Source organism: Durio zibethinus, chromosome 27 (assembly GCF_047325235.1).
Source record: "Durio zibethinus cultivar Kanyao isolate XHJ-2024 chromosome 27, ASM4732523v1, whole genome shotgun sequence".
In the NCBI taxonomy this organism is placed as follows: domain Eukaryota; kingdom Viridiplantae; phylum Streptophyta; class Magnoliopsida; order Malvales; family Malvaceae; genus Durio; species Durio zibethinus.
This window is the reverse complement of record NC_143188.1, coordinates 4,309,582-4,381,670: the sequence shown is the minus strand read 5'-3', so window position 1 is coordinate 4,381,670 and position 72,089 is coordinate 4,309,582. Positions and strand designations below refer to the sequence as shown.

General features: G+C 30.7%; 3 protein-coding genes and 4 pseudogenes across 8 annotated transcripts; 3 read left to right on the top strand and 4 right to left on the bottom strand.

The window, feature by feature from the left end:
- Positions 1–619: 619 nt before the first annotated feature.
- On the bottom strand, positions 620–9,871 carry LOC111279196 (protein argonaute 10-like). 4 transcript variants are annotated; one of them, XM_089756488.1, is made up of 23 exons: positions 9,645–9,871; positions 8,534–8,668; positions 8,017–8,435; positions 7,476–7,684; positions 7,083–7,232; positions 6,856–6,989; positions 6,648–6,757; positions 6,455–6,561; positions 6,107–6,245; positions 5,894–6,010; positions 5,282–5,389; positions 5,126–5,197; positions 4,603–4,725; positions 4,316–4,475; positions 4,107–4,228; positions 3,619–3,756; positions 3,379–3,521; positions 3,229–3,291; positions 2,787–2,850; positions 2,555–2,690; positions 2,374–2,447; positions 1,686–1,812; positions 620–1,339 (listed from the first exon to the last, which is right to left on the bottom strand). In XM_089756488.1, exons 2-23 carry the CDS (start codon positions 8,598–8,600, stop codon positions 1,149–1,151), a joined length of 2,973 nt encoding a protein of 990 aa, XP_089612614.1. In that variant the 5' UTR covers positions 8,601–8,668; positions 9,645–9,871; the 3' UTR covers positions 620–1,148. The 4 variants fall into 4 exon arrangements, 3 of the variants coding, with proteins under 3 accessions (XP_089612614.1, XP_089612613.1, XP_089612612.1); XM_089756487.1 differs by having other exon boundaries at positions 8,534–8,665; XR_016334730.1 differs by lacking the exon at positions 9,645–9,871 and adding an exon at positions 2,932–3,115 and having other exon boundaries at positions 8,017–8,647.
- An 11,515-nt stretch (positions 9,872–21,386) lies between these two features.
- LOC111280204 (pentatricopeptide repeat-containing protein At5g43790 pseudogene) lies at positions 21,387–22,963 on the top strand (annotated as a pseudogene).
- An 8,372-nt stretch (positions 22,964–31,335) lies between these two features.
- Positions 31,336–35,614, top strand: LOC111280068 (ATP sulfurylase 1, chloroplastic-like). The gene is made up of 5 exons (XM_022867222.2): positions 31,336–31,910; positions 33,733–34,138; positions 34,590–34,850; positions 34,954–35,040; positions 35,206–35,614. The coding sequence occupies exons 1-5, from the start codon at positions 31,402–31,404 to the stop codon at positions 35,341–35,343; spliced, it is 1,401 nt and encodes a 466-aa protein (XP_022722957.2). The 5' UTR covers positions 31,336–31,401; the 3' UTR covers positions 35,344–35,614.
- A 1,402-nt stretch (positions 35,615–37,016) lies between these two features.
- LOC111279859 (putative calcium-transporting ATPase 13, plasma membrane-type pseudogene) lies at positions 37,017–40,752 on the bottom strand (annotated as a pseudogene). Its single transcript, XR_016334542.1, has one exon. The product of XR_016334542.1 is annotated as a putative calcium-transporting ATPase 13, plasma membrane-type pseudogene (transcript).
- LOC149510860 (putative calcium-transporting ATPase 13, plasma membrane-type pseudogene) lies at positions 37,171–37,635 on the bottom strand (annotated as a pseudogene).
- A 7,346-nt stretch (positions 40,753–48,098) lies between the features above and the next one.
- LOC111279607 (ATP sulfurylase 1, chloroplastic-like) lies at positions 48,099–49,055 on the top strand. The gene is made up of 3 exons (XM_089756222.1): positions 48,099–48,359; positions 48,463–48,549; positions 48,729–49,055. The coding sequence occupies exons 1-3, from the start codon at positions 48,159–48,161 to the stop codon at positions 48,864–48,866; spliced, it is 426 nt and encodes a 141-aa protein (XP_089612348.1). The 5' UTR covers positions 48,099–48,158; the 3' UTR covers positions 48,867–49,055.
- Positions 49,056–65,084: 16,029 nt separating this feature from the next.
- Positions 65,085–68,578, bottom strand: LOC111279775 (putative calcium-transporting ATPase 13, plasma membrane-type pseudogene; annotated as a pseudogene). Its single transcript, XR_016334619.1, has one exon. The product of XR_016334619.1 is annotated as a putative calcium-transporting ATPase 13, plasma membrane-type pseudogene (transcript).
- Between the last annotated feature and the right edge of the window lie 3,511 nt (positions 68,579–72,089).

Genomic DNA, 72,089 nt, shown 5'->3' with positions numbered 1-72,089 from the left:
TAAATTTGTATGGGGACCTAATTTCTGTAAATTATTATATAAGAACTAAAATTTAAATTTCATATAAGTATAAAAATTAATTATATAATTTGATCAAAATTCATTGGTTTCTTACTATCGGACACTTTTCTTTTTACTTTTAACCTACAAAAAGCTATGTTTCTCTCATATACTTTAGCTGGTGCATGGTTTCTATAAGTAAAGAGGGGAAGAGGATTTGAATTCGCTTATATCGAGAGAGAAATACATGCATCACTTTATGGTTAAGTCAAAAGGCTTACGGGTTGAGACCATATCATATATAAGCAATGTAATTAATCAATAATAATTTAATATTATATAAAATTTAAGTTATATACAATTTCTTTTTCATGATTGTGATAAAAAAAAATGGGGTGCCTGACTTCCATTCTATTTATCTATCATTTCACACAACCACACTGAGTGTGCACAGAAGTAAAATATTTTAGATCCCTCAGGGGTCATGCCAGACTCTCCAGTCTCAAACTCTGCCACAGCCGATAACGGGACTCGTCGAACATTTCCATTCTGCATCAATATTTTTTTGTATTTATTTCTTTACTACCAAAACAAACTGTAAAAACATGACACTTGTAGCTGCAATACTATTACCAGGCTATTGATCAATCATTAAGACACATGTAGCACCAAATTTCGGTGGCAGATACAATTTCATCAAGTAACTTAAGCTGCCTGCAAGGTTCTCTCTGCCTCTGGCTACATAAACAGACAAAATTTGGGCATGGATTAAACCTGGCTAATTCTCCCAACTGGTAACTGATATGCCCGTCCATTGTTGATAACAAAAAAATTCAGCTGAACCGTAGCTTTACATAAGATGTGTCCATACACATGCTCTCTCACGTGGGTTCATGCCCACTGATGTGAGAGAGGAAGACCCAAATTTCTCATTACCCAAGATTGATTCTAAATGAACATTTCTTTACATAGCCTAGTTTTAACATTCTATCCGCCACGGTAGGAAACTCCTCCCTCAACTAAAGCTTGTGGACAGTCACCAACCTAAATTTGGAAGACCTTGGGATTACATGCATTAGTCGTTCCAGCTGTACAAATAACATTAAGAAATGAAAAACTATTAATGATTGCCGCCGCATCTCTCCATTCTAACAGTAGAACATCACTCTCTTCACATTCTCCTTCAAGGCTGGCAATGGCCGCACACCAGATTCTCCTGCTGCCCTTGTACTTTTCATGTTACCTGTACCACCACCTGTTGAGCCATTCTCTTGCATCTCTGGTTCCATGTAGAACCGTGCCCGGAATGCAGCTAAATGTGCATAATATGCAGGAGGAACTGCAAATGAACCCACAAATAGCAATCAAAACCATTGGCTAAAATGCTCATATATTATAATTAAGATTTTTCCACATGGTTTCGATTACTCTTGCTTTTATAAATAAGCTAGACTTGGCCAAAAACTTGCGGAATTTCTAGGCTCATTACATCAAGTAAAAAAATTTCACATCCTTGCTTTCAAAGTTTAACATGAAATTCCTACTTAAAAATATGAAAATTTTTTAATTTAAACTAAAAATGAACTTTTCGGAGTCCTAACAGCCTTCATTTCATTGTCCTTCAGGTGCATGAAAGAGGCTTTGGTTGCAAAGATATACTAATAAAATACGAAAACCTCACTTACCAACAGAGACCGAGCGTGTGCACCTTGCATATGTGTAACAAAGGTTGTTTGTTAGAGACTGTATTCCATCAGCTGTAAAATTGTTTTCATCCCAAAGAACATGGTAGTGTGCTGGCCGACTTGTTCCCTGCCATATTAATTAAGAAGATAAAATTAATTCTACAATAAACACTTATGCTACAGATGACAGCTTAATTAAAGAATGTGCTAGTTTATAGCATGGTTACATGTTTAAATGATATTTGCAATTAAGCAAACAAAAATTTCTAATGTATCCTGGTGAATAAAGTATAAGTAGCTATGACTACCATCAACGTTGAGGTCACTACTTCAACACTCTGCTAGCTTTCTTCACATCTCAAATCCTACAGGCATTACAACTTTGCAGAGGATCTCAAACATAAATCTTGTTGACTTCAGAGTACACACATACAGCAAGTCAAGAATCAAAAGAAATTCCATTTCACTTAACAGTTCACTATTTTCTTTCTCATAGAGCTTATAACTCAGCAACTTCTCCCAAGCATCCCACATTTAACCCACATGAAGTCACTATTTATCATCACACATACGTTAACAGATATAAACACGTATAAATTAAGGCAAAATTTGTCAAGGAAATATCAAAAAACAAATCCAAGAAGAAGTACCTGAAATGGACAAGGAATAACGAATATTAATTTTCTACCTGAATACCAGCATGGCTGCAAAGATAAAAATCAAATTCTGTTGGATGACAGATTTTCGAATCAACAACGGTACCTGAAAAAATAAAATGCAACATTATTAGAGCAATTAATGATGCTCAAGTTGTGCAATGCCCATGTATCTCGAACAACCAAATTATCCAAGATACTTAAATCTTTTACCAGGCAAAATGTTTCCACTCTTGTCTGTGCTGCTTCGCTCCCTGTGATTGTTAGCAAACAGTCGAGTGTGGTGTCGTTTTTGTACAACAATGAAAGTCACCGGCGGTTGATAGTTTGGTTCTAAAGAAGCACAAGCCTACAAATAAATTCTTTATCAGAACCGTGAACATCTCCAAATTTGTTTCAATTGATTTAGAAAGAGTCGTCAGAAAATGAAAATTTATTCACTCACCTTCCGGATTGCATCTAGCTCATACAGCAGAACTTGATAAAATTGCCCTTCACTGACACCATCCCTGCTTAAATGATTAACCAATTAGTACAAGACATGAAGGTCCATAACCAGTGCAAATGCATGACCAATGGATCCAACCCACCTAAATAGTTTAAATACAGGACTACAAGCGTACACAAGGCTTTCATAAGACAAAACAGGGGCAAGCAAGCATCCATGTCCAAATAAATGCGTGTCAGAGTTTACAGATGCATGAGTCCCATGCTAACAGATCCAACTTTCCCAGGATACAATACAGGAAAACCTTGACAACTCTTCTCGGCCTCCTAAAACTTTGGGAATAAGACTTCTATCTCAAGTTGAATTTTAATGAAGGCATTGCAACCAGAAATGAAATACAACAGTAGAAAAATTTGGCAACAAATTCTGCATGCCAAACCTGTAAAATATAATCCTCAGTGGCTTCTGCCCTGTTGCCTTCCTAAAGGACACCAGAAGTTCCCTACAAAAGAAATTGCAATTAGAAATGAAAACAGATGTAACTTCATTGTTAAAAAGTACTGGTCTAGAGGAATTGACATTGGTATACCTGATCATGCCACCGCTAACTGTGCCACGTACAGGATCGTGCCATGTTTTGTACAAGTCCTGTATGAGTTCCTGTCTATGAGCTTGAGCACAAACTAGTCCAGCATATTTTGTCACTTCAGGCCAGTCTTGTGAAGCTACTACCTGTAGCACCAGTATATTTGAGAAAGCAGCTTCTAACTTTTAGCACAAGGATGAAAAAACAAGTTTGAACAACATAAATTAGGAAAAGGAATTATACAGCTGCTATTGAGGGGCTGGAGTCTTCTCCATTTTCTGGGTGAGTCACATCTGCTCCAAATATTATGGTTGGTATATCACTAACTAATGGTATTCTCCAACTGATCGCATCCAAAAGAACAGTGTTTCGGCCACCCATCTGCATCAATGATGGGGGATACTCGTTTATTAAGGAATTTCAAATATATATTGTGAAAAGAATATAGAAGCATATATAGTAACCATAATGTTGGTTTCAAGTCATTTTTGTGAATAAATTACTTTTAGAGTTATTATTTGATACACAATCAGTAAAATTCTTTAACTTCACAAGCGGGGTTAAAAAACTAACACATATCTCACTTCATTTTTGAATTATTTTTTTATTTTTTAATACATCTTAAGAAGCATGTGTCACCCTATTAACCCCTCTTGTTGAATCTAAGAAACTCCACTGCAATTGTATTTGATAATTTCTCATATATGTATAACTGGGAGAAATGAATTAACCTTAACATTGATCTTAAGGGCAACATTAGCCAAGTACTGTTTACTAATCTTGAAGACATGTTTTGTGAGACAGCATTGTGATATCAAGCCTAGATCAGTTTCACAAATTCTCTTGAGATCACCTGAGAAAGTAGAAAGATGGCACGATTTAGTACTCCAATAACCAGTATCTAAGAATTAGAACCGCAAACCATCATAACTTAACATACCATAAAGTGATCCATTGTTGTCAGGCAATATAGCTAATAGAAGCTCTAGTTCTTTTCCCTTAGTTTTATTCATGGATGCATGATAAACATGCTTCAAAGCTTTTTCCACTTGCTCAGGCCTGGCACTGTAGATTGGAATAACAGGCTCTGGATTGAACTCCTATAAAACAGCAATAACTTATAAAATTATACTTTACCGAAATTATGAAATACAAAAAATAAAGGGGAAAAAAAAAACTAGAACATGGTATCTAAAATGCCCAAGATTATAAGATATAGAAAACTACCATGCCAGAAACTTGGCACATTTGAGCAAGTTCATTGCAAAACCCACGAGCAACACTCTCTTGCACGCTTCGTGAGAAGTTAATACACGCCCATCGGCTTACAGTCATCCCATTGATCATTTTCTAAATCACATAAAAACAAGAGGCCAAAATATCAGCAACACAAGCTAGAAAAGGAATAGGTCTAACTAAAAGAGCCTCTAGACTTAGTGCAACTAAGAGAACATACTCTATAAGAACTGCACTAAAGAAACATGAACCTATGCATCGCATGCTTAGCTTATTCATAAACTAGACATAAGAAACGACCTAAGTTCATCTACCCATGTACCTTAACTGCTCAGCAAACTTGATTAGCATAAAAGTTATATATTTAATCTTCACAAACATTTCAAAACTCTGGATTGAATTCCCTGTTACTTCAATAATTTTTCTCCTTGCTTAAAAGGGAATAAGGAAGGGTGGCAAAAGGAGAACTTGCCAGTAGAAAGAGTAATAGTGAAAATGTACATGTGCATATTACCTTGTTCATCATATTCCACTGCCCAACTTGAGGCAAACAATCCTTTTCTTTTCCAGTTTCATGATATTTCAGCTGCAAGTAGCCAATCAAATGGTCAATGAAAAATAAATCTTTTTTCTTTCTTTCAGATTATGCATAAATTTTAGGATATACTACCCAAGGAGCAGGAAGGATTCGCGCCTCGACTGAAGCAAGCTTTTCACTGATTTTGATCCCAAACTCCTTTGCATAAGGATCTTGGTCGTAAGCATTATGCTGAACTGTCTGCTTGTGTTCAATATACAAAGAAGACGGTTATTACAAAACCCCAATAATTCCCAAGATCAAAAACCAATAAATTATATTTCATATGGTAGCAACTTAGCCCTTTTTGGAGATTCCTCTCTCTAAAAGTCTGCAACTTAATGCATAGAGTCCAGTATTCACATCAATTTCATCCTCATATTAGCATACTTTTTCAAAGTAGAAATGGAAATTTGGGCACACAGAGAATAGATTAGCAACTTCCTAAACCGTCCTAAAAGCTATGCATTGTAGGAATCATGCAGTTCCTTTGGTCATCACTCATCAGAGAGATCAAGGTAAGATAGTAGTCATCCTTTAATACTTAATTGCAATAGAAAAGCAGCCATGTATTTTAAAGGTTCTTTCATTGCTTCAATTTATTATGAACAAACAAAGGTTATAATCCTATAATGTAAAGTTTGCCCAAATACAGAATGGGGTGTATTTTTGACATAACATACAAGATTGCAATATCAAACATACCTGCAAAATGTCATGTTCCCGATCCCTTGGTCTTTGGCATGTGACCTTCAAGAGAGCAGTAATTTGCCTCTCATTCAATCTTTTCGTGTATCGCTGTCCCTCAACAATTTTGCACGCCTGGCAAAGCAAAAAATCCAGATTTCTCGTGAGAATTTGACAAAAGAAAAAGATTGACAGCTAAGAATGATATAATTTTCAATGACATCTTCTCACCTCCATAGGTAAATAATTTGCCTTCCTCTGGTTTCCTACTTGAAGGCAAGGTAGATGTGTATGCTGAATTGTGAAGCCATACATCTCTTGGAAGTATTCAACAACAGACTTCATGGTTGAGTTATCATCAACAGGAAACCTGAACAAGGTGCCATATGTAACAAGGAAAGCATAGACACTCATAAAGATTCATGCATCCTCAAAAAGACAGAAAAGGGTCAGAGAAACTTCTTTATTTCACTCTCATTCAAGCTCCACTAAATACTTAACATCCATGATTCTTTATCAACCAAGATATTCAATAGACAAATTCAAGCAGGAATCAGAAAAGAAAGGCTTAAAACTTACACCAGTTCTCTAGTAGGCTGAGAAGTCAATCCTGAAACACGGTATTTTCTTCGTACATTCCCTCTATGGGTTACCTCTACTTTTACCCCTCTGAGAGCCTTTTTAATCTGCCAGTTATTTCAAAGTTAATTACGATTAAATCAAATGCCAAGAATGAAACCAGGCTGCAGCAGCAGCAAAAAGAAAAAGACACCTTCACACGATCAGAATCAGACAATGGCCTTGACAATACATCCTTGCCTAGTAGTTGGGCGACAAACTCTATTACAGGGAGAGGCTCAATGAATGCAGCTGAAGCCATATCTATGATAGAGGTAAATAGAGGTAAAAATAAATGATGAGAAACATAAATCTAAGATGACTAACAAGTAATTTTGTAAATTTTATCATAATTCATATACCAATATTCAGAGACAAGCCCATCTGAGTAGGCCTAATACTCTGGTAAAAACCACACCATGACTCCAAACCATCACCAAGCCTTTGCGGTGCTCTGATATCAGGTGAAAAGAAGGATCTCCCAATAGGACAGTACCTTCACATCAGCAGGCAGAGTGACATCCACAGAACAAAAGTTATTGATAACCAGAATCATTCTTTGATAAATACACACTTTTAGAACTCGTACCTCTTTGTTGATAGTTCTCGTAACACAATGTCAAGAATCTGCAGAGCTTCTTGTGGTGCATCAGCACGCTTACCAGCTAGAAATTGGCCTAAATGATGCATGTTCGCTTGCGCAACAAACTTTATTACCACTTTGTATTCTCTTTCTCTTCTGTAAAATCACGTATGGGTCATTGGAGATCAACACGAAAGAAGTAATACATATTGTAAACCACTTTGAGTAAATAGATAAAAAAAAATCAGAAAAAAAAAGACAGAAATGGTAAAATAATTTTATCTTCATATTATTTCTTTTTTCATGAACTGTTGTCAAGAAAGTAAAACCCACATTGCACAAGAAAAGAAAGTATAATGTCCATGGACGACATGGAAAAAGAAGAAAATTCGTACTCACTTGGGGCCATTGATGCCATCCTCTTCATCTACAAGCTTGATGGTGAACTCCTTCCATGCAAAAGGAAGTTCACCAGCCGTGTACAGACTCTTTCTGCCATCATAAGCAGGCAATCTCATTCCTAAGTCTGATTCTTTATACAGTCTCACAAGCTCTGCCATAATAGCTCTGTTCACCGTTCTGGATGCCACTTCAGGAGTTATTGTAACCTGCAAAGAAGCAGAATACAGGTTGCAAAATGGCAAAAAACAATAAGAACAAAATTTAAACACCATTAATGCCGTTAAAAGAAAAGGACATGGTGAGAACAGAAATCCTATTCAATTTCATCTTCAATGTAACAACGAAAATGAAAAGACAGTAACATAGACATCACGAATGTCAGATTAAGGGCCCCCCCGCCAAATAATGACAAGAAACAAATTATAAAAATCACAAACTAGAAAAAAAATTACTACCATAAGATGTTTTTGTTTTGCTGCAGTAATACTATGAACCATTTTTAATATAAAAGATCCAATACAAGAAAAAAAGAGCTTACATCATACTGGTTTAAGTCCTTGTCTGGTAACTCAGCAAAGAAATGGTTAGCCTTTACAATACACTTTGTCCCAACTTGACCATAACCAGGCCTAGGTGCAAAATTCAAAGACTTGCTTGAAGTAGGAAATCCCATTTCCATTCCAGACAAATTATGACCATTCTGAATAGACCCATTTGAAGTAGCAACCATAATAGCACCAGAAGCTGGATTCACTGGCTTTTGTGCTACAGTGCAAGGCCTTGAACTTGGTCTCGTACAAACATCTCCTTGATCAGATTTCCTACCACCTCTTCCTCTTCTTCTTCCTCTATTCTTTGTTGGAGGTGAGGTTTGGTTATGGGATTGTTTTGTGTTATTTGGTTCATGAGCTGCTGGTGGACCTTTGCCATTTTGTGCAGTCTTTGGTGCTCTCTGAACTGGGTTCATAGTGTTTTGCAAGTGATTTTTAATCACAAGGTGTTGCTCTGAATTCTCTTTCATTTGCCTTATAGGCATACTGGATAGCTTTTCTTACCTTGCTCACTGAAACTGATACAACACAAGAACAAAAGCACTGGTATTTCAAGAAATGGCACACGCATAAAGCCCTGGCTTCTCCCCTATTCTTATGCTTGTTTTCCTCACCTTCACGGATTACTGACCCTTTCTACTTGAACATACAAGAAACAAATAAGGAAAATGTATGTCAGTGGAAAAACACCAATTCTGCAAAAACCTGCATAAGAGTACACCAAAGTTGCATAGGCAAATAGTACAGACTTTTTTGGCTCATTACAAGCTTTACCATTCTTTTGCAACACTTAAACCCCAACCTTTCACCTTTGTTTCAGCATCTCACTCCCCAAAAAAGCTACATACTACATACTATTAAAATTAAAAACATAAAATATAAAATAAAATGGAAATAGAAAACTTAGTACTCTAAACACCATTAGTACTCTAAACACCATTTCATAAACCAATTTAATAACACAATTATTATAGTTTCTCCAAAAAGGACCTCAAAAGACCAAGCAAAGAAGACATAACCAAAGGCACAAAACCCCAAACCAAGCTTGAAAGCTTAAAAAAAATTAGCTCTGCAACTTAAAAATAAAATGGTAAGAAGCAAAGACAAAACTGAACATCAACTCCCAAACCAAACCTTCTTGAGAAACCTCTATTGTGAAACCAATAACCATAAAATCATGAGACAGAAAACATTAACAAAATGAGTTAAGAATAATTTAGTAGTAACCCAAAAGACAAAACCATTCCCCATTCCCCTAAGCTTGTCCCTACGGAAAACTGAAATTTTTTTAGGAAAAAAATCAGACTGCAAATGAATATAAGCCCAAGAAGATAACAACATAGCCAAAGCATTAAAGAAAGTTCATTTATTTTATTTATTTTTATGAAAAGAACAGATTTTGAAACCATGAGACTTGGTATATAGAAATAATAAAAACCATCTAGAAGAAAACAAAAAACAATAACATGTATACAAATAGAAGGAATAAACATTGAAAAGGGCAGTGAAATCACTATCTCGTGGATATCCAAAAAAATAAAAAATCATTGCTTAAGAGAAAATAATAAAATGAACCCATTAAATGCCATCATGAAATAATATCCAAATAACTCACCAACCAAGTGGAAAAAACAGAAAGCAGTGAACTTTGAAGCAAAACAACAAGAAGAGAAAGAGAGAGGAAGGGGTTAAAAAAGATGGGTCGAAGCCAAAGAAGGTGACTGAAGAGAGATTAAAAGAGAAGCAAAGGTGGGAGATCAAAGATGGGTTTTTGAATGGGAATCAGAGAAGTAAAGAGAGAGAGAGAGAGAGAGAGAGAGAGAGAGAAGAGAGAGGGGTAGTGAAAGGGGGATGATGATGATGATGAATCTTTATACACGCATGCAAAGTGCTTTTGGTGTTTTCTTTATCACGTGTAAAAGCCTTTGTGAGTGAGCCCCTCTCTCTCTATCTCTCTCTTTGCTTTTAAAAAAAAAAAGGGTTTGGGGCTTAGCTTGCCTCTTTCTCTCTCCTTCTGCTTTGTTCTTGGTTCTGATCTGATGGCGCAGCCTCGGGGACAGTGGTTTGGGAGAGATGGTGGATGGGAAGGTGCTTTGCTTTGGTAAATAGTCCAAAAGAACTAACTGAGAAGATTTTATAAAAGCAATCATACACAGAAGAAGAATAATTCGAACTTGCAGTCCTCTCTACTGCAGACTTCTCCATTTGGTGCTCTCCCGCTCTCTCTCTCTCTTCTCTCTAGTCCCTATGTAATGCTTTGCGTCCCCCTCTCTCTCAAAACCCATAATCTCTTTGTTTTTTTTATTTCTCCATTTCTACGAAGTAAAACATACCTTCAACAATTACTCCTGCAAAAACACGATCAGCATCCATCTGCTTTAAGGCCATTTGTAACGGTCGATTTATTAGAAATTGGAATTTGGGTCCTACCGTTTTTATGTAGCCACTGGCCAACTAATTCTTTTGCCTTCTCATCTTTAAGAGTAATTAATCAAACTTTTTCAGCTGATCAAAACTGTATTGGATAAAGTTAGACTTACCTTTTTTCCTCTTCACACTCAAAGAGTAAAATCCATGTAGTCTTTCTCTTACAGCAAAAGTGATAATAATATGTTAAATTTTTGTGACAAAATCGATGTAGAGAATGACATTAGTTTTACATTACTGCTACATGTCTATGGTACCAGCTTTTACCAAGAAAATCAAGTTACCATGTACTCCATATATTAAACTCTGCCAATTGGAGTTTAATTAGCATGATATGAATGTTGGGAAATACGGTGGTCCACATTGTAATAGTTTTGGGGCCCAGGGATCAATGGTAGCGATGTGGTGATGTCATGGGGTTGGTGGGGTAGGGATGTGCATTATACCTCACGATGAATCGTTAGACTCCGAGATTTACCGGACAAAAGAAGCAGCAGAGAGAGGTGGCGTACTGATTGTGTATTATGACATTCTGGACTTGGGGAAGATTTTGGGTCCCATCTTTCATGACTTAAGACAATGTTGCTAGTGCAGCTGATAAATTTTCAGTCTCTTGATGGGAGGGAAAGCCTTCTCTCACTCATTCTATTTTGGATGCTTTCCATTGCTCAACTGGTTTGGAGATCATTGTTTTGTTGACCCACTTTCAAGATTGTTTTGAAATGATTGTGTGTTATGTTTGTGGCTCATGCTTTGGCCTTTTGCCTCCATGTAATATCAATGGTATAAATTATCTTCCAAAGGTGAAAAAAGTCTTTTCAAAAGGAGATTCCATTTTTTTACTTTTAACAATTTAAAAAATTTTAATTTAATTAATTCGTATAATTATAAAATTTATAACTAACATTTAACAAGTTTGATAACCTTTTTTTAATTAAAAAATTGTTTTTTCATATATTTTTAATTCATTACAAAGTGAAATAGCTTAAGAGACAATGAAAACACAAATAATGAATATTATAAGTTGGACATAAATAGATTTAATAATTTAATAATTTATATCATATAAAATATTAAAATTAATATATTTATATAATATTTTATATAAAAATTATACCTTGATATAAAAATAAATAATTTTTTTGATTTTATTAAATTAAGATATAATTATTATTAAAATTTTAAATTATATTATTTTTATATTTTTTATTTATATTATATTATATCGTGTTTTAAAGAATTAGATTTATAGATGAGAAGCAAAATACAATGCAAGGTGCCCAGTGACTTGAAAGAATGAGGACCACTTTCATCTTTGATTCTTTTAAAGTAGTCCATGAATCAAAGAGCAAGAAAAAAAAGGTTAGTATCATCACAAGATTTCGTGATGTGAGAGGGGGGATGGTCCATATTTAATCCAATGTTGGATAAACATTGGTGGCATGGCATGCCGACAAAACTCCATCAAACTGTAAATGCACCAAATCATTATCCCCACAAGGCCACAAAATAAAGAGAAAGAAGCGTAAAAAACTTAAAAAAGAAAAGGGATTTTTTTTTTGTGGGGTATGGGTTTGTTTTGTTGTGACATACAAATTTGTTTTTGGGAATTTTCCAATTAAACCATGAAAGAAGATATAATAGTTTTAGGGACAAGTGACGCTAAGATAGATGGGCAGTTTTTGTTTTATTTTGGGATTGGGATTTGTTTTTGTCACCAAATAGACTACACCAAGTGAACGGTATTTGGGGTTGTAACTTGTAAGCTTATCGGAAAAAAAAAAAGGATAAATGGTGGAGGTGGGGGGAGTTTCCTAAGTAAATTCTTTTAATTTTTTTTTAAATAATAAATATAAATATTTTAAATATAATATAATGATACAATAACATAAAAATAAAAATAATATTATATAAAATTTAACTAAAATTATATATAATTTTAAAAATATATATTATATTTAATTTATTAATATGAATTATAATATAATAATAATTTTATTTTATATTTATTAATACGAAATAAATAAATATAAAAATATGAATAATTCAATTTATAGAATAAAAAAAAGAGTGCGTGTGGTGGGGCACATCCTCCACAAAACACAAGGGGGAAGGGGTTACCACATCCCAACAACATTTGCGCACTTTGCACTGCTCCATTGCTGCTATGATTCCGCCCATCTCAATGTTGGCGACTTTGGCTTGCTTCGTTGGGACACTGTTTCCTACTTTCTACAAAGAAGAAAACAATTGGAGCACAGTAGTTTGTGCCCCAAACGCAGAATCACTGCGTGTTCAACACGAACTCCTTCAAAAGGCGTTGCAATTGCAAAATAATAATAAACATACTTAATCGTCCATCCAAATCGAAAATTGATTTTTGTATTATCTCAATTTTAAGGATTTGGTTCTTTTATCACAATTTAAAAAAAAATTAATTCTTGATCTCTTATCAAATGTCGGATTAAAGACAATCATTAGTCATTATTTTTAAAATATTATATGGAATTAAATTTTAAAAATATATTTTAAAAATTTTATAATTTTTATTAAAAAATAATTATTAAAATTGAATTTTTTAATCCAAAAATACCAATAAAAAGACAAACGAAAAGAAGTATTTAAGATGGACTAATTAAATGGCAAAAAAAAAAAATCCCATTGTCATTTCACGTGGTTAACATTATGCAAGGTTGCCAATTTAACGTTTAAATTCAAGATAAGCTAAAAGAAGACTTGTATAATAGTAAATGGTTATAGAACCATGGTTTTATTCTTTTATTTTTTGAATTACGATTAAAGTTTAAATTTGAAACTTTCATCTTAAAGTCGATTTTAATATTATTATTAGTTAACCACTCATTTTTCGGTTTATTCTTCCATTTTACGCCAAGTGATAAAGAACAATCAAGAGTAACATGGGGAGGAGGTGCTAGAGGTTTAATTGCTGTAAACCTACAAAAGTTTTGGTATCACCTCAGCTTCATTAATCATATAAAGTTATGCATGCAGGCAATGTTTTTATATTGGTTGATTGATTCTTGGAAATGCAAAGGGAGAAACTTTGGGTCAAAACTGAAGAAGTGGTAGTCATACTTATGGAGCATGGTTGAAGGATTTAAATAAGATTTTGGATGCAATTCTTCCCATCATCAAGCAAAGGATATGCTTAACATTTCTTTTATGGGTTTGATCATGGAAAGATTTATTATTGTTAGGGTTTGCTAATGCATGCGTGCAACTCCTTTCATGATGGGTTATTTAAATTTTTTTAATAAATCTTGAGTTTTGAGTCATTCATTCCTTTTAGTTGTGTATGTGTCACCCATTGATTATTGTATTTAATTGCTAGTTTTGTTAATATTATATAGTGTTAGAACTTAGAATCTATAGTGTTTGCATTCTTAGGATCAATATAATATGCCAAAATTTCTATTGTTTTACTCATTATTATTTGTATATTCTTTTCCATCATTATTATTAGTATTTAATAAATATTGTTGGGGTACATGTGATAGTCTATCGACTATGCCAAAGAGTTCATCAAAAAAACTTTTTTTTTTTTAAAATGTTCATTTTTTGTACACAGATCATAAAAATTTTAGATGTCATAAGTAGAATTAAAAAATTTATATGTCTCCATTTATTAATTAAGTAATTTTTTAATATAGATAAATATATTTCTTTTAGGATATTAAAGTTTTAAATTTTCACCGTCAATATTGTATAAGATATTTTTCATAAATATATTATCTTAGGCATTTCATTTACAAATGAATCCATTTGTATCAATAGGATGTTCATGAATATTTCTAAAGATTGAAAAATAATAAAAAAATTTAAAATTTCTCTTAGACAACCCGAAAATTTTTTTTACATACTTTTTTTATTAGTAAAATTAATAAATCCATCAATAATTTTTCAATGAATAATCCTGAATACTAAAAAAAATTTTGAATCCGTCACTACTTTCACTCCATATGCATGCACACTAATAGGGTAATAGCTTGGGAACATGAGATGCCTCATGATTAGCCACATTAATTTGCATGCTTGGACATAATAATACTTCAAAGACAGATCCTTTTATACTAATTTTTCGCATTACAACCAAATTTTCACCATCATATATGTAACCCTCATTTGTCAGAGAATTAAATTAGAGAAAAACAAAAGCATTTATGGTTTCTTTGATGGTTTCATAAAAAGGGTTTACTATTTGAAGGATGTCCATCAAATTCCCATTGATTTTGATTTTTTTTAGTCGATATTAATTTGATAGTGTAATGAAAAAGAATTTTATCGTGTTGCAATTGCATTTTATGATTACATCCCTCTTGTTACGCTGCCAAATTGAACTAAAAAAATGACAACATGTGGTATTATTCAAATCATTTAAAACTTGGATTGAATCCACTTAAGCTTTCAACTAACCACTTAACTTTAAGCACTAGGTATATATTTATGATGTAATTTGCTTATTGGAAAATGCATTCCCATCTTTAATTAACCACTTTTTGGCATGTTCAATGTACTTCATTTCAATATGCTTCTTGCTATGGGCAAATAGAAATTAAAAAGCATAAGACAAATGGTTTTTCAAATTCCATCTCCTAAGGTATATTTTGAACAAATTTGACCATCTTCTATGTTTTTTCTTGTGGAGTGAAGGGTTATTGAGAGCAATTTCTTTGATATTTAGAATCAATTTGGTTTTATTAAAATTAGCTTATAAAAATTTAAATCATTTCTTTAAGGCATTTGCTTTGGGTTAATATGAAAACAAATTAAAGTGAAAAAGTATTTAAAGATCAAATTAGATTAGATCGAATAAGACTCTTCTAAAATTCTATCCAACACTCATACCAATTTCATAGGGAAAATGTTTTCTTAAATTTTTTAATTAAAAAAATCTCGAATCTGATTTATTAATAAAATTAAGAATATATGTATTATGCATTTATTATTGAGTCAAATAATATATATTTAATAATATATATTCACATGCGTTGCATGTAAAAACATATACTAATTACTACAAAAATTATTTAATCTAATTCTAAGATGTTGATACAATAGCATGAAATAAATGAGTAGATATGGATTCAAATTCTACTTTTTTATATGAAAATAACAATAATGAACCACACCTACTCTTAATTCAATGATGTTTAAAATAAAATTTAGTGCATGCCAGACTCCTTTCAAGCAGTCTGCAGATCAAAGATTTAAGAGAATTAAAGATGGTCGCAATAACAGATTAGGAACAAGCCTAAGGATAGATTTGGTAATGTAAAATTAGATACGGTAACACTGTATGAGAATAAAATACGAAAATAATATAACTTAAAATTTTATTAATTATTATATATAAATTTAATAAAATCAAATATATTTTATATTTTTATATTAACATAAATTAATACAAAAATTTTATATAAAATGTAATATAAATATATAAATTTTAATATTTTATTCAAATATAAAAATTATCGTGTTTATTTAAAAGTTACATTATTTCACATCAGTTCTAAAATTCAAAATTTTAATTTTTGTTGTTTTTTTATTTGAAATTTTTTGATGTTCGATAATTATTTTAAGTTCTGATTAATTTGAAATCGAATCGAATCTCATAAAAAAAATTTTTTAAAAGTATTTTTTTCATTTATAAGACTTAAAACTAAAATCTTACTTTAAAAAAATCAAATTCTTTAATACTCGAACTAACAGTTATTGGTTTTAGTTTTTTTTTTTTTAATTTTTGTTGTTTATATTTATAATTTTATGGTAAAATAATAAAAGCAGCAAAGGGTAAAAGTATTTGGGGTTTGGGGAGGGTGTCAATTTTAGAGTTTGCATCGGGTCAAATTCGGGATGGGTTTTATTCTTCCGAACTCGATCCAACTTTATTTGTTATTAAATTTGAACTCGATCTTACTTAAATTTTTTTTTATTTTTTTATATCTGAACTCGATCCTGATCCGATACTATATAAATCATATTCGATTTGATTTGAAATTAATAAAATATTATTTTTTAAATATAAATATTTAAAAATATTATTATATAAATATATATAAATAAATAATTAAAAAATAATTTTTTATATAATATCAAATTAAATTAAATCTATCTAAAATTTAAATTTAATTTAATTTTAATTATTTTAATATTATTCGATCCAATCTAAAATTCGAATTTAAAAAAAAAATCGACTCCAAGTTGAGTCGAATCAAATCCATGGTAACGATTAATTTACCGACCCTACTCAGTTTTCTTTAACAGTGTAAATGCACGGAGCTGCCACTAAAACCCTGTCCTCTCATTAGGTGGAAAAGTCCAATGACATTGCCAAAACTTTGTCTTTATTTGCAAATCTTTATCAGACTCCTCTGCTCTTGACATGTGTGAATGGATCAATCCTCATCCACCCAAATTTGCTAGTCGCTGAGAAGAGGATGGTTTCTTGATGCATATCACCAAGAAAAAAAAATGATTTGCACTTTCAGCTCAAGGGAAAAAATAATTACTTTTTAAATATATGTTTTAAAAAATTATAACTATTAAAATTTAAAATTTAAACTTATTAATATCACTTTTAAAAAATAATTACGTAAATTAATCAAATTAAATTCCACTTTTTTATATAAACAATTAATATCTTGGGTATCCTTTAACTTATGTAATCATGTCTAATGATAGAAATGATCTAAATAGAAAATTTGTAAACTATATATTATAATTTAAAGATATGATACATTCTATAATTAATTTTAATGATTAATACTTTTTAAGTGTTGGATTACAAAATGAAAGAAAACATTTCTCAATCGAGAAATTATTTTATTTATTATTAACAAAATTTTAAATTTTATAAATAACGTTAAAAAATTAATGTACAAACGAATAAAATTTATGGTAAGTGGTGGCGTTTCAGCAGAGTAGGGGATGAGGGCAGGCCCATGCTAGCAGTCCCTCGAATAGCTATTTGAGTTGGGCCACAGCAAGAGGACCCAGTTTAAAGTGGAGTTAAAATTAGCTTTAAAAGCTTTTCATTTTTACCTTTACATCCCTTAAAGGGTTGTAATTATTATCCAAAGCCTGTTAAAAGGCAGCTCACTAGGACCCATTTTGTCTGCATCCACCCAAATAATTGCCAAAATTTTAATGACCCCTTTTTATTTTAAAAAAAATAAAAATATTAAGATTCAAACAGTCAAACTAAAAATTTTAATCAAATTAAATTTAATATTTAATTCAATTGATTCATTAAATTATCATTAAAAAATGATATTTATAAGTTTGAAATTCAAAATTTATTATCTACAACTCTTTTTATTATTTTCGTATTGCAACTTTTTTTGTAAAAAAAGAAAAAATTTAATCAAATTTCATTTCTTTCATAACCAATTTTGATTTGATTTTGTATATTTATAAGGGTTACTTGAATTCTCTTAGTATACAATAATATTGTTAAAATTAAAATATAAAACTTTTAAATTAAAAATTTTAAGCTTATAAAATTTGGAGATGTGATTTTTTATTCCTTCCATTGATTGAATTGAATTTCCATTAATCAAGAAGATCAACACTTTTATCTTCCCCAAGCTCAATAAAAAAAAATTTGTTACTACAACTTTTTATAGAGTTGCACTAGTAAAATTTTGAGATTTGCAAATATCAATTAAGAAGGGGCTTTGAATTGTAAAGTTTTTTATTTTGGATAATTGAATTGTTAATGATGTACCTCTACTCATTTAGAATATGGTATTGAAAAGTTCATAATAATCATAAATTCTTTTGGTTTGCAAATTAAATATATCTAAAAGCTTAGTTTGTAAAAGAGCTTGCAATCACATACTAAAAGTTGCAAGTACTTTTTTTCAAAGATTAATTGAAAAGAAAAGTTTTGAATTGTAGAACTTTTATCTCTTGCTTTGTCATAAAGACATAAAGCCATAAATATACCCATTGGAGATACTTGATTTTGACTCTAGGCAATTATCCCTTCATTATTAATAAAGTTGTTGTACTAAGATAATTCATAAAATCATCTTTAAAAAATAATATTTAATAAATTTAAATCTTAATATTTATAATAATTTTGTCTTTTGTCTTTAACATGCAATAATTTGTAATAAGTAACCAAGAAGTGTTAATACATGCGAGCAATGAAATAACCATAGATCGGATGGCAAGGTTCTTGGATTAATTCCTTTATATCTACCATCTTGTTGTGATCAAAAGAAAGAAAATTTTGATCCCCACAAAACTCTAAGCCATGGGTGCCATGGAGAGTCTGAAACTTTTATTTTGTCTGAGATACATGCATTAGAAGAACCAACAATGATGTTTTGTCTTCTTTACCATAATTGGGAGCTAATGGCATCTTATCAATCCAACACAGCCTTTCTCAAACCTTGAGCAAATACATAAAAGGACAAAAGCCACCACTAACCTTCATCATTCATTTCAAAAGCAACTAGTAAGAAAGCTCAAAAAACGCAAGGTACTTTACCATTCCCCCCACCCTTAATCACCTATATACTCTTCTGTGAAAGCCCACAATGGCATTATTCGACAAGAGATAAGCTTATTATTACTAGAAAAAGAAAGTGGTATTAGACTTGAATTTCATTGGTGATCTTTTATTAATACCAACTAATCTTGAATGCATAATTTTGATAAAATATGACATTTTGTTTTGCATCTAAAATAATAGAAATTATTACACAGAGTAAAATTTAAAATTAAAATTTTTTATAAAATTTTTAATCTTCTCTTAAAATTATTTTATTTTATTATTTATTTGATTAAAAAAATATTACTTACATAATTTTTTTAAAACTCATAATCTTTAAATATTAATTCTAATAATATATCAATAGATTTAAAAAATAATCAATAAAATTTGAATTTACTACTTTAAGTTTCGGATCCTAATTAATAAATTTGAATCTTTCATTCGAAAATAATAATAACAATAATTGAGGAAAATAACACATTTTTTGTGTCATATTTGGTTGGACAAAGCATCATAAAAACATGGCATAATGAGTAGGGCCCATCCACATATGCAGTCCTTTCAAAACCCACCTCAAGTGACGTCCGTACAGTGAAATGGCGTAGTTGGCAGTTGCCTGGTTATTTCGTACCCTTTGCAAGCTCTTTCTGTCTTTCACCAAAACAAATTTTCATGCTTCATTGAAGACGGTATTTCAATAATATACTCAAAGATTTATTCATATTTTTTTTTATCATTTTTGTATTTTGTTTTATCTGTAATAAATTTGATAATTTTTAATGTGATATAAAAATAATATAATATAATTTAAAATTTTAATTAATAAAAATTATATATAAATTTGATAGAAATAAAAAATATATTTTATTTTTTACATATAAAAATAAATTATGACAAATTTCAATCATGGATGAAGGGACAAAAATTAAAATAGAAAAAGAAATTATTACCCATTTTAGTCAATTGTTTCGCTTATAGGAAAAAAAAAGTAAAAGTTATGAAAGGGTTTCACTTTCACATTGATAAATTTATTGGAGATGAGAAAAGGTTATTGTGTTGGGACCAATAGACAACAAAAAAGTGAGAGTTTTTGATGTGTTAAAGGCCAAATATCATCCTTTTGCTTTCTTTTCTTTGACTGCTGCTTTGGCTATGCCTATGCTTGCCTGACATTGCATTGTCTCCCCTCGTTGCAAATCTTTTCATCCTTTTATTTATTTATTTATTTATTTTTATTCCATGCTATGAATCTTTTGGTACGGTTAATACTACTTTATTTACGTTAACTCGCAATCCATTTGAAAGTTCTCTGATCAAATGTATTTTATGATTGAATTAACCCTTAGAATTTATTAAAATGGGTGATAAAATTAATTATGATAAAATTAAAATTAATGGTACTATATGTGTATCATAAGTATTGAAGGTAATGGTTAGTGTGTTACCAGTGGCTTCAACAATGGCTGCACTTTTGGCAGTCAATTAAGGTGGAATCACCAAATAAGTGAGGCGGAGAAAAGTGTGCTCGAAATGATCATGAAATCATCATTGTTTGAATGTTTTGTCGGTGGGTTCCTATTCTTCTTCTCTAACCCTTTTTCATATCAACTTCAAATTATTGGTTGATGCAATCATATCTATAGATGACTATATCTCATCTCATCATTCTTCTTCCCTTTTTTTTTTTTTTCGTTAATTGGGGCCAATATAAAAGTATATAGGTTTCTAGATATATTTTGGGATAAATTTCATAGTTTATATATTTATATTGTATTTATTTTGTTTTAAATATATATAAACACAAAAATTATTATTTTATAATTTATGTTGATATTTTAAATATAAAATTTATTTTTTATTTTTTTAAATATAATTTTTATTAAAATTTTAAATTATATTAATTTTGTATATTTCATGTCGTGTTTAAAATTACTATATTTATGTGAGGATGAGAATAAAAAAAATACTTATCACCGAGTCAAGAAAAACTATAAACCTTGGCCAAACTGACTACTACTTCTATTAATTAGGACTGTTCTTAAAACTTTGTAATTGAAATTCCATAAGAGTTCACTGCTTAAAATTTGCTTACTCCATCTGATAGTAATAGTCGAAGTGTCTAACCCATATAATGGTCAATCTGTCTATTTACTTATATAATAAAGAACTTGAAAGCTCAGGTCAGGAAAACCATAGGCCTTATATTGAGGAGCCATAGCCCTGAAACCCAGAAACCAAGCCCACCAAGATACCCGCCCATATAACCATATCCATATGCTTTAATGGCCAATCCCTTTCTATTTCTCAGTTCCCCCAAGCCTGGGAGCCACCCATTTACAAAATTTACTAGCTGATGAATTCTTCAAATCCAATCTTCACCCACTCAATCTTGAATTATTTATCAAAATGCTAGACCCTTCACCCAATTCCCACACTTACCCTTCTCTTTTTAAGGCTTGTGGTTCTCACCCTTGGGTGCACCATGGTCTAGCCCTCCATGCCCATGTCCTAAATTCCTTGAACCCAATTTCGATAATTTTGTTCAAACCTCATTGCTTAATTTCTATGCCAATTTTGGCAAATTGGGTGTTGCTAGATATTTATTTGATCAAATTAGCAACCCAGATTTAGCCACATGGAATTCCATATTATCTGCTTATGCACGTAGTTATAGTTCTACTTATTATGTAAATGAGGACAGTAGTTTATCAATGGAGGCATTACATTTATTCAATGAGATGCAAATTTCTTTAGTTAAGCCAAATGAAGTTACCCTGGTAGCTTTAATTGGTGCTTGTGCAAATTTAGGAGCTCTTAACCAAGGTATATGGGCACATGTTTGTGAATTAAAGTACACTATTAAGTTGAATTACTCTGTGGGTACTGCTTTAATAGATATGTATTCGAAATGTGGGTGATTAGGCTCGGCACATCAGATATTTGATCAATTGAAAGGGACGTATTATGTTGCAATGCAATAATTGGAAGCTTTGCAATTCATGGTTATGGTTACAGGGCACTTCAAGTGAATGAACAAATGAAGTTTGAAGGGTTAGTTCCTGATGATGTGACACTTATTGTTACAATGTGTGCTTGCTCACATGTTGGGTTAGTAGAGGAGGGTTGCAAGATTTTTGAGTCTATAAATGAAGATTATGGTAAGGAGCCAAAACTTGAACGTTATGGGTGCTTGATTGACCTTTAGGTAGAGCTGGGAGAGTCCAGCAGGCTAAGGAAAAGCTCAGAGAATTGCCCATGAAACCAAATGCCATTTTATGGAGATCTTTACTTGAGGCAGCAAGGGTTCATGGGAATTTGGAGGTTGGGGAAGCTGCATTGAAGCAGTTACTAGAATTGGAGCCAGAAACTGGTGGGGACTATGTGCTTTTATCAAATATGTATGCAAGCATTGATAGATGGGAAGATGTTAAAAGAGTGAGAAAATTAATGAAAGATCATGGAATTAACAAAATGCCTGGCAGTAGCTTGGCTGAGGTTAATGGTGCTATGCATGAATTCCCCATTGGAAACAAAACACACCCATCGACAAAAGAAATTCATTTGAAGCTTGAAGAAGTTGGCAGAAGGCCACAGCAATTTGGACATAAGTAAACAACCAAAGAAGTGTTGTTTGACATAGATGAGGAGGAAAAAAAAGATGCCCTTGCGTACCATAGTGAAAGGTTGGCAATTATATTTGCTCTGATTACTTCTAATTCAACTGCCCCTATTCGGATCATTAAAAACCTACGTGTCTGCAGTGATTGCCATGAAAGTGCTAAGCTTATTTCTGTAAAATATGGAAGAGAGATTTTAGTAAGAGATCGAAACCGGTTTCATCACTTCAACAATGGAACTTGTTCTTGTTTGGATTATTGGTGATACAGTGTAAACAGATAGTGTTCCTTTCATGGGATGCAAAGCTTGGTTATAAAGAGTCTAATTATCTGTGACTTTAATTCATCATTGTATGATTATTTAGATAGATTATTAATTATACATACAACTTCTCCTATCGTGTAAATGATTTTTCTTTTACAGAATTTAAAGGAAAAATATGTCAATTTCTTTCTCAGTGCCTACAAGAACGAACTCATATATATATATATATATATATATAATCATAAATTGTCAAATTATTACTGATATACATGAATTTATCGGGATTTATTTTAAATATAAAACAATATGACAGATAGATTAATGCTAATAATCCTCATAAGCATTTAGATTAATTTGATTAATATTTCATGACCACTAATTTTCCTGGATATCAAAGCATTCGACTATGTAATTGAACCATTTTTTCCCCATTTTTTCTTTCAAATTTCTGGCTTTTTAAATTTTTTTTGCTTGCCTTAAAATTTTCCTCAAACTAACATAATCATAATGTTTAAATTAACAATACATTTGGCTTATGAAATGGAATTGTGAGGTAATGAAATAGTGAAAGAATAGATTTCATGAAAATAGAATAAAGGAAAAATACAATAGAATAATTACTATAAAATTTGGTTCATTTAAATGGATTGCGTTAATTTTAATGTTTGGTTACAAAGAATAGAATTGGAGTAAATGTAAAAGATTAATTTATTTTTTATAAAATTAAAATTAATCATGATTTATTATAATAATAATTTCAGTTTCAATATGCTGTTGAAGTTGTAAGGTTCATTAATGTTAAATATTAATAGGGGAACGTAGTTTATTTTTCAACATATCTTCAAATCTATACATGATGTGATGCTGATTCATTCGAAATAAATAATGATGTATGTACAAGTGAGTGCTTGAACAAATTTTTTTGTGTGTGTGTGTGTTTAATAAATAAACTTAGAACCTCAATTTTAAAAAATAAATAAAGAAACAAATATCCAAACTAGATAATAACCAAGAATTTGAAAGAATACTGAAAATTTTGGTTATCAATCCAACTTCAGGCCGATGAACTAGCATAGACTTTTATTTAGAGGGATTTAGAGAATTAATTTTATTCATATTTAATGAAAATTTTAATTTTTTTATTCAAATAACGATGAAAATAAATATTATATTATGAAAATAAAATAACTATATATATAATTTTAAATTTTTTAATGAATATAAAAATGAAGATTTGTAATATAACATTTGGTCTTGTACGTATATTTGTACTCATATTATATATATTTATATAAATTATTATTATTAAATATATTTTTTATTAAATAATATAAATTATTATTTTAAATTAATTAAAAATAATATATTTTTATTTATAATATATATTAATATATTTATAAAGAAATTATTTAAATATGTAAAATAAAAATTTTAAAAAAAGTAATAAAATATATTTTTATTTTTATTTTTTTAAAAACTATAAATATAAAAATTATATATTATCATTAAATATTCATCAAGATAAAAATAAATTTAAAATATTTATTGAATATAAATATAAAAATAATTACATAAAAATCCGAAAATAGGCATCCAAATTACTCCATACCCTACCGATTGGACCAGGGGCAGAAGCATTTAAGACGCCAAAAGCTTGGGATCAGTTACCATTGAAAAAAAAAAAAAAAAAAAGGCCAACACCGTTAGGGAGTTTTTTTTTTTTTTGGGTGTTGTGGGCACTTACTCAACTGATGCATCAACTCCACAGTTTCGCAGAAGAGTTGCTTGTCACACTATTCAACCAACTCTTTTTTTTTTTTTTTTTGGGTTCAGTGTCGGTTGTAAGATTGATAATTCAATCCGAGTATGATGGATTCTTACTCGATCCAATTTCATAAGATTTTTTTTTTAAATTAAATTTTGGATAAAATATTATTAAAAAAAAATTTAAATTGAATCGGATTCAAATTTTAGACAAATCTCATATGATTGATATTATATTAAAAATTATTTTTAAATTATTTTTAAAATTTTTATTTATATATAATTATATATTTATATTTAAAAAAATAATATTTTATATTTTTTAAAAAAAATATTTTATTAATTTCAAATCAAAATTGAATATAATTTATGTAATATCATATTTTAGATCGGATTTGAATATTAAAAATTATAAAAAAATTAGATCAAATCGAATATAAATTTTATAATTATAAAATTAAATCAGATTCAAAATAAATAAAAATTTACTCTGACTTGATTCGTTGTCAACCCTAATAGGTTGCAATGATGTTCTTTTCCCTTTTCTCCGTTACAATTTAGGCTGAATTATCCAAATTGTCATATCAAAGGAGTGAGAACCAGCAGGAAATCCAATTGCATTGTGCAACTGGAATCCCATGATATGTCAACTTTCTTAGTTAGGCCTTTATTTGGATGGCACAGGAAAAAACGTCTGTTGTGCTAGTTCATTGTTTTAGGATTCAATTTCAAAGTGATTTTTGGACATGATGGTGGTAATGCTGTATTTGAATGATCGGTGAATAAATATTTAATTGTGCCAGTACATTATTTTAGAATTCAATATCAAAATGACTTTTGATATAATGATTTGTAGTTATAAATTTTGATATATAAATTTAAGAAAATTAATTAATAATATTATATATATTTTATTATATATATGTGTGTGTATACATACATAATATACAAATAACATATTAATTAAAAGTAATCAATTTATAAAATTATAACCTAAAAATATTAGTATGACAACATTATACTTTTAAGGATTATAAGAGTTTTAAATTAATTATAGAATTACTAATTACACTATCTTTAAATGAATTATTAAATTTTTTTTTATTTTTTTTGAAGTTTAAAGTTGAAATAAAAAGAATATAAATAAATCAATTATTAAACAATATATTTGTATCGAAACAAAAAAAAATCAAAATAATTTAAAAAAAAAACGAAATTGAAACTCTGAGATTAAAAATTTAGGATAGCATAAGATAAAGATTTTGTAATAAGCTAGAACGAAAAAGAAAACACATATTTAATACTTAGTTAGAGATTTGGAGTCTTGGTGAGGAAACTAAAAATTTAATTTAATTTTTGTTAATTTTACATTATTGTGATTTAAAATTTATTACAAATCTCTAACTTGATTTTAAGAATTTATAAATGACAATTTATGAACACAATAAATAGACACATAGCAATGTAATTTTAATTCCTTTTATATTGCAATAATGCATAAAATTTAAATTTAAAATCACAAAAAATTAAATTAATAATTTTGACTTAGAGAATCAACTTAAATTTACTTAATATTTAACAAATTATACATACTAAATATTTTTAAAAAACTTTGAGGGCCAAGGCCATAATTATTAATTTTATTTTGATACCGATTCTATTGATCGATACATTCTAATTATACCAAAAATGATATATCTAAACATGATTTTTTGTATTAAATTTGGTATTAGGTAATACTTATTGTTTTCATTGATTTAGCTTATTTTGATAAATTTTAATGGATTGACTTATTTCGGTTGATACGTGAATATGAAATATGTTTTGTAATTTTAAATTTATCTTTTATTATTTGATTATTTTTAACTTAATAAAAATAAATTTAATTGATAAAATAATCCTTAAAAGTTACGTTTCTTTTTTATTGTAATTTGTTTTCTTCTATACTTTATTTTTTCAAACTAATCATGCTTTTATTTTTAAAGTTTAACAATCATGAAATCAAGATTAATTGTTTTCATTTTTATGTTTTTATCTTAATATTTGCATAAAAAAATACTTATTTAAATATCATATAATCAGATTAAATATTTTAAAATATCATAAAAAAATTATAATATTATTTTTTATAAATTTAAATTTATTTATTTAACTTTTGAAGATATTATATATTTATTTTATAAATTATTAATAGAATTATAATATACAAATTTATATATATTTATAAATATATATACTAAACTTAAAAATCTAAAATAATATATTCAAAAAACTGATACCAACATATATCATATTTTTAAAAAAATTCAAAATATTGTTTAATTAAATATTAACAACTTTAGCCAAAATCCCTCTAACTACAATGAGGAACCACCACTGAAGACTTGATAAAAATTTCCCCCGATTCAAACGAAGCATAAATCTTGGCGCACTCCATTTTTTTAATGTCCACTAAAATTAATGGCAGGCTTTGCCATTAAGAAATGATGAACTGTCCTATGGTTTACACCAGCTTTTGCCAATTAATAATTGCTAAAGCTTGAAAGTTTTCTGTCGACATTTGCCTTTTTTTATAATTTTTCACGACTACAACACCTGCTGTTTACTGGTAACATTATCCAAGTTTTTTAATCAATTAAATTTAATGTACTTTAGTTAGAAAGTAATATGGTTACTGCAACATTCCTGGTTCAGTTAATTGGGGGAATAAAACAAGGAAATTTGTTGTTTCCATGGTCAAATCATCACTCAAATCAGAAGAGCAGGAACTTGTTTTGACTGCATCCAGCAGCTTTCAAAGTATAGTAAACCCATTCTGCAGGACAGATAAATAAATGGGTCCATGGTTGCGGCTGGCCGGCTGGGTCCTGGCGTGTTCATGAACCATGAGTGATCCACCACTCACAGCCATTCACCAGTAACCACCAACGCCATGATTGATTGAGCTCCTTGCCTTTTCTGAGAAGAAGAAAGACAACAAAAGGGAGTTCTAGGGGGGAATCGCTTACCAACCACACCACCACACGAGGATAGAGGCCTATCTCAAGTTTTGTCATTCAAAATTTTACTTTTTCGAGTGTTCATCTCAACGAACATCAAAGCAAAAATAAAGTTCCGCACGGGAATTTCCATAAAGTAACATTTGGAATGAAATGATTATTTTAAAAATTATGATAATTAAATATTATAATTAAATTATTATGTTAAGTAAGTTTTTGATGATTTTATGTGATTGTGATATTAGATTATTAAAAATGATCAAATTTTTATTTTGAAAAATGATGCAATTTTTATACAAAAAGTGAAAAATCTTTATAATTAAAATGAAATAATATATAAATTTAATAATAATTAATTTTACATATTTAATATATGAATTAAAAACTTACTTTTTCTTACAATTATAATTATTTTATATTATAAATTTTTATATTTTTTAACTAATATTCATTGTAACAAATTCAAAAATAATTTATGTATTTTTTAATATTTTATGTATAATATTATTTTTTTCTTTTTTTATAATTAATTTAATAGATCGATTTTATTTTTTAATTCAAATAATTTTATATAATTTATGTTATAAAAATCAATTTACCTATCAATAACTATATTTATTAGTTTATTAATTTAATAATTTAATTATAAAATAAATAAATATTACTAATATTTTATAAATTATTATCTTTAAATAATTATAAAATAATTAATTTGTGTAACTATTACAATATAAATGAATATTTTCATACTTTTAAACAAAAATAATATTTGAATGTTAGTAATACTAAATACAAAAATATTTAATTTCTAAAAATTAATGATTATTAACTAAATGAAATAATTTTAAATTATGAAAGTTAAGATTATTTTGATAATAAGATCACCTAGTTGATTATATTATCATAGTGAGACTAAACAATATCTAAATGCATATCCAACAAAATGCATCTCAATTAATGTTGAGGGAATATTAACTTTATTCAAGAGAATGGAATTTACATAAACATACGGGCATAAATGCCAATATCCATATTCATGTTGAGTTTGAATATTCTAATAACTAATTCGAATAATTTGTAAATTTAATGAAATTTTTATATTTTAATATATATTTTATTATTATAATTGACAAATATTATTTTACTTATATATATATATCAATTCGAACTTGATCACAAATAATAAAGTTTGAAATTGAACTCATTTTTTATTCAATAAATGAATTTAATCAAATTAATTTAAATAATTTGATTGTTATCTCAAAATAAATTCAATGTTCGAAATTAAAATCTAATCAATTTTGAATTTAATTTTAAATAATAAATTTTGAATCGTATTTAAACTCGAGTTAATTTTTATTGTAGTGTTTTGATTCAATTTTATTACATCTCTAACCAAGGTATAATAAGTCTTTGCATAATTTTTTTTGTCAAAATAATCTTTAATTTTCATGTCAAATTACCGAAATAGTAATGCTTTTTGAGTCCATAGTCTTCGGGATTTCTCATGACTGTCTATGAAATCCATTTGTACAATCTTATTCAAAATCAACAGTTTTGCCATGCAAGCTATCAAATATTTATTATATTTTAACTCTACCATGCGCCAATAGAGTTGAGAGTCTGACCTGATATCAAGACTTCTCAAGCAGCCACAACCAAAGGCCTTTTTCTAAAGAAATTAGAGCTTTTAGGAATGCGAAACATCATGAATGCAAAACATCAGTCTCAACTCGTCCCTGATCACCAACTTAGAACCATACAAATAGAAATCTTTTACCAAAATCAAAGCTTTACGTGGTAATAAAATTCAAGTCTTTAAATCAACACCTATTCGTTAGTAGGACGTGAGTTGGCAGAATATATTATATTTTTAATTTTAATAATTAAATTCAAATTATTTGTACGAAATTTAATTATAAATTCTAATTATGACATGAAAATGACCCTAAGTCACAAATCCTAACGTGTTCAAATAGAAAAAAAAAAAAAGCCTTTAATTCACTCTAATCATAAGCTTTACACATCACCAAATCCTATCATTATCAATATGGTTTTATGCTTAATCCAACACGGTTAAATTATTAAAGTGGAAAGCTCATCATGTAGGCCTAACTTACCATTATTTTAAATGGGCCTAAATTAATAAATTAAACAAATAATTAATCAAACAAAATTATGTTACATTTAATTTCGATTGCATGTTTTAAAAATGCCCCCTCTTGTTTCATTTTGTTTAAAATAATCAAAAAAAAAATCTTTGGCATTAACATCTATTAATATATAATACTAAAAGCTTTGTTCTCATGCAATTATACATACGAAAAACCATTGTAAAATCATAGTCATTTGTTTGCCTAGAAGTAATGACATATGTATAATATGCAAAATAAACTTGATCATGACGGCTCACCCTCCCTTCGAATTTAAATTTGTTGAATGTGACTGTGAAAGGGGGCAAGTTCAAGATGAGACATAGGATCCGCTTTCACTTTCCTTTTGTTTTGCAATGGTTTTAAGAAACGTGGGGAAAATTGTGATGCTACGTATTTTAATTCAAATAATGAAGATTCCTTGAAAAACAACTTAATGCAAAGCCTGCAGGCTGGAACTAGTTGAAAATTTAGACAAAAATTTTTTTAATTTTTTTTAAAAATTAATCTAATACATCATTGACCGAAATTAGAGAATTAATATGTATTCTTTAAGCATTTAGTGTAATCTGTATCATTCAAACTTGATCTTTCAATAATAATAATAATACATATCTCCATTTTACAGTAAAAAGTAAAACCCATATTCCATACACTAATGATATTTATTTTATCTAAAACGTAAATATTATAATGTAAACGAATTGAATATAAATGAATGAATATATTTTTTAATATGTTTATTTATTTTTTAGATTGATTCGTATTCAATTTATATTTGATAAGAAAATAATTTGTTATATTTGAGTTTAATTTATTTAGAAGATAAACTATTCACGTTTAATTTATATTTGATTAATTTAAATGAAACAAACTTATTTGTAAATATTAAACAAATATTTACATAAACATATATAAATAAATATGTTCTTGAATAATAAATAAATTTAAATAAATAAACATATAACTATAGAATTAAGAATAATGAACATAATCAAACCATAAATAAACAAGTTTTAAATAAATCTTAAAATTTTTTGCTCACGAATATAAATGAATCAAATAAATTTTTATTTATATTTGATTTGTTTAATGAATGAATGTAAAAATATTATCTTTGACAAATAAAGTTTTTAACTCTACAAATAAAATTAAAAAAATGATACATATACTAATTAATTTTTTTTCTTATTTTTAAAATATATTAAAAAATAAGTATCACAATTTTAACTTAATTTATGAAATTAAAAAATTTTTACTATTTATATATATTTAATGATTTGTCATAAAATGAGATACTCCTCAAATAAGCATAAATTATACTTTATGAAAACAATAAAAAATTAAGCAAATGTCCAAGTTCATCCTACCAAACACAGCAACTCAACTCACATTAAAAATAAAATCCAGCATGGATTCCTTTCCTCCTCACTTCCCACTATCATAACCGCTTTTATCAGCCGAATCAAAACAGCGTTTTTATATTACCAAACTACCCTTCTACGGTCCTTTCTCTGTCCAGTCTGGTTGCTCCATTAATAATATTTAATTCAACATGGAGTCTCCCAAAACACCAAGAAGAAGAAGAACCAAACATTTTGGTTCTCTCATTCTCTCTTCAAAATGGCTTCCACCATTTTCATCCAAACTTCCTTTCCATCCAAGTCCTTGAACAAATCCTTGAATACCCATTTTATCCCTTCATTCAAACTCCCCGTTTCCCTCTCTTTCAAACCCCCAACCACCCTCCTCAACCGCTGCTTCTCAGTCCGAGCTGGGTTAATCGAGCCTGACGGTGGGAAACTTGTGGACCTCCTCGTGCCGGAGCCAGAGCGGGAGTTGAAGAAACGGGAAACGGCTTTGTTGCCCAGGGTGAAGCTGACTAGGATCGACGTGCAATGGGTGCACGTTTTGTGTGAAGGCTGGGCTAGCCCGCTCACCGGGTTCATGAGAGAATCCGAGTTCCTCCAAACTCTTCATTTCAACTCGCTCCGAATCGACGATGTTTCCTTCGTCAATATGTCGGTGCCGATTGTCTTGGCTATCGATGATTCTCAAAAGGAGAGGATCGGTGAGTCCAACAGAGTCGCTCTCGTTGACTCGGATGATAACCCCGTCGCAATTCTCACCGAGTAAGTTGATAAACTCATAATAATATAGTAATTATGTAATGGTAACTATGCTTTATTCATTTCCTTCAAATTTTTGGTGTAGTTTCGCATTTTGCTTTGCTGTTTAAGTGAACACATATTTTTGTTGGAGTAATTCTTTAACATTTTAATAAAACAAGATTGATTTTTTTAATGTTGAAGCTTAAAGTTATTACAATTCAATTTTATGCTTGAAGGTTGTTTTTTGGTTAAATTGTATTGCTTTCTTGAGAAGCATGAAGGTTAACATTGATTAGACGTGAGGTAGGGTAACAAAAGAGAAAGAAACGCAACGCAACGAAACGAAACGAAATGATTCAATCCTCATTTAAGGTCGTTTGAGGTTCCTGTTCTATTGCAGTTTTTTTTTTTTTTCATTTTTTTTGTTGTGCTTTTACTGAATGCCCAATATGAATTTTTCTTAAATCTGATATATAAACAATTGATAGATCACTTTCATATGCTTTCATGTGACACATACTTGTCTATGACATTCATCATCAAGTCAGAGCAACATAGGATATCAGACTGAGTTGTCGTATTAAAATGAATAAACTTAGACGGCGTTTGGTTCGGAGAATATGAGATTTTCCTTTGGAATGTTATTGATGGATATTCAAATTCTCATGTTTGGTTGAGGATGTCAGATTCATGTGTTAATCCTAGATTCTTAACAGTATCCAAAGTCCTGAAATCGCAAATCCACCTCTCCCTCTAGTTTTTAAAGATTCTAGGAGGAAATTGACTTTTGTCCCACATTTGATTTTAATAAAAAATATCCTCTTTCTAGTTTACTCTCATGGAAATCAACATATAAAAATTATGTAATTGTAGATTGTTTTTGTTTTAAAATTTTTTTTATTGAGTACTCTTTTTTTTTTTAATGTTTTCCCACTCAAATACTGCATTTATAGGTTTTGAAATGTAATAATTGTGATTATTTATTGTGTTTCTTTGAACAAAAACATAGTATTTAACTTGATGGCTTTTGATTTAACAAGGATATGGCAATTACTAATAGAAACACAATATTTGGTATTTATTTATTTATTTATTTTTTGCGTTTGACTTGATGGCTTTTGATTTAATGAGCATTTATTATGGGTATGACAATTATCGTGTTTCTTTGAACAGAAAAACAATATTTGGCATTTAATTTTTTTTCATTTGTTTGATTTGATGGCTTTTGATTTAATGAGCAGTTATTGTGAGTTTGTCAATTATTGCATTTTTTTACGCTAAATGCAGTAATTGTTCATTGTATTTATCCAATTATTACATTTCCTGTGTTTTTTGAATAAAATTAATGCAGTAATTGATGATTAATTATTTTTTTTATAATTGGCCGCTCAAATACTATGTTTCCTGTGTTTTTTAGGATGAAATTAATGCAATAATTAACGTATTATTGTATTTATTATGTAGTGAAAAATATTATAGTAAAAATATATAATTAAATAATCTTATATTCTCCCAACCAAACACAAGAATCTAAAAATAAGATATCATGGAAACTCACACTTCCCCCGGAATCACATTTTCCCAGGGATCACACTTTCCTCCGGAATTTAAAATTCCGCGAACTAAACCCCCCCTTAAGGTTTTTTATTGACAATAACAGATATTAAAATTCTTGGGAAACAACTGTTTGTTTAACATATTCTTTCTTGGACTCAAACAAGTTGCTTGAGATTCCACTTATTCATCGTGGAAATCTTTTGTAGTTCATGAATCATAGGTCGCTTTTTGTTCAATTCAATGACTATATTGTCTTGTTCTTTGCTTTATTACTGGATTGTTTCAGCATTGAGATTTACAAGCACCCTAAGGAAGAAAGGATTGCAAGGACTTGGGGAACTACTGCCCCTGGCCTACCATTTGTTGAAGAAACAATAACAAATGCTGGAAATTGGCTAATTGGAGGTGACTTGGAAGTTATAGAGCCAATCAAGTACCATGATGGCCTTGATCGTTTTCGGCTGTCACCAGTGGAACTACGTCAAGAGTTTGAAAGGCGCAATGCTGATGCTGTGTTTGCTTTCCAGCTCAGGAATCCTGTTCACAATGGCCATGCTTTGCTAATGACTGATACTCGTCGTCGGCTTCTTGACATGGGCTACAAGAACCCCATACTTTTGCTTCATCCTTTGGGAGGCTACACAAAGGCAGATGATGTTCCTCTTAGTTGGCGAATGAAACAACATGAGAAGGTTCTTGGACAACCTTTTCAATTTTTTGACATGTGATTCCATGTAGGGTTGCATTGTTTGCTACACCATCTGGAGGGGGGCTGACCTCCTGAAAGCCCAGCAACCTGAATTTTAATGGTTCTGCAGTTTCTATATCAAACTTTTTTTTTTTTCATTTTAGCCTTGCATATGTTGCAGATAATAGTAGGAATCTCATTTGCCTTAGTTCGCCATTAAATCTTGTAAATTCTCAAACTGTCTCTTAGGATCCTTTCATATGTTCTTGGACCCTCTCTCTGGTGAAGGGAAAACTGATTGAAACCTAGGTTCTGCATGCCGGAGTTTGTTACTTTGCTTATTTGAGGTCCATAGATAAATCTCTTGAAAACGGTTGCTGATAGGAGAATGGTTATATATTGTGTAAATTTGCATGCAAATTCCTGACAGTTTAATGATGAATATGTTTCATCAGGTCCTTGAGGATGGTGTTCTTGATCCTGAAACAACTGTGGTGTCTATATTCCCATCTCCTATGCACTACGCTGGCCCAACTGAAGTGCAGTGGCATGCTAAGGCTCGGATTAATGCTGGGGCCAATTTTTACATTGTTGGTAGAGACCCAGCTGGCATGGGCCATCCAGTTGAGAAGAGAGATCTGTATGATGCCGATCATGGGAGAAAGGTGTTGAGCATGGCTCCGGGACTTGAGCGCCTGAACATCCTTCCTTTCAGGGTATAACAGCCATTCTATCTCATTGCTATTTTCGGGTTCAATGGTACTACTTGTGGTATAAAATTTGGAATCCCTATTCCATATTAATGGGTTTTAATTGCAGGTTGCTGCATATGATAAGACCCAAGGTAAAATGGCTTTCTTTGATCCCTCAAGGGCTCAAGACTTCCTCTTCATATCTGGCACCAAGGTATCTTCTTTTTCCTATTATCACTGTTGACTAGATTTTAACATCCAGTAATAAATAGTTAGAAAAAGAACCGTAATCAGGAGTGAGAAAGAAACATTTTGATTTCTATGTTAGTTGTTATTTTCAAACAAGTTTATCTCAAAAATGCTTGCTCCCATTCTACAGATGCGGACACTTGCAAAGAACAAAGAGAACCCTCCTGATGGATTTATGTGCCCTGCTGGCTGGAAAGTGCTGGTCGAATACTACGACAGCTTGACACCATCAGACAATGGCAAAATTCCTGACGCTGTTCCTGCGTAGATGAATTTCCTGTATCATAATGTATTTGCCATCTGATTGGGAGGAACCATAACGCTATTTATCTCCAATGTGTGATCTAGATATTGTAAAGCTTCTCTGTTCAGATCTTTTAATAAAACCGTGCGAGGCACTGGTACAGAGACATGAAACTTGCCTCCACGTTAGTAGGATGCCCAGTATGGCATCCAGCATTGGTGCCATTGGCCCTGAGCCTGAAGGCACATTGTACTATATCGTATGGTTGTGCTCTTATGAGGAAAATGGATTGTGGGAAAAGTTTGTAGGATTCCTGTACTTTTTTTGAAACCGTAGACCAGCCAAACACATCAGAATATCTTAGAAAAGTGAAGAAATGGAGTCATGGCATCACGTGGGAGTTTGGCTATTTGCAAATTCCATTTTCATTCTTTTTAATTGGTTAACAATGAGTAAGGTTGATTGAATGATTGTCATTAATCCAAAAAGGACCAAAGGTAGAAACCAGTCAACCAGTCTAGCTGCAAAATTCATCAGACCGTTCCCATTGGTTTTAACCATGAAAATTCATATGAATTCCTAAACAACGTACTTTACTTCTACCATCGTCGCTCTTTGACACTTGAGTTTTGAATCTAGGCTTGTTTCGCTAAGCAGATTTACAAAAGAAGGGAGGTGGGTGGATTTCATGATCTGCTGTAAAACAGAAACAAGATATTTACAGGGGAAGAATTACCGAAAAGAAAAATGTCCTGTGCAATGTGCCAACTGTGACAGATCAATATTGACTTGATCTCGAGCAATATGCTTAAACTACGAAGCTTACATCTAATTGTTTTCTGCAAAGCAATTCAATGTTGCTGAAACTGTGGTAGGCGGCTGTCCATGCAATCTGTTGTTCCTCTCGCTTCAAGTGTGAAAAATCGTTGCATTCCGAGCTATACGAAATAGGTTGCTTCTTGGTCCAATTAAGTTCAAAATGCCAGTCTCCCGCCTGTCTATGTATGCCAGATTGATGAAGAACTTTCTTACAAAGCTCTTTAGACAATTGTACGCTAAAGACAAAAGACACCTTTTGTGAAATGAAACAAAATGAGAAATGAAATAATGTTTTCAGTAGGAAACAAAAGACAGCTTTAAGGGGCTTTGTCATAGAAAATTGAAACAAGAATTTCTTGTCTTGTAGTGATGCAATGCATCCACGTTGACCAATAATATAAAGCACAGGAAATTGTCCAAGGAGGTCAACGAAGGAAAAGACTAGGTCAAATTTGTAAAATTTTTTATTAAAAAATAAAAATAAAAAAATCGTTGTATATAAACTTTGAAAATTTTTTAATATATTTATTAAATAGATATTTTTAATAAAAATATTAATAAAATTTTTATTGTTAAAGAAGTATTGATCAAATTTAAATTATAAAAATTATTTTTTGTAATTTTTTGTATATATTATTAATTTTTACATTAAACTTTGTTAGTTTATTTGATTGAATTTTTATTAAACTTTTTATTTTTTTATTTTCAGTAAAAAATTTTTTACCAATTTCACTTAAAGATTTATCCGTAAGCTAAAAGCTGAAACAAAGAACGTGAAACCGAGTTAAATGGGAACACAAGGAGCCCAGGTCACTCTTTTGTTGTCCAAGTTTCAAATTCAACAATTATTAAGAAGAAAAACAAAATTGAAACTGTCCTCAATTTAAAGAATGATAGTATTTCTTTAGTGACGTAAAAAAATTCTCACTAATGCCTACAAATGAGGAAACTAGAAATATTTCTTTAATTACAGCAGAATGTGAATGAATAATAAAATAACAACAGTGAGCGGCAAATCTGAATTATGATGTCCTACTTCCTCCATTTCAGATAGCTGAAAATGGGTTTCTGTGGAACAGGTATGAACTTGACAGCCCAGCCAATGGGCCAAGACATAGCTGCAATCGCGATGCAGGCACCCCATTGGCCCCAATTCAACCTCTCTGTATCAGCAAACCGTTTCAGAAATTCTACCATAACTACTTGAAGAAGAATGGTTGTGGCAATGATTCCCATAAACAACTTGTTCTTGTGTATCCCCTCAAATACGTTCTTCTTTTCTAGCTTCCTTGCGTTAAATTCGTTGAAGACTTGGCACAGAACAAAAGTATTGAAGATCAAGGTATCATTGACCTTCTCTGTTACGCCAAAGATTGATTCACCGCTGAATTGCAGGGTAAGAAGCACTGCTATCTGGTATAAAGCTTGAGCTAGTAGGTTCCTCCACATGATGTTTGTGATCAGTGGCTCTGTTCGACCCACGGGTGGTTTCTCCATCAACTCCCTCGTAGGTCGCTCAGTAGCAAGAGCCAGAGCACCCTATGTGTCCATGATCAAGTTCACCCACAATAACTGGACTGCTGTTAGAGGGACTTCACCTGCTGAAACTGCGGCTACGAAGTTAATACAAAGTGCAGCAACATTAACAGTAAGCTGGAATTGAATGAACTTCTGGATATTCGTGTAGACACATCTTCCCCACCTCAAGACTGTGGCCACAGAAGCGAAATTGTCATCCAAGATGACAATATCTGAACTCTCTTTCGCCACTTCGGTTCCCTGAATTCCCATGGATAGTCCGATATCTGCTTCCTTGAGTGCTGGTGCGTCATTTGTGCCATCACCAGTGACTGCAACTACATGCCCTTTCTGTTTCAAGCACTGTACCATGAGAAGTTTATCGAAAGGAGAGGACCTTGCCATAACTCGGATTTTTTCTACTTTCTCCATCCTCTCCTGTGGTGTATAATTCCTGAATTCCTCACCTTCTACCACCACATCACTGGAAAATTCCTCACCACGCCTGAGAATCCCACATTCAGTAGCTATGGCTCTTGCAGTGAAAACATTGTCCCCAGTGATCATTTTGATGTTTACTCCTGCATATTGGCAATCTTCTACAGCCTTCTTCACTCCAGGTCTGCATGGATCCTTTATACCCACCAGTCCTAACAGGGCCAAGCTGTCTTCTTTAAGCTTTTTCTGCTCTTTTAGATTTTCACACTCTTCTTTTGGAACTTGTTTATGGGCAAAAGCAATGCACCTTAGGCTGCTCGCAGCCATGCCTTGAATAATTTGCTCAAATTTAATCCTTTCCTTATTGTTGAGATCTTTCACCATTCCAGAAGCATCATAGTAGCTTGAGCACATTGCTAGAATCATCTCAGCGGCTCCTTTCCAGTGAACATGGCCAGTGCCATCATCTTTCTTCCCAATCAAAACCCCACTTCTTTTTTTCTGAGAATTGAAGGCTTCAACTTGGCGAATTTCACAACTCTTCTTCATCTTCTCCATATCCAACTTCAGTTCCAGGACAGCCCATGAAAGGATTGCCTTTTCTGTAGGACTGCCTGAGAATTCAAATTCTGTTCCTGAAGAAGCTCTGTAAACACTACCAGTGGTATTTAAAGCAACTCCCTGATGGATCAAGTCAACAACAAATGGAGAAATTGAAGAAGCACCCTCTTCCATAGATTCTTGGCCAAGCCAAAATTTTGTCACCTTCATTCGGTTGAGTGTGAGAGTACCTGTTTTGTCAGTACAAATTGTGGTGGCTGAGCCCATTGTCTCACAGGCAGAGAGCTTTCTCACCATTGCTTGATCTGCCATCATTCTCTTCATCGAATAAGCCAGTGTCAGTGTGACAGCTAATGGCAATCCTTCTGGAATTGCAACTACAACGATGGTAACAGCAGCAGCTACGATTCCCACAACAGCATTTATTACATCATCAGCCTTTGTCTTGCCTTTATTGAACTCCCGGTTTCCATTCTCATCTGTTGTATTGCCTGTGAAGTAGCGAACCAACAAAACGACAAGAACCAGGAAAGCAACTGCTAAGCCGACCTTACCAATTGATGAGGTCAGCTTGTTTAAACGCGCTTGTAAGGGTGTCTGTTCATTAGTGTCACGGCTGATCTGGCTCATCATTTGACCCCATGTTGTATTCATGCCAACAGACGTGACAAGCATCCTAGCGTACCCATCAGCCACCTTGGTCCCTGAAAACAAGAAAGGATTTTGGCTGCGATTTACCTCAACATGGTCACTTTCCCCGGTCATGCTTGATTCATCTACATGCAAAGAATGTCCATCTAAGAACAATCCATCAGCAGGAACTTGGTCTCCAAATTTTAGGCACACAATGTCTCCAACAACGATATCAAATATTGAAATTTGCTGGCGCCGACCTCCTCGTACAACATCAATCTGAATATTGTTGCTGACTTTTGATAACTTGTCAAATTGTCTGTTCTGCCTATAGTTACTTATGGCAGAAACAGCAATGACAAGAAACACAGCTACGAATATGCTTCCACCGTCGTACCACCCTTCTTTAGGCCCGTGTTCTTTGATTCCAAAGCCAAGTGAAAGAGCTGCACAGCCTAAAAGAATCATTATAGTAAGGTCCTTAAATGCTTCAATCACAAAATGTAAAATGGTCTTCGTTGGCGGTTTCTTATACGTGTTGGAACCGAATGCCTCAAGTCGGCTTGCAATGTCTTCAGTGTTGCCAGAAATGCCAACCTCGGTGTCGGTGCCAAGAGCAGAAGCCACACCATCAACCCCATCATGTTTCTTCAGCTTCTCGATTTTTTTCTCTTTCACTAGATCAATGAGAGTTGTTTGATCAATTTGGAAAGGACTGTTTTCCGGTATAACAGTGAGTGAAACACGAGATGATGAGCGAGGAATAGCCTTGGTTTTTTCTTTGGGTGTTGGAGACTTGATAACAAGGGATAAAAATGTTCTAGAACAATAGATGGTAGTGAATATGGTGTGCCACTTCTTTTTGGGCTTGCATAGGTTAGCTGGAACTTCGAGTATACATTCTATGCAAAGCATGCTTGCATGAACAATGGTAGTCATAATTTAAAAACAAAACGAATAAAAAAAAAAGAGAGTATATACGCAAAAACTATATGATAGATATTGGCTAAAGGAAAGAAATCTTACGCTGTATTTTTTTTATTATCAGATTACGATGTTTTGTGCAAGAAAAGAAAAAGAAATGAAAGGAAAATGTTTACTACTATTTGGTTTATAAAGATTATGGCAAACAATCAACTTTCATGAAGCAGAAAACTTAGCTGATAGTTTGATTTTGCTTGATGATGACCAATATATGGAAGAAGAGAGACATGCAGGTATATTTATATGCTACTTCTGAGACATCCACCACCTTTAAGCTTTTTATAATGATTTGCTTCGATTGGAAGAAAGTTGTGATAGGGAGTCACTTTGACAATTGGATTTTTGCTGCTGTTTTCGTTTTCTGATTTCCTTAGACTCGAACGAGAGAAGTCAAATAAAAACACTACCCCTTGTGTCGAAGTTGCTTTAGAAAATATTATTTCTTTTCCTTGTTCGCAATCAGTTAATGCCAAAGCAAAACGCGGCCAAGAGGACAATCGTCAAACATCTCAGGCTATTCCTCGTTCATAAGCAATAAAAAGTCTTATCTTGTTATTAAGGATTTCCACCGCAACACGATATTAACTCTGCAAAATTTTTCATTTCCATTTTCAAAATTTTATATTATATTTATTTTCATATTCATATTTAATAAATATTTTAAATTTAAATTTATTTTTATTTTTATAAATATTTAATAAATATAGAGAATCCCGTACTCATAAATTTTAAAAAAATAAAAATAAATTTTTTTAAAATTTTATCTTATATATTTAAATAATTTTTTATAAATATATATATTAATATATATTTCTTTAATAAAATATATTAATTTTAATTAATTTAAAATAATAATTTATATTATTTAATAAAAATTTTATTTATTAGATATATATAAATATATATAAAATACAATTATAACACGGATGTTATATTACTACTATCTATTTATCTAATAAAAATTTAAAATAATACTTATTTTCATACTTATAATATAATACCCATTCATATACTCATTCAAATAAAAAATTGATTTTCCATAAACATGTTATCCCTTTTTAAAAGATAAAAAGAATTCTCTTTCCAATTTGCAATTACCCTAAATATCTCTTTTTTTTTTAAAAAAAAAAGGAAAATTAGACCGTACGGAAACAGTGTGCTGCTAACATTCAAGGATTAAACTAATTAATCAAATTTCATTATTTATTACCCAATTAATTAGTAGTTGAAAATTTTATGGGTTCGCCTATAGGAACCATTTAAGGATAATTAAAATATTGTTTAAAAATTAAATTTAATCCACTATTCTCGCTAAGTTTAATAAAAAAAATAATGTATTAATTACAATTTTTTTTCTTAAATATCATTTTTAACCAATGCCAATAGTTACAAACTCACAAGAAACATTTTTTAAATTTTATAAAAAAGCAATTTTTATACAATTACATGTATCGATAAAAAATTTAAAATTATAAACAAATAATTTTTAATATAAATAAAAATATTAAACAAATAAAAATAACAACTAATAAATCATTATATAATTAATTAGTGGTGGGTGGCTTAAGATAGGTGTAATTTGTTGTTAACATTTTATTAACAAAGTCCACGCCGCGTTTGGTGCGACGAACTGATAAGAAGGATTATTAAATTACTTTTAATTTTTTTGGTGGCCAACTCTTAAGGATTTTTTTTAGGATTTTAAGATTTATAGATTGTCAACCCAAAGGTACCTTTACATGCAGATCTTAAATCACTGCCAACCTTTATTTCGTGTAACAATAAAATTTACAAATGAAGAAAAGTCACTTTTACAAAGTTTCCACTACAAAAGTTAAAGCTAAGCACAGATTCGCTGTCACGAGAAAACCTCTTAAGAAGGATTTTACGTTTAATAATTTAATTAGGTTTATAGATAATTTTTTTTGATCGAAAAAAATTTAAGAACAGAGGAAGTTCTCTTGTTTTTAAGATAAGAATAAATCATCATTTCATAAAAAAAATTTACAAATTTTATTATATTTTTAATTTTTTTTTTAATTTACAAATCATTTATCAAAAAATCATAAAAACTCAAATGAAAGTACTTTACTTTCAAATTCTAAACCTTAATCATTTACATTAATTCGGTATATACCATAAAATTTACAAATGCAGGAAAGTCGCTTTTAGGAAATTTCCATAACAGAAATTAAAGCTGAGCATAGATTCGCAGTCGCAAGGAAAAACCTCATCAAATGCTTTGGAAATTCTGTGCAACAATATTCGATTCGTCATTTATTTTTCCTTTTCCTTTTCTTTTGAATTGTATAATATTCTTTTCTTTTGAATCTTTTCAACAAAAAGCGATTCTTTTTTTTTTTCTGAATAATATAATATTCGTTTCTTTTAATATTGATTACTCGATTTGCTTATCTTTATTCATATAATTATTCTATTCTTGAGAGGTAAGGAAAGATGTTGGCTTTTTGAACTTCGAAGTTACAAAATAATAGCAAAAAAACACTTTATTTGTTATTAGGAAGGAAATTAAATATGAAAATGAATAGAAATAGAAGTGTATATGAGTTGGATTAGATCAATCTTCTAAAAATTTTATCTAAAATCAGCGTGATTGTTTATGAGTCCAATTATATCTTTTAAAATTTTATCTAAAACCTAGCTTGATTGGTCCATGGAATTTAAGAAATCCAAAATTTTCATAAAAATTATTAAAATATTTTTAAATTAAAATTAAATAAAAATTTATTAATAATTTAAAACCTAGCTTGATAGGTCCATCGAATTTAAGAAATCCAACATTTTCATAAAAAACTATTAAAATATTTTAAAATTAAAATTAAATAAAAATTTATTAATAATTTAACATTTCAAGATAAACTTGAATTCAAAACTCCTTATTTAAAGTTTAACATGTGAACAAATCTAGATGAAAGCAAGGAATTAGGAAAATGAGGAGACAAGCTCAAATTAAAGTTTTTGTGTGAATGATGTTGATAAAATTTTATATTGGAATTTTTGTATAAAAAGATTAAAAAAAAGAGGATTTGTAATTTTTTTTCTCAATGATTCATAAATAAAGTTGATAAGCGAAAGTATACCCCAACTCCACTAAATATTATATTAGTCAGTATAAATTGTGACTAAATTAGATGATACCTCGTAAAGATTTTTATTTTTTAAATTTGAAATATTTTTTTATTTTCTATGTACAATTTTCTTGATATTGTTTTTCATTTTCATTTTTTTTTACTTTCTACACGGCTATTCTAAGAGCACATTTCTTGATTCATATATATTTTTAAGAGAGTTAAGACTCAAAGTTCAAATCTCTTTTCCTTCTCGTAAAGAAGTAGAAAGAAGGAAATTCTGTACTTTTTATATGTAAATTTAATAAATTCAATATTTGGTTCAATTGTATCTTAATTTGTGTATATTTCACGATTGAAAATATCAATAATAAGTAAAAAAAAAATTAAAAATTAAAAATTTTAAATTGATTAGTACTTATCTAATCATTAAAATTTTATCAAAATTTTTAATAAAAATAAATATTTAAAGAATAAACAAAAATTTAAAATTTTTTAAAAATTTGTAAACTTGACTAATATAATAATAATTTTTTTTTGTCGATTTGAATTTTATTTATTTATTTTTATTAAAAAATTTCATAAATTTATTTATTTTTATTAAAAAATTTCATAATCTTTACTTAAAAGTTTTATTTAATTTTCTTTTTATATAGAAGACTGTAATATAAAAATTTTAAAAAATGACAATTTTTAAAATTTAAAAACCATTTAAAAAAAATAAATTTAAGAACCAATTTAATTAAGCTCGTGCGTCTAACTCAGTTCCATTTTTAGAAGGAGAATTCTTGTTAGTTTTGGTTTAACAAATTTAATAGGGAGAGAGATCGTACAAATGACTTGTCCTCTTTGAACTATTTTTCTCGGACAGAATACGATGCCACCTCAGACAAAACGCGGCGAAAGTGTGCCTTTTTTTTTTTTTGATTCTTGGTTAACGACAATGTTAATTTTTTTCATCGGTCAAATAGGATGCAAAGTCACGGAAACGCAGTCAAATCTAGTGGGAAACGAATCCAGTATACCGTAAATGAAATTTTAAATTTCATAAGTTTTGTTTTTTAATTTTTTATATAATTTATTATGTTAACAATATATTTTATTTAGTTATATATGTAATTTTTTTTTCATTTTATTAGTAGAAATTTTAAATTTCAATTATGATGAATAAAATATTTTTTTAATAAAAAAATCTGATTATCGGTCTTTAATTAAATATAATTTAAATATTATTGTATAAAAAATTTTATATTTAATACATAATTTCATAAAGTTTTTATTAAAAATAATGCATTAATATTTACAAAGTTTTTTAAGGTTAACATTTACAAACTTGGATTCACAATTACCCTTTCAGGAAGAAAGTCGGAAATTGGAAAGTAAGATAATAATTTGTTAAAAATTCAGGTTGAAGGACGCTGGGCTACGTGGCTATCTGATGTTTTTTAATAGTCTTTACCCAATAAAATTGGGGCTATACCTCAAAAAGGTCAGATGTTTAATTAAACCCAGCAAAGCAAAGCATAGCAAAGATGCTGTATTTCAGTTGGACTCTTGGGACCAAGAGAACCCAGAAAGGGCTGGAAACTCAAGCCCATCAAAAACAATAACTAACAATAGAGTTAAATTCATCAAAATCCCTGTAAAATTATTTTTTTGTTTAAGAAAGTTAAGGATAAGAGAAAGCTTTTCAGTCTAAGGTAGGCTGCAGGTTTCACAAAGTAACTTATATTAGATTTTTATGTTGTTTATAAAAAAAAAATTATTAGTAACAAAATTCGAATTTAAATTTTACAGATAAATATCGCTGCTTCGAATCGATGATGTTTTTATCGTCAATATGTCGGTGTCGATTGTCTTGGCTATCGATGATTCTCAAAAGAAAAAGGTCGGTGAATCCAATAGAGTCACTCTCGTTGACTCGGATGATAATCCCGTCGAAATTCTCACCAAGTAAGTTGCTAAACTCATAATAATATAGTAATTATGTAATGGTAACTATGCTTTATTCATTTCCTTCAAATTTTTGGTGTAGTTTCACATTTTACTTTGCTGTTTAAGTGAACACATATATTTTTTTTGGAGTAATTCTTTAATATTTTAATAAAACAAGATTGATTTTATAATGTTGAAGCTTGAAGTTATTACATTTCAAATTTATGCTTGAAGGTTTCTTTTTTTTTTTTGGTTAAATTGTATTGCATTCTTGAGAAACATGAAGGTTAACATTGATTAAAGGCGAGGCAGGGTAATAAAAGATAAAGAAAAGAAGCGAAACGAAATGATTCAATCCGTATTTAAGGTCGTTTGAGGTTCCTGTTCTGTTGCAGTTGTTTTTTTTTTTTTTTTTGGTTGTGCTTTTACTAAATGCCCAATATGAATTTTTCTTAAATCTGATACATAAACAATTGAGAGATCACTTTCATCCGCTTTCATGTGACACGCACTTGTCGATGACATTCACCATCAAGTCAGAGCAACATTGGATTTCAGACTGAGTTTTCGTATTAAAATGAATAAACTTAGGTCGGTGTTTAGTTGGGAGAATCGATATATTTTTTTTAAATGTTATTGATCGATATTCAAATTTTTATGTTTGGTTGGAGATATCAGATTCATGTGTTAATCTTAAATTTTCAACAGCATACAAAATTTTGAAATTATAAATTTATTTCTCTCTCTGGTTTTTAAAGATTTCAGGATGAAAATGATTTTTGTCCTACATTTAATTTTAATAAAAAATATTTTCTTTCTATTTTACTCTCATAAAAATCAACATATAAATATTATGTAGTTGTAGATTGTTTTTGTTTTAAGATTTTTATTTAATTGAGTACTCTTTTTTTATGTTTTGTTTACTTAAATGTTATATTTATAGGCTTTAAAACGTAATAATTGTGATTATTTATTTTGTTTTTTTTTAATAAAAACATAGTATTTGACTTGATGATTTTTTATTTAACTAGTATTAATTATTGGTATTGCAATTACTAACATAAATATAATATTTAGTATTTATTTATTTATTTATTTACGTTTGACTTGATGAGTTTTGATTTAATGAGTATTTATTATGGTACGAACAATTATTGCATTTCTTTGATCACAATATTTGACATTTTTTTTTTGCATGATTTGATAACTTTTGATTTAATGAACATTTATTATGGATATGACAAGTACTACGTTTCTTTGATTCTTTGAACGTAAACACAGTATTTGATATTTAATTTTTTTCATCCGTTTGATTTGATAGTTTTTGATTTAATGAGCAGTTATTATAAGTTTGTCAATTATTACATTATTTTAAAACTAAACGCAGTTACTGTTTGTTATATTTGCTCAATTATTGTGTTTCTTGCGTTTTTTAGAACAAATTAATGCAATAATTGATGATTAATTATTTTTTTTATAATTGACCGCTCTAATACTATGTTTCTTGTGTTGTTTTGATGAAATTAACGCAATAATTAATGTATTGTTGTATCTATTATATAGTGAAAGATATTGAAATAAAAATACATAATTAAATAATTTCATATTCTCCTAACCAAACATAAAAATATAAAAATGAGATGTCATGAAAACTCACACTTCCTCCGAAATTTTATTTTTTGGGGATCATATATTTTTTCAAAATTTAAAATTTCGCGAACTAAACGCCCTTTTAAGATTTTTTGTTGACAATAACAAATTTTAAAATTCTTGGGAAACAACTGTTTGTTTAACGTATACTTTCTTGGAATCAAACAAGTTGCTTGAGATTCCACTTATTCATCTTGGAAATCTTTTGTAGTTCATGAATCATAGGTCTATTTTTGTTTAATTCAATGACTATATTGTCTTGTTCTTTGCTTTATTACTGGATTGTTTCAGCATTGAAGCACCCTAAGGAAGAAAGGATTGCAAGGACTTGGGGAACTACGGCCCCTGGCCTACCATTTGTTGAAGAAACAATAACAAATGCTGGAAATTGGCTAATTGGAGGTGACTTGGAGGTTATAGAGCCAATCAAGTACCATGATGGCCTTGATCGTTTTCGGCTGTCACCGGTGGAACTACATCAAAAGTTTGAAAGGCGCAATGCTGATGCTGTGTTTGCTTTCCAGCTCAGGAATCCTGTTCACAATGGCCATGCTTTGCTAATGACTGATACTCGTCGTCGGCTTCTTGACATAGGCTACAAGAACCCCATATTTTGCTTCATCCTTTGGGAGGCTACACAAAGGCAGATGATGTTCCTCTTAGTTGGCGAATGAAACAACATGAGAAGGTTCTTGTACAACCATTTCAACTTTTTGACATGTAATTCCATGTAGGGTTGCTTTGTTTGCTATACCATCTGGAGGGGGGCTGACCTCCTGAAAGCCCAGCAACCTGAATTTTAATGGTTCTGCAGTTTCTATATCAAACTCACTCCTTTTTTTTTTTTTTTTTTTGAATTTTAGCCTTGCATATGTTGCAGATAAAGTAGGAATCTCATTTGCCTTAGTTCGCCATTAAATCTTGTAATTTCTCAACCGTCTCTTATGATCCTTTCATATGTTCTTGGACACTCTCTTTGGTGAAGGGAAAACTGATTGAAACCTGGGTTCTGCATGGCGGAGCTTGTTACTTTGCTTATTTGAGGTCCATAGATAAATCCCTTGAAAGCGGTTGCTGATAGGAGAATGGTTATATATTGTGTAAATTTTCATGCAAATGCCTGACAGTTTAATGATGAATATGTTTCATCAGGTCCTTGAGGATGGTGTTCTTGATCCTGAAACAACTGTGGTGTCTATATTCCCATCTCCTATGCACTACGCTGGCCCAAAGGAAGTGCAGTGGCATGCTAAGGCTCGGATTAATGCTGGGGCCAATTTTTACATTGTTGGTAGAGACCCAGCTGGCATGGGCCATCCAGTTGAGAAGAGAGATCTGTATGATGCCGATCATGGGAAAAAGGTGTTGAGCATGGCTCCAGGACTTGAGCGGCTGAACATCCTTCCTTTCAGGGTATAACAGGCATTCTGTCTCATTGCTATTTTCTGGTACAATGGTACTACTTGTGGTATAAAATTTGGAATCCCTATTCCATATTCATGGGTTTCAATTGCAGGTTGCTGCGTATGATAAGACCCAAGGTAAAATGGCTTTCTTTTATCCCTCAAGGGCTCAAGACTTCCTCTTCATATCAGGCGCCAAGGTATCTTCTTTTTCCTATTATCACTGTTGACTAGATTTTAACATCCAGTAGCATAAAAATCACAATAAATAGTTAGAAAAAGAACCGTAAACAGGAGTGAGAAAGAAACATTTTGATTTCCATGTTAGTTGTTATTTTCAAACAAGTTTATCTCAAAAATGCTTGCTGCCATTCTACAGATGCGGACACTTGCAAAGAACAAAGAGAACACTCCTGATGGATTTATGTGCCCTGGTGGCTGGAAAGTGCTGGTCGAATACTACGACAGCTTGACACCATCAGACAATGGCAAAATTCCTGACGCTGTTCCTGCGTAGATGAATTTCCTGTATCATAATGTATTTACCATCTGATTGGGAGAAACCATAACACTATTTATCTCCAATGTGTGATCTAGATATTGTAAAGTTTCTCAGTTCAGATCTTTTAATAAAACCGTGCGAGGCATTTTATTCGATAAAAATAAATTAGAATCATTTTATCAAAATAATTTTTAAAATGTTTTAATACGTTGGTAACATTAGAATAACATTTTTCTCATTTAGAGATTTCTTAAGCATCATTTCTTAGAATACCTTAGAATCTCATCTTTGGAGGCTCAAATTTACTTTTCGTAAAAAAAACTATGTCATGTATGCAATGCAAAATATTACCATGTTGCTGCACATATTTTATTCTCCTTTTTAAAAAATTTTATTAATTGTTTTATTTGATTTTTTATTTTTAATTTAAATTTGAAGAAAATTTTTTTTATTATATTAAAGTTTTTCTATAAATATTCTAATACACTAGTAATATTTTAAAAAAATCTTCTTACCTAAGGATTTTGTAAAGCATCGCTACTTGAAATATTTTTAGAATTTCATCATTGGATAAAATTTTTTTTTTCTCATTTTTTTATCACTTTATTTTAGTTCTTTTTATAAAAATTAATTTTATTTTACTAGTTTTTAGAAAAAGAGAAATTTTTATTGTAACGAATTTTTTTTTTAAATACTCCAATACATTGGTAGTATTTAAAAAAAATCTTATCATAGAAAAATTTCGTAGGTATCACTATTCGAAGTACTTTTGAATCTTATCATCGGATAAAAATTTTCTTCTTTCCTTACATTTTTTATTAATTTATAAGGTTTATTCTAAAATTAACAAAATTATAAAAAAAACTTTATTATATACTTTATCGTTTATTTTTATTTATTTCAACAAAAATTTATTCTAACCGTTATAAACATTTTAATATGCATGAATATTAATAATAAAATTTATAATAATATATATATAATTCAAAATTTTTTTTTTTTTAAATTACTTGAACTGAACCGATCAACGGTCCGGTCAATGTAGGTTTGGGTCAGTTCAGCGGTTCGATCCGATTGGTTCGAGTTTAGCGATTTGAAACCGGTGTGGTCTGGTCTGGACCGATTCAACTGGAGCAATAGAGGTAAAGGGAGAACGGGTCATCGGATCAGGTGCGCGGATCTCGGGTCAGGTTACTGGTCGACGGACAGATCTTCTAGGGTCGAAACGCTGTCGTTTTGCTATTTTCCTAAACGACGTCGTTTTGAAGGCCTATTTAAAGGCCAAATCAGCTATTTTTTTGTTTTATTCTTCTTTTTTCTCTCTCTTCCTCTTAGACTTTCTCATTCTCTCTCTAACAATTTAGAATTCGATGACTATTCTACTGCATCGACCGCCGTTGATGGTCTTCGACTGTCGTCTGTCGGTTGCCAAAAAAATCTAAAATCTCCAAGAATCTTCTCTTCACCCCCTAAATGCGAATCCGAGCTTAGTTTTGCAAAAATGGGCCTTGAACTGCGTAGATTTGGCCAAATGATTTTTTTATTTTTTCTTGTTTTTTTTTTGTTTTGGTGCTGAGATTCTTGTTCCAAGGATTGTGTTTTTTTTGTGTTTGATTTCTTTTTTTTTTTTTCGCGAAGATTTTTTGGAATCTGGCAGTGTATTTTTTTAATATATTTTTTATGTTTTTTTTTGCAAGGTTTTTGGGATTCTAGTATTGCAGGTGTTTTTGCAACTCTATTTATAGATCAAAAGAAAGATCAAAATATCATATTTTTTAAGATTTTGATTGCCTGTGATTAAAGTAGCCACCAGCTGTCAGAACGACTGCGGGTGGTTGTCAGAGCGGTTGGCAGCTGCAGGCGACTGTCAGAGCCGTTGGCAATGCGATTGTTGGCGATGGACAGAAAAGCTACCAAAAAGAGAAAAAAAGGAAAAAAAGAAAAAGAAAAAGAAAAAAAATAATTAATTAATAAAATGGTGTCTATAGTTGCCCCTCTTTGCCTAGTTTTGAGAGTCAAAAATAAGGCAAAGACAAACAGATAACTATTTTATCTGAAAAGAAAAAAAAAGCTAGTTTAATCAGAGACTCAATTTTTGATTTTATTTTTTTTTGAAAATTTAAAAAATCTCTTCTCAATAGAGGCTCAACGACTTTTGAAAATTTAAAAGGGCTCATATAAACAGAGGTTCAACTACTTTTAAAAATATAAAAAAACTCCTTTAAGCAAATGCTCAACAATTTTAAAGAATTATCTTGGAAAAAACTCTTCTAAGTAGAGGCTCAACAACTTTAAAAAATTTATCTTGAGAAAAATCTCTTTTAAACAGAGGCTCAACGATTTTAAAAATTCATTTTGAAAAAAGCTTCTCTAAGAGAGGCTCCACAACTTAAAAAAAAATCATCTTGAAAAAGCTCAAACAGAGGTTCAACAATTTTAAAAGTCATCTTGAAAAAGCTCCTCTAAGCAGAAGCTCAACAAATTTAAAAATCCATCTTGAAAAAGCTCATCTTAGCAGAGGCTTAACAACTTTAAAAATTCATCTTAAAAAAGCTCCTCTAGGTAGAGACTCAACAACTTTAAAAATCTAGAGGCTCAATAACTTTAAAAATCTATCTTGGAAAAGCTCTTTTCAGCAGAAGCTCAACAACTTTAAAAATTCATCTTGGAAAAAGCTCATCTAAGCAGATGCTTAACAACTTTAAAAATTTATCTTGAAAAATTTCTTCTCAGCAGAGGCTCGATAACTTTAAAAATCTATATTTGAAAAGCTCATCTCAGTAGAGGTTCAACAACTTTAAAAATTCATCTTAGAAAAATCTCTTCTCAGTAAAGGCTCAACAACTTTAAAAATTCATCTTAAAAAAATCTCTTCTCAGTAGAGGCTCAATAACTTTAAAAATTTATCTTGAAAAAGCTTCTCTCAGTAGAGACTCAACAACTTTAAAAATTCATCTTGGAAAAAGCTCTTCTAAGCATAGGCTTAACAATTTTAAAAATTCATCTTGGAAAAGTTCATCTCAGTAGAGGTTCAACAACTTTAAAAATTCATCTTGAAAAAGCTTCTCTCAGTAGAGGCTCAATAACTTTAAAAATTCATCTTAAAAAAGGTTCCCCTAAGCAAAGGCTTCACAACTTTAAAAATCTCATATGTTCTTGAAATCAAGTTCTCATATCTGAACAAGTAAATTTTTTTCTCTTGAAATCTTTTGTTTAATTATTATCCTTGTCTGAATATCAAAATCTTATTTTTTTTGTTAGGAAATGGAAAGTCTTTGTCCTTATTATAACTGTTCATGGATGCATATACTGAGTGCTTTAAATGCAATACATGTAATGCAATCAAAATTATTCATTATGGTAAAAAGGTTTTCAAAATCTCTCGATTTTTTTTTTGCTTTTTTTATAATAATTCTCAACAATTGCCATATGACCAATCTATTCTTAACATCCGACCATTGTATTCTTCCTTAACAATACTTTTCTTCTTCAAAAGTCTATAACATCAATGTCTTATCTTACTTTTCTCATCCTTTTTCATCTGCCTTTGTCAATTTTTAAAAAGTAATGCTGAGATTTTTCATGTTTGTTTTTCTTTTCATCATTTTAAGTTCAAGACAAACAAAATGCAATCACACATTTCTCTTATTTATATGGTGAACAAAAATATCAAATGAGAATAAAAGAATGGATAGACGTTATTTTCAAAGGAAAGATAGCATATTTCATTAGACTGATAATAAGTACATGGCAAAGTGTTTGAGTTGAAATAAAGGTGCTCAAATAATGATCACAAGATAATCATGAACAAAATATTTTCAAATTTTTTTAAAAAACTAAATCAGATGATTTTCTTGATTCTTCAGAGTTCGTCAAACTACATTTGCCCCTGTGTTATGGGATCTTCTCTTGATGATGCTTCTCATTCACATCCAAGTTGTCTTTTTAGATTTTCAGCTTAGATAAGTCATCATTTTTTTTTCATTTTTTAAAAGCAAAATATTTCTTTACAGCATCTGAATTTATTGGAGTAGGTAAATCAGCTTTATCCATCTCTGCCAAAATCAATGCCCTACCAGAAAAGGCATTTTTCACCATGTACGGGCCATTTTAATTTGGTGTCCATTTTCCTTGATTGTCATGTTGATTTGGAAGGATCCTTTTCAGCACTAAGTCTCATTCCTTAAAGCGACGATGATGAATTTTTTTATCATGTGCTCATATTATCCTTTTTTAATCATAACAAAGTGCTATAAGTTTTTTCTCTTCAATGAGGTTCAATTGCTCATAACGATTTCGAACCCATTCTGCTTCTTCTAACTCTACCTCCATCAAGACTCTCAGTGAGAAAATTTTCATTTCGATCAGTAGCACAGCTTTCATTCCATATACCAAAGGGACCAGGATGGCCTTAGTAGATGTTCGGATCGATGTTTTATAAGTATGTAAAGCAAAGGGTAACTTTTCATGTCAATCTTTGTAAGTATCAGTCATTTTCTCAAAGATTCTTTTGATATTCTTATTTACAGCCTCCACTGCCCCATTCATCTTTGGATGATATGATGTCAAATTACGATGATGAATTTTAAACTGAGTGCACACTTTATTCATTATTTTACTATTCAAGTTTTTGACATTATCAGAAATAATCATCTTTAGAAGCCCATATCTGTATATTATCTCCTTTTATATGAACTTGCATACCACAGATCGGGTTACACTAGTATACGATGTAGCTTTTACCCACTTCGTGAAGTAATCAATTATCACAAAGATGAATCTATGTCTATTTGAAGCTTTTGGAGTGATGGGACCGATGACATCCATAGCCCACATAGAGAATGGCCACGGAGGAGTTAAAACATGTAATGCTATTGGAAAAGCGTGGATCTTATCAACATAAATCTGGTACTTATGGTATTTTTTGGTATAATTAATACAGTCACTCTCTATTATCAACCAATAGTAACTGACCTTCATAATTTGCCTAACCATCATATGACCATTTGTATGTGCCCTACAAACTCCATCATGCATTTTTTCAATAATCTTCTTTGCTTCAGCTGCATTCACACATCTTAAGAGTACTTGATCTCGACTCCTTTTGTAGAAGACATCTTTATCCAGGAAAAAACTTATAGCCAACCTTCTGATAATCCTTTTATCATTTTCTGTCGCATATTTCAGGTATTGCTGACTTTTAATATATTGCATAAATCATGATACCATGGCCTCCCATCAACTTTTTCTTCAACACCTGAGTAATGTGCTGGTACATTTTCACATCCAACTTGATGGGTTGGATCTCAGTATTTTCATATATTCTGATCATTACAGTTAGAGTAGCTAGTGCATCAGTAATTTGGTTTTTCTCTCTGGGTAGATGCTCAAACTAAATTTCTTCGAATTGCTTGATCAACTCAAAGATGTATTTATGGTATCAAATCAACTTGGAATCTCTTGTCTCTCATTCACCTTGTGACTGATAAATGACTAGTGCTAAATCTCCAAATACATCTAACACTTTGATTTTCTTTTCAATTGCTACTTGTAGACCCATAATATAGGCCTCATATTCGGCCATATTATTTGTGCAATTAAAATTTAACCTAGCTATGATGGGATAATAGTGCCCATCAGGAGATATTAAAATTACCCCAATACCATGACCCAAAGCATTAGCAGCACCATCAAAATACATCCTTAAAGACTCTTCAATAGGTTCATTTTCTTCAATGGACATCACATCTTCATCAGAAAAATCCAAGTTCATTGGTTCATAATTTTTGACAACACGATCAGTAAGAAACTCGGTTACTTCACTTTTTTTTATAGTCTTTTGAGTCATATAAATGATATCATATTTTGAAAGCATAACTTGCCATTGTGCTATTCTTCCTGTTAATGAAGGCTTCTAAAAAATATATTTAATAAGATCTAACTTTGCTATGAGCCAAGTAGTGTGATAAAGCATGTATTGTCAAAACCTTCAAGCTGTCCAAGCCAATGCATAACACATATTCTCTAATAGAGAATACTTGGACTTGTAATCAATGAATTTCTTGCTCAAATAGTAAATTACTCGTTCTTTCCTGTTAGTTTCATCTCTTTGCCCCAGTACACATCCCATTGAATTTTATGCACTATTAAGTATAAAATCAAAGGTTTTTTCGGGATTGGTAGTACCAACACAAGTGGATTTGACAAGTATTCTTTGATTTTGTCAAAAGCTTCTTGGCATTCATCATTCCTTTCTCCTAGATCATGTTTTCTAAGAAGCTTGAAAATGGGATCACACTTATAAGTGAGTTGAGAGATGAAACAAGCAATATAGTTCAATCTTCTCATAAAGCCTCGCACCTCTTTCAGGGTATGAGGAGGGGATAAATTTTGAATAGCCTGTATTTTATCTAGATCAACTTTGATTCCTCTTTCACTGACCATAAAGTGCAATAATTTTCTTGGTTTAGTATTGAATGTACATTTAACAGGATTCAATTTTTGCTGAAATCTTCTTAACCTATCAAACAAATTTTTGAGATTGACTACACGATCTTTTACTTCATGAGATTTTGCTATCATATCATCCACATACACTCCTATCTCTTTATGCATCATGTCATAAAAAAGAAGTCACCATTGCTCTTTGATAAGTGACACTAGCTTTTTTCAACCTAAAAGGCATGACTTTATAATAGAACGTCCCTCACATGGTCACAAATGTTATTTTTTTCATATCATCTCAAGCCATCTTAATGTGATTGTAACCTGAAAAGCCATCCATAAAGGAAAATATGGAATGCCTAACAGTATTATCTACTAGGGTATCGATATGGGGTAAAAAAAATATCTTTGGGACTCACCCTATTCAGGTCTCAATAATTGACACGCATTCTCACCTTTTCATCCATCTTGGAAATTGACACTATGTTAGCTACTTATTCAGGATATTTTATCACCTCTAAAAATCCAGCATCAATTTACTTTTTTACTTTCTCTTTAATTTTCAATAGCATCTCTGGCTTCATGTGCCTTAGCTTTTGTGTACTGGCTTACATTCAGGTTTCAAAGGTAACTTGTGTTCTATAATATCAATGCTGAATAGTGGCATATCTTGATAAGATCACACGAAAACATCCACATATTCTCAGAACAGCTCTTCTAGCTTCTGTCTTTTAATTGGTAAAAGGGATGTACCAACTTTAACTTCTCTTTTATTTTCATTATCTTTCAAATTTACTAATTCAGTAATTTTTTGATAGGCCTTTATTGGCTTATTTTCATGTTTTATTAATTTTAACAAATTAAGAGGTAGTGTGTAACTATCTGAATTTTTTTTATTATCAAGTTCGTCAACATGAATTAAGTTTTTAAAATCAAATATGAGATTATTGTCATGATTATCTTCGTGTTCATTATTTGAGACCCTGCAAAAGGTAAAATGAAGAGAACATTAGCACACAAAAATGAAATGGTAAGAAAAAAAAGAAATGATTTGAATGAGTGAAAGTGAAACAGATAGAAGAAATATGGATGCATCTTTTAAGCCTTTTATTAAAATGACAAACATAAACACGTCACAAAAGATCTCCTAATGCTCATAGAAAGCAATTAGGGATTTAAAATTCCATAATACATTACTTTTTCAAAGTTTTAAAGACAACAGGCAGCTCTATAACTTTTCAATTATCTAGCTCAAAATCTGAAGGACAAAGATATACGAATAGCTCTTCACTTTGACTCTTCTTTTCTCCATCACCCACCATTTGAATGGCCATCTTTGAAAATTTTTTCACGAATCCTGCACTTAGGGCTCCAGGTAAATCTGGGTAAATATATCCTCCAAAACGAAAAGAATCATAGAGGTATGAAATGACCATAGGCTCTGACTTCAGCTCATATCTCTCAAGATTAGCTATCATTTTATCTTTTTTCTCATTCACCATTTTCATTCTGTCCTTTTTTGTTGGCTTATATCCCAAGCTGAATCTATCTCTCTTTTCATATATGGCCGATGACTTTGTGATTCCTTACAGATTCTTCCCAAGTTTGACTTTAGGTCACTATCCCATCTTGGTAAGCTGTTTGACTACCATTTTAGTTTTCGTAAACAAGTGTGACGAATACAATTTAGATCCTTCAGTACATATGTTGCATTGACAATCTCAAAAAATTTATAAAAGCATTATAGTACTTCATCTGCTAATTTCACATAAGGAGTATTTATCGATTGAGTTACCAATAAATCTTTTTCCTTCTGTCACACATGTTAGCTTTTTTTCAACAATGAATTTGACTTTCTGATGTAATAAAGATGAAACAACACCTATCATATGGATCAACGGCCTACCCAATAAGTAATTGTATGAAGGAGAGATATCTATAACTTAAAATTTCATGTTAAAAGTGCACAGGCTAATCTGTAATGGTATTTATAGTCTCTCAGCACTTCTCTTCGAGTTCCATCAAAGGCTCTCACTATCATATGACTAGGCTTCATATAAGATCCATTAACAGAGAGTTTTATCAGAGTAGTCACATGCATAACATTGATGAATGAGCCATTATCAATCAAAATCTTAGCCATTATGACTTTTACATTTAACAATAATATGGAGAACCTTGGTACTTCTATCACTAAAAGAAATATAGTTTAGAATTGTCAGATTGCCAACAAGTTGTTCCACATATTTAACAAAAGCATTGTGAGGCACATATGCTTGATTTTGCACTTTTAGTAAAGCATTACAATACGACTCTGAACTGAGCAATAATGATAATAGCGAAATCTTAGCTGACATCTTGTTCAGTTGTTCTACCACGTTATACTCACTATGTTTTATTAGCTTTAAGAATTCACAAGCTTCACGCTCAAATATCGACTTCTGACATTCTTTTTCTGAGGCTGCAACAGGATTACTCTGACTTTTCTTTTTTTTTCCTACCTTTACTTTTTTCATTTTAGCTTTTCTAAAGTTTTTGGGGTATAACACTTCCCACTTCAAGTCATACCTCTTACGTCCATTATGTTCGTAGTATCTAGGTTAACTACAACATCACAATCATATTTTCATGATATTACTTTATCATTCTAATATAGAAAAGGGTCAAAAATTTTAATTGTCACTATTGATCAAAAGACGAGCTTTTGTAGCTTCAGTATCAGCTTCTCATCATAATAAATAGTTATCAATCTACGCACAAACTTATTCTTTGAATAATGGTAGACAGTTTAGCTTTCATCAACTTTTTTTTTTCAAAAAACTTTATCTGATCCATATCTATCATTTTTTGCATTTTTTGATGGAATTGGCCATAATACTCGATAGAGTGCCCCAAAGCACCTTTGTGGTAGTTACACTTCTCAATTGAATTGATCGTTATGGAGTGATCATGAAACTCTATTGATTTTAACATATCTGTTTTATCTAAGGCTTCAAACATCTTAGCCATTAGAGTTTTAACTTTCTCTATCCCTTTCTTCACATAGCTTGCTTACTAATCAATTAAAGCATTTATTGATGGTCTAGTATGATTTGGTAAAGGGTTCCCATTAACATTTGAAGTTCTTCATTGGCTGGTCTCAAAATTTAACACCCCTTCATTGATTAATCCTTGCACTTTGCATTTCAAGGCAGTACAGTTCTTAGTAGAATGGCCTGAATTTCCATAATGATAATCGCAATGTACATTAAGGTCATACCATTTAAGAAACGGAGGTTTCAAAGGCTCAACAATAACAGGGGCTAGTAAATATTTTTTGACAAGTTGAGGTTACAAATCCGTGTATGTCATAGGTATAGGATCGAAAATGATTTTTTCTTGGGTAGTTCTTGGGGCTCTCGAACCACTATAAAGATTAAACCTCCATTCTGATCTGATGGATGTAATAGGATGATTGTAGGTGGGTGTCCGAAAGGATGACTGAAAATGGGGTGGATAAGTTGGTGGTTGTAGTGGCTGGTATGGTTAATATGAATGAGGGATAGATGTAACATTGTTTACGGAAAGGCAATGGGTTTGGTAGACTGGTGCAGGGTAGGGTGTGAGACCTCTAAACTGTTACCTTACATAGTTTATCGCTTGGGCTTCATTTTTTTTCTTTTTGGGCACTGTACCTTTTTTTGCTCCACTTGTCTTTCATGCATCAAGCTTACCATTTTTTATGATATTTTTAATGATTTCACCTAATATTACTATATCTGTAAAATTTTTGATTGCATTGCCTATCAGTCTTTCATAATATGGTACTTTCAAGGTATTCACAAATAAGATAATTGTCTCTTTTTCAGTGAGATGAGATTAGACTTGTGCAGTCACATCTCTCCATTTTTGTGCATACTCTTTGAAAGTTTTTGTTATTTTTTTTCATACTCTGCAAAGATAGGCGATCCGGAGCTAGATCTATAACGTGCTGATATTGTGTAAGAAATACCCTTGAGAGCTTTTACTAGAAATGAATACAAGTCCTATCTAATTGAACATACCATCTAGCTGCAGAATCCGTAAGACTACCTTAAAAATATATGCATTAATTACTTTTCATCATGAGCATGTACTGCTATTTTTTGACAGTACATGGTGATATGGGTCATCAGGCATTTCATGCCATCATATTTTTTAAATTTAGAAACCTTAAATTTAGGTGAAATTACCACGTCAGGGATCAAACAAAGCTCGGTTGCATCTATAGAGCCATAAAAATTTATTCTTTTTACTGTCCTAAGCCTTTCTTTCAATAGCTTTATCTTTTCCTGGGCACTAGTGTCTTCCATTTTCTAAGGTATATTTATTCATAGTTTTCTCTTTCTTTGGGATCATCCAAATTAGGAACTAAGATTGGCTCAGCTAGTTTTTCCATCATAACATGATTAACAAAATTTTAGAATTGTCTTAGAGTAGGTGTGGATGTCATTCCTGGATAAGGATTAGAATATCCATCGAGAGTAGGAATTTACACTTTGGATAAGGATTGGAATATTCTTAAACCTTTATTACTATAATTTTAAAAAATTAGAATGCCATGTGTAGAAAAATTTTATTTTTTAAAATTTTTTTGAAAGAAAACAAAAATGATGCAAATGATGCATGAATGCAAGTGAAAAATATTTGCACTTGGATAAATTTCAACACTAGAAATTTTCATTGATTCCATTCAGCTTTGATTACATGGGATTTATCATACTAGAATATATCCATAAAAGTGTTTGACTTGCTCATAATGGTCTTTCACCTCGTCTAGAAAGTTTACTAGGAGCTGTCTGTATTCTCCTATTGGATTGACTTCTTGTCTTAATGCTTCTACCTTTTTAACCACTTTTCATACTTTTTTTACTGCCTTACAAACTTGATTAGTCAGATATTCTATGTACTATTGCCTTTCTAAGCTTTTTACCTTTCACCTCATACGAGCATTTTTTTTTTAATCACATGTGAAGATCGAATATTTTTCCCTTCCCTGCCACTCATTTATTATTGCTGAAATACGATTCTTATGTCTTGTATTGTAGCTCTAACCTTTGGATCACCCAGTGAAGTAATTTTTTCTCATTCAGTATTTCTAGGTGCTTTCTTCTCTCTTTTGTGACTGTAGCCTTCAACCTTTCTTTTTTCTTTTGACATTCCACCAATCTTGCTGAAGTCACAGTATATAACCCTTTCCAATTCTGACATTTTTAAAAAATTTTGGTGGCTTCCTCTTGTTTTTCTTGAGCTTTACCTTTCTATTGGTTCATTTTTTTTTTTAAGCTCATCCATTTTGCATTGTCGACTAAGGTAAACTTAGTGACCTTTCTAGTCTTGAATTGGACTCGTAACATTTTATTTTTTTGGTGTAAATCTTTCAAATCATTATTGGGTACATCTCGTTCTTTTATGATCTTTTCCAATCTGTTCTCTTATATTTTTACTTTATATTTCAACTGTCCCATATTCTCATGAAGTCTCAAATTTTCTCTTTTTATTTCTTCTTTTTTAGCTTCTAATTCTTTCTTAACAAGCTCGACTTCTGATAGTCGCATTTCTGTCGAAAGATTAGTCGATTAGTGTGAGCTATCATCAGGAGAAAGTACTATGTCTCTAGGCCATCTTGCTTTTCAAATATGGTAATCAAGAGTGACTTTGTTGATGAAAAGCCCTAATCTTATTCTTCACATTTTCTTTCATGCTTGGATTAACTACTCCGAGGTTCTTGGTGAATTTAGTTCCTTGTAAATGAATTCTACTTGAACCAAACTATGAGTGACAAGAATAAACTGTTTTGCACCAAATTGCCTAAGCACCATCAATGGAGCGTAACTCATAACACCCCATAACCCTAACAGTGGTATCCACGGCTCATTTCCTCCACAATACAACAAAGGCACACGAGGCATCCAAGACACCATCCATTCAATTTTATCATCGGTAAGCTTTCGTAAGAAAAAGACCCACTCTTTCTTAGTCTTCAATGTTGGCCATTAGCTTTTAAAGAACACTTTAATTAGTGTTTTTTTTCATAGATATGACTTTGAGAATACATTTTTTTCGTACTTGAAATAACTTCTAACTCATACATATAATAACGGTGCACATCCTATGAACAATCTTTTTCCATTTCATCAATAGAAATTTAATGATTGGATGGTTTCTGCTAGAACTGCTGGTGGAGGATTAATTGCTTGGGTTTCAATTTGCTCAAAAAAGTTTACCACAATTATCTCAATATAACCCAAAGTCTTCGAAAAGAACACCATGCCATACAATGATAGAGCAAATACAATCACGCCTTGATCATCATTTAAATGCTCCTGAATGAAGTTTTAGAGAAAGTCCCAACGAATGTCGAGATGTTCACCTTTAGGCTTCACGAAGGAATCAATGGTATCCACTTTAACCCTCATAAGCTTGGCCAACTTTTTACGATAACCTGATTTTAGCTTTCAGGTAAATACTTTATCTGGACACTATAGTTATCTCGAGCAAAATCGAATATTCTTTGATAGTTGACACCAAATCTTTCTGATTAAAAGTGAAACATCTATTGGATGGATCCTAAAATTATATAGCTACCCTAATCAACTGTTCATTCATCACTACCAAAATAAAAGATGTAATCTGCTTGTACTTCTTGTAAAAATTTTCTTTTCTTTCTTCATTTAACTGACTCCAGATAGCGGCTAAGTCTTCTAAATCATTCTGTGTGAGATCTAAATGTACCTTTTCAGGTAACTCTGACATATAACCGATAGGAAGGCAATATCCACTCTTTTGTTGGGCTTCTTTTGACTAAACATGTACTTTATTATACGGCTCACATGAGACACCGACTGAGGATGAGTAAATCTATAATTCTATGGGATCCATAAAGATTTTTTAAGAAAAAGTCGTCCTAGAGCAAATATCTTGATGCAGAACTGTATGATATGATTATGCAAAAAAAAAAAAAACAAAATTGAGTTAGTGTGAGGAAGTGGTTTAAGAAAAAATATTTTTTTGTGTTTTGAGATTTTTTTGTTTTATTTTATTTTGTATTAGACATAGGTATTTCCTATAAAAAGGTGGACGAGGCTCTACCTAACACTGATTTTCTAGGCTTATTACATGCTGAGTTTGGATTAACACGTATCTAAAAGTTCTCAAATTGTTCTTCACTGTCGTCCACATTGGACTAGTAAGGCAATCCGATCCTCACCCATTATAGGCTACGAACATAAATGGTTCAATTTGAGTGAAAGTATTTCGCTTGCCATTGCGAAAGTTATCACCTCACGAGAGCATAGGTACTATACTTCCTCCTATAAGGGACGGAGCCCAGGTATAAAGCTCATTTATGGGATGCATCATGTTATTGTGTGTACAAATATATCCTAATTTGTTGAGAGTAATATATACAGAAAAATAAAGCATAAAAGGCATAGTAAAAGAAACGTGTGTGAATTTTTTCTTTTTGTTTTCAATTTGTTTTTTTTTTTTTTTGACTTTTTTGTTGAAAGTAAAAAATAAAAATCTAAGAAACCGATTAGGACTGTTTAAATCAAAATTTAAGGATAACATGTAGTTAATTTTGGCCTGACTCTAAAAAACAAATGGCATCACCAGTGGAGTCGCCAAACTGTCGTAACGATTTTGTGTCTACCCGAAAAATTTGAAAAAAAATGAAAAAGAGAGTCGCCACTAATCTTTTTTGGCTAGGTGTGATTGACCACCTATTAAAACATATCATTTTAACAAAATTTTAAATTTATTAAAATTTATTAAATAGATAATTTTATGGTCTAGGAAATAGTTTGGGTTCGGAAGTCGATTATGCATAGGAAAGGATTAGCACGTCCACAACACCCGTTTAAAACGGTACCAATTAATTACATGTTATCTGTTGATTTTGATAAAAACAGTATTATTTTCGGTGTTTGAAAAATGATTTTTTAAATAATTTTCGTAGTTTTTCATTTATTAGAATTTTTTTTTGCTTAAATTTTATTCGAGAAAAATAAATTAGAACCCTTTTATCAAAATAATTTTTAAAATGTTCCAGTACGTTGGTAACATTAGAAGAACCTTTTCTCATTTAGATTTCTTAGGCATCACTTCTCGGAATACCTTAGAATCTCATCCTTGGATGCTCAAATTTATTTTTCGTAAAAAAAACTATGTCATGTATGCAATGCAAAATTTTACCATGTTGATGCACACATTTAATTCTCCTTTTTTAGAATTTTATTAATTGTTTTATTTGATTTTTTATTTTTAATTTAAATTTGAAGAAAAAAAAAGAAATTTTTATTATATTGAAGTTTTTCTATAAATATTTCAATACACTGATAATATTTTTAAAAAAATCTTCTCACCTAAAAATTTTGTAAAGTATCGCTACTCGGAATACCTTTAGAATCTCATCATTAGATAAAATTTCCTTTTTCTCTTTTTTTTATCACTTTATTTTAGTTTTTTTTATAAAAGTTAATTTTATTTTACTAGTTTTTATATATAAAAAAAATTTATTGTATCGAAAATTTTTTATAAATACTCCAATACACTGGTAGTATTTAAAAAAAATCTTATCACCTAGAGATTTCGTAGGTATCATTACTCAAAATACCTTTAAATCTCATCATCGGATAAAAATTTTCTTTTTTCCTTACATTTTTTTATTAATTTATAAGGTTTATTCTAAAATGCACAAAATTATAAAAAAAAAACTTTATTATATACTTTATCATTTATTTCAACAAAAATTTATTCTAACAGTTATAAATATTTTAATATACATGAATATTAATAATAAAATTTATAATACTATATATAAAAAAATTCAAATAATTTAAAAAAAAATACCTGAATCGAACCGGTCAACAGTCTGTCAACGTGGGTCTGGGCCGATTTAGCAGTTCAATCCGGTCTGATTCAATTGGTTCGGGTTCAGCGGTTCGACGTCGATCTGGGCCAGTTCAACTGAACCGGTAAAGGCAAAGGGAGAATCGATCGTCGAGTTGGGTGCGCGAATCCCGGGTTGAGTTGCGAGTCGACGTGCGGATCCTCTAGGATCAAAACGGCATCGTTTTGCTACTTTCCTAAACAGCGTCGTTTTGAAGGCTTATTTAAAGGCCAAATCAGCTATTTTTTTTTTGTTTTCTTCTTCCCCTTTCTCTCTCTAGCAATCTAGAATCTAGTGACTGCTCCGACACGTCGGCCTCAATTGATGGTCGTAGGCTGCCATCTATTGATCGTCGAAAAAATCCAAAATCTCCAAGAATCTTCTCTTCACCCCCCTAAACACGAATCTGAGCTTAGTTTTACAAAAAAAAAAAGACCTTAAACTATGTCGATCTGGCCTGTAAGATTCGGCCAAAGGATTTTTTATTTTTTATTTTGTTTTGGCGTTGAGATCTCGTTCTAGAGATTGTCTTTTTTTTTTTTGTGTTTGATTTCTCTTTTTTTTTTTCACGGAGATTTTTTAGAATATGGTAGTGTGTTTTTTTAATCTATTTTTTGTGTTTTTTGTTTTTGTTTTTTTTTTTTGTAGGGTTTCTGGGCTTTTCCTTTTGCAAGCAGCTTTATTTATAGAGCAAAATAAGATCAAAATCTCATATTTTTTGGGATTTTGATTGCCTATGATTAGGATAGCTATTAGCTGTCAGAACAGCTGTCGGTAGTTGTCAGAGCGGCTGGCAACTGCAGGCGGCTGTCAGTGCCGTTGGCAGTGCGACTGCCGGCAGTCAATAGAAAGGTTGTCAAAAGGAGAAAAAAAAAAGAAAAAAAAAAAAAAAGAAAAAATTAATTAATTAATAAAATGGTGTCTACAAATAATAAAATAACAACAATGAGCGGCAATTCTGAATTATGGTGTCCTACTTCCTCCATTTCACATAGCTGAGAATGGGTTTCTGTGGAACAGGTATGAACTTGACAGCCCAGCCAATGGGCCAGGGCATAGCTGCAATTGCGATGCAGGCACCCCATTGGCCCCAATTCAACCTCTCTGTATCAGCAAACCGTTTCAGAAATTCTACCATAACTACTTGAAGAAGAATGGTTGTGGCAATGATTCCCATAAACAACTTGTTCTTGTGTATCCCCTCAAATACGTTCTTCTTTTCTAGCTTCCTTGCGTTAAATTCGTTGAAGACTTGGCACAGAACAAAAGTGTTGAAGATCAAGGTATCATTGACCTTCTCTGTTACGCCAAAGATTGATTCACCGCTGAATTGCAGGGCAAGAAGCACTGCTATCTGGTATAAAGCTTGAGCTAGTAGGTTCCTCCACATGATGTTTGTGATCAGTGGCTCTGTTCGACCCACGGGTGGTTTCTCCATCAACTCCCTTGTAGGCCGCTCAGTCGCAAGAGCCAGAGCACCCAATGTGTCCATGATCAAGTTCACCCACAATAACTGGACAGCTGTTAGAGGGACTTCACCTGCTGAAACTGCTGCTACGAAGTTGATACAAAGTGCAGCAACATTTACAGTAAGCTGGAATTGAATGAACTTCTGGATATTCGTGTAGACACATCTTCCCCACATCAAGACCGTGGCCACAGAAGCGAAATTGTCATCCAAGATGACAATATCTGAGCTCTCTTTCGCCACTTCAGTTCCCTGAATTCCCATGGATAGTCCTATATCTGCTTCCTTGAGTGCTGGTGCGTCATTTGTGCCATCACCAGTGACTGCAACTACATGCCCTTTCTGTTTCAAGCACTGTACCATTAGAAGTTTATCAAAAGGAGAGGACCTTGCCATAACTCGGATTTTTTCTACTTTCTCCATCCTCTCCTGTGGTGTATAATTCCTGAATTCCTCACCTTCTACCACCGCATCACTGGAAAATTCCTCACCACGCCTGAGAATCCCACATTCAGTAGCTATGGCTCTTGCAGTGAAAACATTGTCCCCAGTGATCATTTTGATGTTTACTCCAGCATATTGGCAATCTTCTACAGCCTTCTTCACTCCAGGTCTGCATGGATCCTTTATACCCACTAGTCCTAACAGGGCCAAGCTGTCTTCTTTAAGCTTTTTCTGCTCTTTTAGATTTTCGTACTCTTCTTTTGGAACTTGTTTATGGGCAAAAGCAATGCACCTGAGGCTGCTCGCAGCCATGCCTTGAATAATTTGCTCAAATTTCATCCTTTCCACATCATTGAAATCTTTCACGATTCCAGAAGCATCATAGTAGCTTGAGCACATTGCTAGAATCATCTCAGCGGCTCCTTTCCAGTGAAGATGGACAGTGCCATCATCTTTCTTCACAATCAAAACCCCACTTCTTTTTTTCTGAGAATTGAAGGCTTCCACTTGGCGTATTTCACAACTCTTCTTCATCTTCTCCATATCCATCTTCAGTTCCAGGACAGCCCATGAAAGTATTGCCTTTTCTGTAGGACTGCCTGAGAATTCAAATTCTGTTCCTGAAGAAGCTCTGTAAACACTACCAGTAGTATTTAAAGCAACTCCCTGATGGATCAAGTCAACAACAAATGGAGAAATTGAAGAAGCACCCTCTTCCGTAGATTCTTGGCCAAGCCAAAATTTTGTCACCTTCATTCGGTTGAGTGTGAGAGTACCTGTTTTGTCAGTACAAATTGTGGTGGCTGAGCCCATTGTCTCACAGGCAGAGAGCTTTCTCACCATTGCTTGATCTGCCATCATTCTCTTCATCGAATAAGCCAGAGTCAGTGTGACAGCTAATGGCAATCCTTCTGGAATTGCAACTACAACGATGGTAACAGCAGCAGCTACGATTCCCACCACAGCATTTATTACATCATCAGCCTTTGTCTTGCCTCTATTGAACTCCCGGTTTCCATTCTCATCTGTTGTATTGCCTGTGAAGTAACGAACCAACAAAACGACAAGAACCAGGAAAGCAACTGCTAAGCCGACCTTACCAATTGATGAGGTCAGCTTGTTTAAACGCGCTTGTAAGGGTGTCTGATCATTAGTGTCACGGCTGATCTGGCTCATCATTTGGCCCCATGTTGTATTCATGCCAACAGACGTGACAAGCATCCTAGCGTACCCATCAGCCACCTTGGTCCCTGAAAACAAGAATGGATTTTGGCTGCGATTTACCTCAACATGGTCACTTTCCCCGGTCATGCTTGATTCATCGACATGCAAAGAATGTCCATCTAAGAACAATCCATCAGCAGGAACTTGATCTCCAATTTTTAGGCACACAATGTCTCCAACAACGATATCAAATATTGAAATTTGCTGGCGCCGACCTCCTCGTACAACATCAATCTGAATATTGTTGCTGACTTTTGATAACTTGTCAAATTGTCTGTTCTGCCTATAGTTACTTATGGCAGAAACAGCAATGACAAGAAATACAGCTACGAATATGCTTCCACCGTCGTACCACCCTTCTTTGGGCCCGTGTTCTTTGATTCCAAAGCCAAGTGAAAGAGCTGCACAGCCTAAAAGAATCATTATTGTAAGGTCTTGAAATGCTTCAATCACAAAATGTAAAATGGTCTTCGTTGGTGGTTTCCTATACGTGTTGGAACCGAATGCCTCATGTCGGCATGCAATGTCTTCGGTGCTGCCAGAAATGCCAACCTCGGTGTCGGTGCCAAGAGCAGAAGCCACACCATCAACCCCATCATGATTTTTCAGCTTCTCGATTTTTTTCTCTTTCACTAGCTCAATGAGAGTTGTTTGATCAATTTGGAAAAGACTGTTTTCCGGTATAACAGTGAGTGAAACACGAGATGATGAGCGAGGAATAGCCTTGGTTTTTTCTTTGGGTGTTGGAGGCTTGACAACAAGGGATAAAAATGTTCTAGAACAATAGATGGTAGTGAATATGGTGTGCCACTTCTTTTTGGGCTTGCATAGGTTAGCTGGAACTTGGAGTATACATTCTATTCCAAGCATGCTTGCATGAAACATGGCAGTCATAATTAAAAAAAAAAAGAGTACGCAAAACAATATGATAGATATACACTAAAGGAAAGAAAGCTTGCACTGTATTTTTTTTATTATCAGATTGCGGTCTTTTATGAAAAAAAAAAAAAAGAAAAAAGAAAAAAAAAGAAATGAAAGGAAAAGTTTACAACTATTTGGTTTGTAAAGATTATGGCAAACAATCAACTTTCATGAAGAAGAAAGCTTAGCTGATAGCCTGATTTTGCTTGATGATAACCAATAATAAAACCTAATATTTATATACTTCTCAGACATCCACCGCGTTGATGCTTTTCATATATATAGATTTGCTTGGATTGGAAGAAAGATGTTGGAATTGAGAAACACATTTACGATTAGGTATTTACTTTCCTTTTTGCTTTTGTGTGTTTCCTTAAGCTTGAAGGAGAGAAGTCAAAAGAAAGCGCACCCTTGGTCCCAATCAGCCAATGACAAGGCAAGGCGACCAAGAAGACGATCGGCAGATATCTTTATTGATGTCAGGCTAACCCTTGCAATCTAAAATCTTATCTTGTTATTAAAGATTCCAACCGCAACTACGAAACTAACGCTGCAAAATTTTGAAAATAAGTCGGCATGTTGTCTTTTTGAAAGAAAAAAAAAAAATCCTCTTTCCAATTTTGCAATTGTACTAAATGTATTTTTTTAGAAAACAAAAGAAAATTAGCCCGTACGGAAACAGTGTACTGCTAACCTTCTAGGAATAAATTAATTAATCAAATTTCATTATTTATTATCCAATTAATCAGTAGTTCAAAATTTTATGGGTTCCCTATAGACACCATTTAAGATAATTAAAATATTATTTAAAGAATTACATTTAATCCGCTATTCTCGCTAACTTTAATAAAAAAATAATGCATTAATTATAATTTTTTTCTTAAATATCATTTTTAACCATTGTCAATATTCACTGACTCACCAGTAACATTTCTCAAGTTTTATAAAAAACAATTTTAGACAATTACATGTATCGATAAAAAATTATAATTATGAATAAAATAATTTTTAATATAAATAAAAAAACTAAACAAATAAAAATAACAACTAATAAATTATTTTATAATTAACTAGTTTGTTACTCGTACAATACATGAATTATCTTGTTTTATTTTAATTATTTTTCAATTATCTTGCTTTATTAATTTTCTTTTAATTATTTTGAAATCAATTATTTTTTAATTGTAATTGAAACAATTTTTTTAGGAGATTTAGTTTGTGATGTTACAAGTTAAAAACTATTTATTATTTAATTTAGTTATTTGTTATCTAGACACATAAGATAATTTTTAATTTTATGTTATTATCAAATAAATATATTTAAAAAATTATTAATTATTCAAATTTTTAAAATTTAAAAGAAAGACAAAATCATATATATCTAATTATTTATGCTTGAAATTAATTTATAGGTAAAATATAATGGAAAAAATCCTATAAATCATAGTTAATTATAATGTTATTTCAAAAATTACAAATTATTTTTTTAATTTCAATTATTTTTCTCTTGCCAAATAATCTCATACACTTTAAGTATAAATATTATCATATGAAAAATATATAATTTTATATCAATTAAATATTAGAAAGTTAGTTAAATAAATTTAATTCAATTAAACTAATTAAAATAAATTAAGAGAACCCGTATTTTTGAATTCATAGTCATGTTTGATTAATAAACGCTTTACAAAATTCAAGCAAAGGAAATAAAAAAAAAATGCAATTGAACTATAATTGAATATAATTTTTTAATTTATTAGGAAGTAGACTTATTCATTAGTTAGGTTATGGATTAGATTTATAATTTTATGCATAACTTTTTAAATACAGATTCAAAATATTATTAAATTAAAATTTTATTTAATTTTAAATTTAAAATATATTTTAATATTATAAAATTTAAACATTTTAATAATAAATATAAATTGAATAAGTGATTTGAGTCAGACTTGAAATTGAATCTAAAATTTAGAAATGTTTACATATGAATGCCACCAAATTCATGGGCACTTCTTAATTTTTTAAATTCATATTTTTTAAAAATTATGTTTAAGAAAATATCAAGTACTTACTAAATAAGATTTGATTTGAAAAATAAAAAAGAGTGAAATTAAATTGGATTTCAATTTATCCTAACTTTTTTATAAATTAAAAGAGTGTTATGACTTTGAAGAGGAAGAAGTACAAAGATTACAAATTTTTACACAAAATCATAATTGTGGGCTGATTATATTATAGATATAAAATATGATTTCAAATCCAATTAGTTATTGTTATTTGTAACAATATTTTGATATAAATAATATGTTCAAATCAATGTAATTAAGCAGACTATTAATGAAAATATATTTTGCATATTGTAAAAAAGATGAATTAAAAGAAAAAAAATTACTTGATTGAGTAAAGAGTCAAATATAAAGAAAAAAAAGGCTTATAGACAATAGCAACAAAATAGAAAAATAAATATTTTCTTTAACTTTGCATCTTGTAACATATGAAAAAAGAAAGCCAATTGAAAGAAAAAATATAACTAATTGAATGAAAAGTCAAAAGTAAAGAGAAAAAGTCTGTGGAGAGTACCTACAAAATATAAGAATATTTATGTTTATGTAATTTTATATCTTGAAATATATATATATATATATTTATATATATAAAGTCAAAGTTAAAGATTGTAAGCTTATCATAAGTATCTAAAAAAGAAAAAATAAATGTTTTTATAACTTTCACTTTTTAATATAAAAAGAAAATGAGGTAACACAAAAATGGAGAACAATGACAAAAAAAATTTTTTGATGTTAAGGAATGATATTAAACAATCATTTATAAATTATTAATAGATTAAATTTGATCCTTTTAAATAATAAAAGATTATTATGAAATCTGAAGATAAAATTTTATTTAATATTTTTAAAATTTAAGATATATATAAAAATTAATTTTAAAATATAAAAAATATATATGATTGTTCTAATTGAAAATGATATATGAAGTTTTTATAATTCAACAGGCAAACTTTACAATTATTAATATTATAAATTTAATTGTAAAGATAACAAAAATATAAACATTCCAAAATGTAGCACTAATTACAAATCAAGTGATTTTCACTCGCTAGTTGACCATTTAAGACTAATCCTATGTCCAAACCCATATATATAACTAATTATTAAGAAATTAATTTTTAAAGATAAAAAGATATATTTAAAGATGTATTTGACAAATCAAGATGATTTTTTTTACTTAAAAAAAAAAACTATGGATAATTAAAAATTTTCAAATAAATATATCTTAAAAAAATTTGGATAACCAATAATTTTTTAAATACATTTATTTAATCGATAAAAAAAAATAAGAATTAATTTTATTTATTTAAATAAAATCTTACCAAAATAAAAAATAATAAATCTATCCTTTTAATTATTTTAAATCTAAATTAGTTTTTCATTTAAATTATAAAAGTTTTGAATAATTAAATAAAATTTGAAATATATTTTTTGATGCAGAGTCTAAAATTAAAAAATATCTTTATATATCATTTTTATAAAGAAAAATTTTAATAATTCTTATGTATCCAAAAAAAAATTATCGATACAAGCATTCATATCAGTAATTCTTATATGATAATTATGTATGTTATAATATAATGTATATATTAGATTAGTGGTGGGTGGTTTAAGATATGTGTAATTTATTATTAACATTTTCGTAACAAAGTCCACACTCCATTTGGTGCAACGAACTGTTAAGAAGGATTTTTACTTTTAATTATTTAATTAGGTATACTGATAATTTTTTTTTTTTTTTTGTGGCCAACTCTTAAAGA

Coding starts and splice junctions, on each gene's coding strand:
- LOC111279196 (XM_089756486.1), bottom strand. CDS start 8,514: ATGCCTATAAGGCAAATGAAAGAGAATTCAGAGCAACACCTTGTGATT. Junction 4,726..5,125: donor AGTGGAATATGATGAACAAG/GTAATATGCACA, acceptor TATGTGATTTAG/AAAATGATCAATGGGATGAC. Junction 4,229..4,315: donor CAACAATGGATCACTTTATG/GTATGTTAAGTT, acceptor CTACTTTCTCAG/GTGATCTCAAGAGAATTTGT.
- LOC111280068 (XM_022867222.2), top strand. CDS start 31,402: ATGGCTTCCACCATTTTCATCCAAACTTCCTTTCCATCCAAGTCCTTG. Junction 31,911..33,732: donor CCCGTCGCAATTCTCACCGA/GTAAGTTGATAA, acceptor GGATTGTTTCAG/CATTGAGATTTACAAGCACC. Junction 34,851..34,953: donor TGAACATCCTTCCTTTCAGG/GTATAACAGCCA, acceptor TTTTAATTGCAG/GTTGCTGCATATGATAAGAC.
- LOC111279607 (XM_089756222.1), top strand. CDS start 48,159: ATGCACTACGCTGGCCCAAAGGAAGTGCAGTGGCATGCTAAGGCTCGG. Junction 48,360..48,462: donor TGAACATCCTTCCTTTCAGG/GTATAACAGGCA, acceptor TTTCAATTGCAG/GTTGCTGCGTATGATAAGAC. Junction 48,550..48,728: donor TCTTCATATCAGGCGCCAAG/GTATCTTCTTTT, acceptor GCCATTCTACAG/ATGCGGACACTTGCAAAGAA.